Source organism: Vicia villosa, linkage group LG2, assembly GCF_029867415.1.
Source record: "Vicia villosa cultivar HV-30 ecotype Madison, WI linkage group LG2, Vvil1.0, whole genome shotgun sequence".
In the NCBI taxonomy this organism is placed as follows: domain Eukaryota; kingdom Viridiplantae; phylum Streptophyta; class Magnoliopsida; order Fabales; family Fabaceae; genus Vicia; species Vicia villosa.
This window is the reverse complement of record NC_081181.1, coordinates 152,656,633-152,728,721: the sequence shown is the minus strand read 5'-3', so window position 1 is coordinate 152,728,721 and position 72,089 is coordinate 152,656,633. Positions and strand designations below refer to the sequence as shown.

Below are 72,089 nucleotides of genomic sequence, written 5' to 3'. Positions count from 1 at the left end.
TGGTTTTGGTTTTAGGTTATTAGTCTTTAATGTTGATGTTGATGATGCAGCTATTGAAGGATGGATTATTTTGGTGACTGGTGTGCATGAGGAAGCTCAAGATGATGATTTGCTAAATGCGTTTGGGGAATATGGAGAGATTAAGAACCTTAACTTGAATCTTGATCGCCGTACTGGTTTTGTTAAAGTATGTTATTGATACTCTTTCACTCTATACTCATTCCTTTGCATTATGCTCATTGATTAAAATTGACTAGTTTCATGGATGCTATGTTGTCATGATTGAAGTAGGACTGTTGATGAATACGGAGGGCTATTGTTAGTCTTAGTGATTAATGAGAATGTTTAATCTATATGGTGCTACTTTATAATCGTTAAAGCCTTGTATATTACTGATACATTTTGATGATTACACTTTTTATGGTATCAAATCGTGAATCTGAAGATCTATTTTCTTAATTTTGAATAAAATCTTATTATGAATAGTAAGATACATTGTCAATTAAAATGCGATATTTTAAAGTAAAAATATGTGATGACAAAACAAATTTCTAAGTTGATATATCATATATGAACAATGAGATAATTCAAGATTCAAGTTATGGATCAAATGGCTAGTTGGCCATAGAATGATGACAAAATAAAGTGGCCGGCTACACCAAGTTTGGTATGGATTCATAGATAGTACGAATTAGAATCATTATCTTGAATCAGGATTCGAGATGAGAGTTGTTCAAAGTAGATATAGTCTATGTTTGCCATAATCAACCATGATAAGAAACGTGATATAAGAAGAAATGAAGGATGAAGATAGAAAAGACTGCTTGTGTTTTTTTTTTTTTGTGGAGAAGATGAAGTTCCAGCTTTAGGGTTTGAAATGGACCTCAATTTTAGTGAGTCTTATGTAATGGGTCTAAGATAAATGAAAATGGCCAACTGTTTCGTAATGTGTCTATGCTATGCAAGTAAAGTGTAAATGCTAAAAACTCTTATCGACCATACAATTACTAAGGAGCAATGTACACCTAAACAAATTGAAAAAAGAAATCTTCACATTAAAGTGAAATAAAAATACTAAAAATTACTCTAACATGTCTAATAAATAAAAAACAACCCGACTGTTAGCTTTCCATTTCAAGTCTCAATCATGGCTTGAACTCTGCTTCGCCGCAGACATTTAGTTAAGTTGTTACTTTGGGCGAGCAGATGGTTGTTAATTTGTTTCCCATGGATATAAATTTTATAACCATTATAGTATATTTTCTCAAATTGATGTTGCTCAATGCGTTGTTGATCTTTAAAGGGTTTAGATGAAGAAAGGTACAATCCTTCCTAACCAGTAATTGTTGTAGGTTATTGTCTTTTCTTTCGTGTTTTATACTGTAATGTTTATGTTGATGCTTTTACTCTTGTTTGCCACTTTCCCTGCTTTGATCTCATCCTATTTTATTCAGAAAAGTTAAGTCTCTCTTTTGTTGAGTACTTGTTTTTTAGTAAACAGGGTTGATCCTTGTCTAGGTAAATTTTCTGCATCCTATGTCTATGTTCTTCCAGCACTTTTGATGTTTTAATATCAGTTTCTGATACATTACTTAGCAATTTTCAGATACATAAATGGTTTCTATACTAAAAAGTATTTCTATTTTAGGGTTATGCACTGATTGAATACGAGCGTTCCGAGGAAGCTCGAAATGCGATAGAGAATTTGAATGGATCTGAGCTTCTTACACAGACCATTTATGTTGACTGGGCTTTCAGCAGTGGGCCTATTAATGAGTCTGTTAAAAGAAAGAATGCCAGGTACGTTTTTATGTCGACGGAGTAGTATACATTAATCTTGAACTAAGCTCTATGCGGTGTTGATTGAGTTTTACTTCATTTATTTGAGTTGGTATTTCTTATTACCACAACCAAGTCTTATCCCACAACTCACAAGGTCGGATTGGCTACATGGATCAACATACACTTTTCTTCGATATCATAGTTCATGCTTAACCAAGTCATTGGCCTCTGAATATTTTGTAAAAGTTTTGCCGACGGTTTTTTCTTGCCCTTCCTTTGCCTCTAGCAATTGGGTTTCCCTTTATCCAAAGTCCAAACCTTGTTAGTCGAGATTTCATCATCTTTTCTACAGTAGGTGCTACCCAACTCTCTAATGCTATCATCTCTAATCCTACACCTTAGTCTTTTCAAACATCCAGCACAACATTCCCGTCTCTTCTACATTTAGTTCATGCCCGCGTTTGTTTTTTATCATCCAATACTATCCCATACAACATTGTTGGTCTTATAGTTTAGGGTACAATTTTCCTTTTTCCTCTAGTGATATTGTTTTCTCACACGAAACACATGATCCCCTTCTTCTTGTCAACCACTATGTTTGAATCTAGTAGTTTACATCTTCTATTTCTCTGTCATTTTGTCAACATAGACTCCCTTAAAATTGTTGAGATGTGTGTTAGATAGTGTGTTCTTAGCATTATTTGTTTGGCGCAGTGCTAGTAACACACTCCCTAACCCCACATCCTAACACACTCTTCTCTATTGGTTAAAATTCATACGGGTTCCACCAAATTTATACGAGACTCATAATTTGGTGGTTCCCGAATAAATTTCAACCGATAGTAGAGTGTGTTTGAGATATTTGTGTTAAGAGAGTGTGTTCCTAACATTATTTGTTTGTAAAACATATCCTACTTCATTGTTGCGTGGCTTCATCAGAAATTCAAAGGGATATCATATAATTTTCTCTTTTGTAAATGTAAATGGATTGAAAAATTAAGATATGGTGTTATGTTCCTTATTGCCATTTAATGATTTGTATTCCAACTTTCAACCCTGTTAGATCAAAATTTATCATATATCTTTTCTGAAATTTAGCATTTAAGTCATTGGAACTTTGACATTTTGCAGACCACCTCAGCGGCGCTCAAGGAGTCCTCCTCGGAGGAGATATTGACAGGGTCTGTATTAATCATGATGTCAGTTGTGTGGAACCTTTAAATGGGCGGTGTGATTTCTGTTTGTCCAGTTGTGGAAGCTTTTCCCTATATACTTATGCTGCTTCCGTCAGGCCAAATACATATGGGTTCCTGAGTGTTTTTTTGTTTTCTTCTTTCTTTATATAAAATTGCCAAGGATTATTATCTTACTTAATTTGTTGTATGGTATTGACTCCTAATTTATTATGTATGATGTATTGTGTTTTAACATATTAGTGATGTGTTGAGGAATGTAGAGTCTCTTTTGGATTTCATCTTGTGTGTGGTACACATGAATGAGTAAAGTGAGCCAGCGTGTTTCTTTTTTTCCCAAAGGAGGCATTTTTTTTCATCCTATCTTTTTCTTTGCCCCTATGTCATGTGCTTTTTACATGATAAAGTTTACTCTTTGTGGCTATGTTTCGTGTCAAAGGGTCATTTTTTTAGCAACATCCTCTAGTAGGTAGCTTTGAAGGATTTTTGTCTTCTAGTTTGTAGCATAGCCTGTAACTCCTAATTTAAGGGTGGTAGAACTGTAGATTGAGTGTTAAATATGACGGGTTAATATATTTAACCTCTAAATTTTAGAGGATTAGATTGACATAATCAAGTCATAACCGATTAGAGTATCTGTCTTAATTTTAGCATACGTTTTAGATTGGAAAGTTTACTTGCTAGTTTTCTTCCCTGACTGGATTTCTTAAGGTGAAAATAGGTTTTTCTCGCACAAAAATTGAAAGGGAAGTTTGGCTCAAAATTTTAGCAAACTGTTGAATGAAAGATGACGTGTAAATTGTAATGACTTGATTCCATATCAGTTTTATCACTTGATTCCCTGAAAATGACTTGTGTGTGTTTTCTTTTCTTTTCTTATTCAGCCTCGAGATAAGAGCACATAATACCACTAGCACATAATACCACTGTTTTTGTGTAAAAAAGGTTTGAGGTTTAAATTGAAGTATATGCTTGGTTTCGTGTTAGCAACTCAAATCACACTAAAAAACTCCGTTAAAAATAATGAACTATTGGGAGCGTTTGAGTTGAAGTGGTTTTTCAACTTGATTTTGATCAACTTGATGGATATTCAAACACATGATTTGTAATTTAAAGAAATGTTTCAATGACACTCAAAATTGACAACTACACCATACAATACAATCTATTTTTCCATTTATTCTATTTTTTATTTGCCTTGGAATATGTGCTACAATCATAATGAACTTTAAAACTATGATATGAATTACACTGTTAAAAAAATGATGTTGAAATAGCATTCCTCTAATATTAATGAGTGAATTTATTTCTACGGAATCATACCAAAAAATATATATTTCTATGGAATTGATGTTGAAATAGCATTCCTCTAATATTAATGATTGAATTTATTTCTATGGAATCATACCAAAAAATATATATTTCTATGGAATTGATGTTGAAATAGCATTCCTCTAATATTAATGATTGAATTTATTTCTATGGAATCATACCAAAAAAAATATATTTCTATGGAATTGATGTTGAAATAGCATTCCTCTAATATTAATGATTGAATTTATTTCTATTGAATCATACCAAAAAATATATATTTCTAAGGAATAAATTTATATACAGGGTTAGTGTAAAGTTTTTTTATACATGGTCAATCGGTTTTTAATAATTTATCAAATATCAATTTGAATTTAATTTAAATGCATGAGAGTGTAAAAGAATTTTGTACACATTTACAAATGGATGATGGTGATGATTTGACGAATAAATTTTTTTACATCTATAAAATTAAACTTTTATTTTATTACTAACTTACATTTCATTTTTTTTCTTCATTTTTTTAAAGTCTATGTTTTAAGATATTCACTGATTTAAATTAACGTACTTAACCTTCACAGTATATAATAGTTTGAATTTAGCTAGGAGCAAATAGTTAGGGGCAATATCTATTTAATATTTTAATAGAATATTCTCCATTATTTTTCTTTGTTTTTATATATTTCCTTCTTTTTATAGTGTCTTAAAAAAAACATAATTCATTCCAATGAATAATTTACATTAATTTTATTGCTCTAGTTTATATATGTTTGGTTCGCAAAATCCCAATTGATTTTGCTTTTGGATTCTATAATTTGATTGCTGGTTCTTGATACCTTGATTCTTAAGTAATATTTTCTCTTTCAAAAAGTTCATGATATTTCTATAATTATCTTAATTATTTATTAAGTTATTTCTTACATAACGATATTTCCACCGAAGCATAAACTTTCAAATTCATTGCATGCACAAACACACAACTCTATGTTTGAAGAATATACTCTATTTCTGGAGCACATAGTGACAAATAGTTCCAGCACAATTACATGCATGCACCTTTGTGCATCATTGAAAATGAACAAAACTCGTGTTAAAATATTAAGAACAAATTTGCATGCATCTTTGCGTGGTGTCAAAAAATAACAGAAGTTATATGATGAATGTCATAGTAAGCAATACTTCACTCAACATCAGTTTCCACAGTATCCTTCCATCTCAATTGCATGCATTCATCTCTCAGTCTAAAAAAATGCCAAAATTCTTGATTGACATTATTGAAAAGGTGTCAAATAATATATATATATATATATATATATATATATATATATATATATATATATATATATATATATATATATATATATATATATATATATATATATATATATATATATAATATATATATATATATATATATATATATATATATATATATATATATATATATATATATATATATATATATATATATATATATATATATATATATATATATATATATATATATATATATATATATATATATATATATATATATATATATATATATAAATAAAAGTTAGCCGTGATGAACTAACTCATCTTTGATGAAATTGATTTGAGTAGAATTTTACAAAATAAAGTAAAAAATTATTTACAAGCTTAGGCACTATTGGCCCCACACCAATATATGAAAAGGAAAATAATAAGGATGACATTTGTGAATGTTTGGTTTGAATTTTGGAAGGGTCAAAAACAATTTTAGAGATATAGAATTAATTTTAGAGTTTTTTTTTACTATAAATAATATATTGATAAAATTTTCACCTCGTCCAAAATAAAACCGTAGTATAATGTTAAGACGCATTATGTTTTATTTAGAAAAAACACATATTCTCTTCGTTTTTAACATAACCGAGGAAAAAAATAATTCCGAACATGCTTCGAATCCCAACTATTGCACTTCATATTTTATTTGTTTATATATGTATACTAAATGATTTATCCCTTCGATTTTTGTAATAACATGTAGCCCCCAAACTCGTACGCATCAGTTTTATTGATAAACCAAGAGGTATGATGCGCTAGTTTTGAAAATATTTACAATGCAGAAGTTGGGGTTCGAAACTATGTGTAGATAACTTAATCCCCCGGGTTTTTATTAATCGAGGGGTAAAGTGGCAGCTTTTAATGACGCCTTCGTTACCTCGCTTCTGCAGCCGAGGTTAAAAATATTTTGCGTCAGAGGTGAAATATGTTATTTGTAGTATTGGTGGTTTTTAGATGTTTGTTTCTTCTAAAACATAAATGATTATGCCTAAAAAATTGATTCTACTAGAAGATAGTATTTGTAGCTTCTGAGTTTAAACATGATTTTTACATTAAAATTTATCGGCAAAATATCCATTTTAGTTCCTTAACTACACCATTGGGTTTAGATTGTTTTCTTAATTTTTTTTCGTGTCACCTTGGTCCCTTAACTTTCAAAATATTTCGTTTTAGTCCTATTTGTCTAATTAGCGACGAAAAAGCTTTAAAATCGATCGCTAAATCCGTCTCTAATTAGACAAATAAGACTAAAATAAAATATTTTAGAAGTTAAGGGACCAAGGTGACACGAAAAAAAATAAAGAGACCAGTCTAAACTTAAGAGTATAGTTAAGGGACCAAAATGGTTATTTTGCCAAATTTCTTATTCAACTCACTTTTACACAAATGTATTCATACATAAACCAATTTTTTAAAACTCAATTCTATTAAAATCAATCCTACCATACTTAATTCTGTCAAAATCAATTATGTCTACCGCCAGTCCAAACACACGCTTAATGTATGTGTGGTACTTTGGTGAGAAGAATTGACTCCAAGTGAATTAATTTTGTAGAATTAATTCTGATTAAAAAATGAGTTGGATGTATGAAGATTTCTGTTTGGATATATTTATGTAAAAGTGAGTTGAACAACATATTTCAATGTAAAATCACGTTTAAACTCAAAAACCATAAATAGTGGTGTCAAGTAGACTCAATTCTGGAGGCAGAATGAATTTCACTTTAGAAGAACGAAACACCTCAAAATCATTCTAAAATCAATTCTACATCGATAGAATTGCTTTTGGTCATTTTAAAAGTTAAACCAAACATACACACGGTGTGTGTTTGGATTGGCGATGGACAAATTTGATTTTGACATAATTGAGTTTGATAGAAGTGAATTTAACAAAATTGAGTTTAGCATAATTGATTTATATTTGGATATATTTATGTAAAAGTGAGTTGAATAACAAGTTTTAGTGTAAAAACCACGTTTAAACAAAAAACTACAAGTTCTAACTTCTAGTAAAATCAATACTGAAGATAAAATCAATTCTACTTCAAAAGAACAAACACCTCAAAATCACTACGAAATCAATTCTATACCTCTAGAATTACTTTTGACTTTTCAAAAAATCAAAACAAATATGCTATTAGTAAAATACAAAAGGCTAAATGTCATTTATGTAAAATGTGACCAAATGAAGTTGGTTATAATAATTTAGATATGCTAACTAACTCCTTAACAACTAACATATAATATAGTTAATTATATCACATAGTCTCTCTCAAGTTCATGGTAATTGGAGATTAGTCCTAGTTTGAATGCAAGATTAGTAAACAAAGATGAGGATCAAGAGGCTTGGTGAGAAGATCACTCAGTTGTTTGTTGGAAGAGATAAATAATAGATTTAACGACTTGAATTATAATTTCTCCCCGATTATGTGGCAGTTCAAATCTATGTGTTTGCTTTGCTTGTGAAATGATGAATTTGAGGTGATATGACAGAATGATTGGCCATCTCTGTAGCGCATGGCAACAAATTTAAATTTTACTTGGAAATCATGCAATAAATATATGAGCCATTGCAATTCACAGGCACTGGTTGCCATCACTTGATATTCAGACTCAAATAAGGATTTTGACATAGTTGGTTGCTCATTGGAATTCCAAGAAATCAGAGTACTTCCAAAAAATATGCATTATCTGTTGATATAACACCTAGTGTTAGGGCAAGTTACTCAATCAGGGTGATAAAAAGTTTAAAGTTGCAGTTGAGAATGTGAATGGAAGAAAAGTTCAAGAGTTGGGCAAAACTTGAGATATTTAAGAACTCTTGTGGCAACATCAATGTGCTATTGAGTTGACTTATACACAAACTGGCTTAGTTGTTGCACCATTATAAACTAAGTTATGTTTTGTGTTGGCAAGGTCAATTGAAATATCAATGAGTCATTTCATTTGTAAGGTTTTAGGTCAGATATGAGAGACTTTGATAATTATGTTAACTTCACACCTCTTTGCATATGAGTTGTTAGAAGTTTTGATCCAAGTGTTCATGTATCAGTAATAAGGTCAGAGCTATACTTGTATTGGAAAACATGAATGCCTTTAGTGGATATAGAAACTTCGAAGTCCAATAATTATTTCAAATGATCGAGGTCCTTGATGTTGAATGTCTGATGAAAGAGTGCTCTAATTAACTCTATTTATGACAAATCATAACAAGAATTAAGTCATCTACATAAATAAACAAGACAGTAAATGAGTTTGGAGAAATTTTAGTAAAAAAAGAGAAGAATCAGAAACAACCTGATTGTAATTTTTTGAAATAAGAGCATGTGATGATTTTAAAAAGTCATCGTTAGCTAGATTGTTTTAATCCATAGAGGAATTTAGTCAAATCCGCAAACTTTGTTTGATTTGATTTGACTTAAACTAAAAGGTAGAGACATATATAACTCTTATTGTAAGTCACCATGTAAAAATGTGTTATGTACATTGAATTGATATATGTGGCAATTATTAGTAAAAGAAAGAGCTAAAATAAGTCTTATTGTAGTTAACTTAAAAACAAGGATGTAAGTACGTTCCAAATTGTCAATACTAGTAATTTGGGTATAAATCTTAGTGACTAACCTTGCTTTGTATCTATCTATCTTGCCACTATCATGGTATTTGGTAGTCAATAGAACTTTTACCATGTGTGAGGTTCGTGATGGAACATGTATGATTGTCCTGCAAGGCTTGAATTTCTATAGACATGGGCTCCCTCCGTTGAAGAATTTGAGAGGTTTGAAAAATATAAGGAAAACATGCTCTTGGAAAATTACATTTCATGAGTGAATAATATAAGGAAAACATGCTCTTGGAAAATTACATTTCATGAAATGAAGGTAGAGTGATGCAAGAGATCAAATATCAAGTATCATTTAGTACCTTGTTAAAAATCTAACAAAATACATTTTCCAACTCGAGGATCTAACTTGTCTCTATGTTGGGTAAACATGCTAGCAAAGGTAATTTGCTATTATGTTGAATCAAAACACATTTTAGTTTAAAATTATTGGAAATTTGTGAAAAAGGAAATGATACTTTTGTTATACAATAGAGTTCTGATGTGGGATTTCTACACAATATGTGTGATGTGAGATGTCAATGCATTGATAAAACGGGGCATGTTGACTTCTAATATATTATGACTACATTCATCTTGACTTTAATTAAAAAATTGTATGGTAACATAATTAACAAAAGATTTAATGCGAGATTTAGTCTCAGGTTAGTATATAAAATTCCTATAATGGATGAGTTAATTGAAATTTTTATCTTGAGAGATATAAAGAGAAGAAGCACATGTTTTATTAAGAACATTATGACATGTTTGTGAGATTAAATAATTTTCAAAAAAGAGCGTTTTTATAATATTTGTAAGATTAGGAAATTTTGAAAAAAGAATTATAATAAGGAAAATTACAAGGCTATTTATTAAGAAAATAAAGATTGCTAAGTTGTTCAATCTTCTTATAACAAGTTTTCTAATATAATATAAATGATATGCAAATACCCGTTGTAATTTATGAACTTTGTTAGTTCGAAATAGAGAGAGGAAAATGAAAGAGAAGATAATGATTTTAATTTTAATTATATATATATATATATATATATATATATATATATATATATATATATATATATATATATATATATATATTAATTTTTTAATGTTTTTTTAATATTTACCTACTTACATTTTTTTCATGTTTATTTATTTTTTAAATATTTTTTATATTTTACTTCATGGCTAGATATATAAATATTTTAATAGGTTTTATGGTTAATTTGTTAGCTCGAAGTAGAGAGAGGAAAATGAAAGAGAAGATAATGATTTTAATTGCTAATTATATATTTAATTATATATATATATATATATATATATATATATATATATATATATATATATATATATATATATATATATATATATATATATATATATATATTTATATTTACCTACTTCCATATTTTTCATGTTTATTTTATTTTTTAATATTTTTTATATTTTACTTCATGGCTAAATATATAAATATTTTAATAGGTTTGATGGTTAATTTAATATTTTTTGTATTTTACTTCATGGCTAAATATATAAATATTTTAATAGGTTTGATGGTTAGTTTGCTATAATATTACTTCTATATTATAATTACAATATTAAATTTCTCTCCTCTTCATTTTTACGAAGATGAGAGAAGAGATTATGTAAAATTTTCACAATATTTGTCTTATTTTTTTCTATTTCCTCTTCTTCATGCAAACTTCTCTCGGTCTCCTTCCCTTCTATTCTCTCTTCTTAATAAAAACTTATCCCGACCTATTCTCCCGACTTAAAGTGGGTTGAGAAATAGAAATTAAACTTAATTGAAATTCAAAAAATAAATAAATCCGACTTAAAGTGGGTTGAGAAATAGAAATTAAACTTAATTGAAATTCAAAAAATAAATAAATAAGTAGTAATTGAGAAAGATATCTTTTGAAAAGTAAAATCAGTCAGAGCCAGAGACAGTTGGGGATTGACCATTAGAAAAAACAATCAGACACAGACATAAATACAGACAAATGAAAACACAAATGTTATACTCTTTAGGGTGGAAAATTCAGGCAAATGACACAAATGACACAAATGTTACACTCTTTAGGGTGGAAAATACATGAATGAAGGGGAAAACATGGTCTGATGCCCTAGAATACAATACTTAGAAGATATACCTGAAGTCGCGACACTAGAGACCACATGTTTGATAGTTTCAGAGACACTAAAGATCACATAAATTCAGAAATACTAGAGATCACATGTTAACAGAGAGAAATATTGTCACAGACCAATGTTTAACAGTTTCAGAAGAGTTTTATCTTCAGAATGTTTCAGAAGAGTCTTTATCATCAGAGTGCGTAACAAATTTGATTGGTGTAGATGAAATTGTCCTAATATATGCATTCATATATTTTTTTACCATATATGTAGATATTTAATAAATAAATATTTGTGTAATTATTATAATAAAAATATGTAGGTAGCTAATATGATTTTCAACGAATTTAAATGTGCAAATATTTGTATGATTATTACCTTCATCATTAATAGGTCATATAAATTACATGAATATATTACAATGTTACAATCATTGATTAATATTTTGTTGTATTTCATAATTTTATATAGTTTAAAAATATAATAAATAAAAGAAAGAGAATGTTATTCATGATTATATTAGAAACTAAAAACGGAAATTATTTTAAAATAATTTTTTATTTTTAAAACTAAAAAGCAAACAACTAAATTATATTAGAATCTAAAAACCGCAATATTTTAAAATAATTTTTAGTTTTAAAAATATCATAAATATCGCGAGATAGATGAAGTAATATATTTTTCTAAATTAAATTAAGACGTTGTCATTAATTTCAAATTTATTTCTTTACAAGTAAAAAATAATAATATATTTCTTAATAAAATTATCATTTATGTCTTAAATGCAATAAATTATTATAGAAGCATCTATAAACAATTATATTAAAAATAATATATATCTACTAAATAGACTAATTGTTTACACTAATTGTATAATTCTTTTTAACAGTTGTATAAACTCATCTCAATATTATTTTATTATATTATATATTATTTCTAAAATAACATAATAAAATATACAAAAATTTGAGTTATATAATGAGTATTTCAGGTGCAAATTGATAACATTTTAAGGAAATTTGGGTCGGTAAAGTTTGTTTTTATTTAAAAAATCACTATTGGATGATAACAAATCAAGTTGTCCTATAGCAACAGTACTTTTTGTTTCATAAAGTTTAAAATTTTTTCTTCAACAGTTAATAGTATTATAATTTCAATTAATGTGAATATGCACAAAAAAAGTTTTCACCTTTAATAGCTTTTAAAACATTTCAACTTTTGAAAACATTCCATAAATATTTTTCATCAACTTTTTTATAAAAATTAATTAAATTATTATAATATTACAATATTAATAATAATTAGACCATGATTTCCATGATATATAGGAATATAAAAAATTCTCAAAAAAACAAAAAACCTTGTATAAGGTTGTGTTTTTGCTGTGTTTTTTTTACTTATGTTGTTGTTGTGGATCTGAGAAATCTATCTCTCTGACGCTATAGAGATAGGAGAGAGAGAGATTATAGAGAGAGAGAAAACAACAAAACATAGTGAGAGAGAGAGAGTGTGTGTGTTGTTTTGTTGAGTATATAGATAGCCACCAAAACCTATTGTTGTGAGTTATGTTGTAAGAGAAATCAAAAATCTTCACCACCATTGTTTCTCTGAACCCTTTACTCTAAATTTCATTTCTGAGCGAGAAAGTTTCAATTTTTCTTTGTTTTCTGAAATGGGTTCTTGTGAAGCAACAAATGTAGTTCTTGCTAAAGTCAAGAACTTTGACCCTGAAAATGCTTCAAAAATCATGGGTTATCTTCTGATGAACCTTGAAGAATATGAATTAGTACGTTTAGCATGTTGCCCTGACCATGTTATTCATAATCTTGCTGTTAGGGTCAAGAGCCATTTGGGTATGGCACTGTCAAACCCTTCTTCTCCTTCACCTCTTAACCCAATTGGTAGAATCGCTTCAACTTCTACAAACCCTTTTTCAAAATCTTCTCCTAGAGGCGTTGGAACCGTTGCTAATGGTTTTGACTTCACTAGAAACCCTCCTTCTCCTTCTTCTTCTTCCAATGTTTGGCCACAACCCTCTTTTCAAAAGAATCCAATGAGTCCAAAGTTTAATCCTTTACTCTCTTATGAGAATATGCAAACTGGTGCTGGTGTTGTTGGTGTTGGTGGTTCTAGTTCTGGTGTTGGTGGTGGTTCCACTTCTTTCTCACCAAGGGTTAATAATGGTGGTGAATGTGAATTTGTTGATGAGCAACACCTGAATGAGTATTTTCCTTTTCTCAATGAGTCATCTAATGGTGACGATTTGGTTGATCCGCGTCATGAAATGAGTCTTGGACCTCAGAATTGGATGTCTGGTAACAATGGTGATGCTAATCATAGGAGGAGTTTTTCTGCAAGTGATGCTGGTTTTGGTGTGGAAGAGAGTGGAGTAGGATTTGGTTTTAAGCCATGTCTTTACTATGCTAGAGGCTTTTGTAAAAATGGTTCTAATTGTAAGTTTGTTCATGCTGATTCAATTGATGTTAATTCTGTTGCTGTTGTTGGTTCACCCTCGAAGTTTGAGGGATTGGAGCAGCATGAAGAGTTCATGAGGTTCAAAGCTGCTCAGCATCAAAGGTTGCTGGCTGCATCACAACTTGCTGCTGGTGGAACATCCCCGTCTTCGTACGACAAGTACATTGATTTTCTGATGCAGCAGCACAATGATAATCAAAGGTTTATTTGCTTGCTTTGTTTTACTTTTTGTTTTTGTGAATGTTTTGTTCTAATATGGTTATGCATGGCTTTGTTGTTGCATTTCAGAGCTGCGGCTGCAGCGGCTTTTATGATGGGTGAGGAATATTTCAACATTAGTGGTCGGGGAAGGCCCGAAAGGAATGAGTTTCTCGCCATGGTTGCTGGGGATAAGCCAAACTCGGCTTCGCGGCAGATTTATTTAACCTTTCCTGCTGAAAGCACATTCAAAGATGAAGATGTTTCGGAGTATTTCAGGTAAAACACGCCGTAAATGACTCACTAATGACATACTAATGACATGCAGGTGATAAATGTGATGTTTTATCGCATTAACGTGTAGCTAGGTTATTTGCGCAGACATGCAATGGAGAAGTTATTGAAATAAGTTCTCAAATATTGCCATTAATCATTCCAGGTTCAATGCTTTAGAGTGAAAATTTGCGGTAATTTTCCGCGATTTTGACTGTGCATACCATGAAAGTGGTTTTGCATGTTCTCCTTGGTGTGATGAAGATGGATTTTGATTGCCTCTGATGTTGATCCTGACTCCTAACTTATGTAATGTGTCTTTTTGCCATCCTTGATTGATTTGAGCTTGCTTAGTAAAATTAACGACTTTTCGCAGCCACCCTTTTTCAATATACTATTTAAACTCAATAATTTCTCGACATGACGATAATACGTCACGTTACGTGCTTCCTTTCGAAGCCGTGTTTTATGTGTAACGTATAGAGTTTGTCTTTTTGTATTAGGCAACAAATTTTGCAGATCATGATGTATGTCTCCTACGAGGAGACTCGGTTAATCGTTTACCTTTTTAGGTATCACTTTAATGTGCGTTTTCCCTTAAGATATAACTAACTTAATTTTGTATTGTTAAGAAGCTCCGAAGATACCGACATTCGTAGTTTCGAGTCATTATTTATCGTTATCGATCCTGATTTGATATGTATTGTTAATCTTATTTGGACACATCATTTGTCGTTATCGAAGCTGATTCTATTAATAACTTTTCAGTGTTCTTGGTGATGCTGTCTACTTTTTGACACGTACGTGAATGTGTTTTGTATGTATAATCGAATTGGTAGTTAATTTTTTCCTTTGCATGGTTATTGCCGCCGTGATATCTGATTGATCTAGAACTTGATGTTACTTACGCGTAACAACGTAGTGTCTGTATCTAAAATTTTGTGGTGTTTTTGTATGCATGCACTCAAATCCACGTCAAGCGATTTCATACATTCATTGACTCGCTTTTGTTATTTTGAAGCAAATATGGACCTGTCCAAGACGTGAGAATTCCTTACCAGCAGAAGCGTATGTTCGGGTTTGTTACCTTTGTCTTTCCAGAGACGGTGAGAAACATATTATCGAAAGGGAATCCTCATTTTATATGCGATTCACGCGTGCTTGTGAAACCCTACAAGGAGAAGGGCAAAGTTCCTGACAAGTAAGTGCGCGTCTTGTATTTGTTTATCCTATATCTTACGATTCCTGGATTAATATCAGTGTGACTTATGTATTCAATCTTACGATTCCTGGATTAATATCAGTGTGACTTGTGTATTCAGGAGACAACATCCACAGCAACTAGAGAGGGGCGATTTTTCACCGTGTTTAAGTCCCTCTGGGTTTGAATCTAAAGAACCTTTTGAATTCCATCATGGTAAGTAAAATTTTCTCATACTGGCTTCTTTATTCTACTCGGTTTCTCGAGATGTCGTGCACTTCGTAGGGTTTCTTTATATTTTACATGCATGCAAGAACTTGCAATAGAGTCTCATCTCATGCAGCGTTTGACCGAACATATTTTACGCAGGAGCAAGAATGATGTATAATCCGCATGACATCTTATTGAGAAGGAAAATAGAAGAGCAGGCTGAGTTGCAGCAAGTCCTTGAATTCCAAGAAAGGAGGCTGAAGAGTCTGCAGCTTCCAGACTTCAAGAATATTCCGATCCACCACCAGCGCAGTCTCTCTCTCGGGGCTCCTTTTATTTTTCCTCATCAACTTCATACCCATGTTAACCATGCAGGTCTTTCTCCCGATAACATTCAAGGAGATATTACTGGTTAGTCAATTTACGATAGCCTATCGCATAGTTCTAACGAACAGTTACGTGCAGTTTACATGGTTAATATATTTTCCATTGCAGGCTACGCTGTCAACCTCACTTCTACCGGTTCTTTCGGCGCTGCATCTGAGCAGCAGCAGCAGTTACAGTTACAGAAAGAAGCTGATACATCCCGCATTGGTGCTGCTATCGCTGCTGCTGAAAGTGGAAACGTAATCAATACTGCAAACTCAGAAGCTGTAGATCTCGGCACTCGGTATGAATGCATGAGACTCGACTTTTCTTCAGATCATATTTATATTTCTACCAATATTCTGATATTTACATTATTGTTTCTTGACGCCGAAGAAACGTGGAGCAAACCCTTCCTGAGAGTCTCTTTGCTTCCCCAACCAAAGCAGCTGGAGATCATCGGTCCGATTTCTCTCCACTCGAAAACGTCAATGAGAGCACTGCATTTTCCACTATCTCATCCCAGAAGCCAGACTCGTCAACAACAACAACTGCACCGGGCAACAACAACGCGTCCCTTTAATTTTCCTTACAAATCAAGGTACTAATTATTTTCTTTACATTAATATATATCTATATATGTATATTTATATATTTCTCAGGCTTCATTATACATATCGATATTTCGAATCATAGGTAATAAAAATAGAAGAGGGGCGGGCAAGAGATCATGTTATATTAATTAGGGTAATAATATTTTTTCATATCCATTTTTGACTCTTTTTTTCCTTTACAAGTAAAAAACAAATAAACCTATTTAATAAATGATAGTTATGTTGTTTTGTATGCAGAAGTGCAGGTTTATAGAATCAATCGTATATTAGAAGAAAAAAATCTTCTAGATGTATAGCTGAATACACCTAGATCAAGAGACTAGTTGGTTCCTAGAGCAAGAGAATCAAAACTAAGGTCATCATCATCATATCATCGTCGTCATCATCGATCATCAATCATCAATCATCATCAAATACATACTACTAACAGCAACCAAGCAATACACATATTGCATACATGGATAGAGACATATTAGTTTATATATTACTATAAGACTATATAAGACTAGTTTTCTTTCATCATTTTCATCATTTCCCATTTCATTTCCAGACAGAAAAACAAAAAAAAAAAATGTTGTTTTTACCTTTCATGTAATATATAGACTATGTGATTATGTTATGTTTGTGTTTAATTAGTAAAAATCTCTTGCCCGAAAATATCATCGTCTTAAAATAGACATATTAGTTTACCATGCATGCAATATTGTGAAGGATTTATTTTTGTTGATCTTGTTAGAATGATAAATAAAATGGAAAGAATAGAATTGGTAGGAAATAGATTTTTGTCGGATATTGGTGGTGAGACTGAATGGTAAGGTCCACTTGTGGGGTTGTTTGTAGGGTGGGGGTTCACCTGCTTTCACATGCTTGTGACAGTATACAAACAATTTGTACTGTTCCATCACACTCCTTTCACTATCATCTTTTTTTCTTGTTTTGTTTTATTTACTATATATCGGCGCGCGTTATCGCCGATATCACCGATGATCGAAAAATTTAACCGACCATGTGTATATAATATTATTCACGGGTCTGTTAAATTTATCATCTAGAAAGACATGAGTTTAGTTTGAAGTTTTGTTTTTGAATATTGTTTTATGGATATGAGAGCTTGTTTTGTCTTGGCATGCATTGCCTCATTTGTTTTATGTTGCAGGCTTTAAAAAAGGGTCTGAACTCTTTGATGGGTTGAGTTTTATTTTAGTAGTTGATGGATTAATCATGATTATTTTGTTTCCTTTTTAGTACTGTAAAAATAATTCATTTCTTAAAAAGTCACACCCACTCAACTCACTTATGTTTTTGTTTTTTGAAGTCAGAATGGTAATAAAATTGTTATAATTTTGAGTAAGAGATATTTTGTACTAAGATGAATGAATGATATTTAATATTATAGATGTTGTGCATGATGATTACTACTATGATAATTTAATGTAGAAGTTGCAAGGCACGTAGGGTCTGAATAAATGTTAAAGGCCTTTAATGTCATTTGAGTACTCATTACTTACTATACAGATTGCTTTTATCATTCTACTGTAGCTCTCAATAAACAGAAATACTAATGCAGAAGTTATAAAACTGTGCAACATTTATTTGAAGACACACGATACGAAGTCTGTCTACTCTCTTTCTATCGAGCATTTATATTTGACTATAAAACATTTGTAGTTGTGTCTCTGTCTATTGAACATTTATAGTTTTTGTAAAAACTGTGCGTATGTAACTATAAAACATTTGTATATTTGCATGTAAAATACTTGTGAAGTTGTGTCTATTCTCTTACTATCGAGCATTTATATTTGACTACAAAATATTTGTAGTTGTGTCTCTGTCTATTGAACATTTGTAGTTTATGTAAAAATTCTGCGTATGTAACTATAAAACATTTGTATATTTGCATGTAAAATACTTGTGAAGTTGTGTCTATTCTCTTACTATCGAGCATTTATATTTGACTAGTTGTGTCTTTGTCCTTTGAACATTTGTAGTTTATGTAAAAACTCTGTGTATGTAACTATAAAACATTTGTATATTTGCATGTAAAATACTTGTGAAGTTGTGTCTATTCTCATACTATCGAGCATTTATATTTGACTATAAAATATTTGTAGTTGTGTCTCTGTATATTGAACATTTGTAGTTTCTGTAAAAACTTGGTTAGGTGTGTCTGCGTCTATTACTATAAAGCATTTGTAGTTGTGTCTCTATCTATTGAACATTTGTAGTTTATGTAAAAACTTGGTTAGGCGTGTTTACGTCTCTTACTATAAATTGTTTGTAGTTGTGTCTCTGTCTATTGAACATTTGTAGTTTCTGTAAAAACTTGGCTAGGCGTGTCTGCGTCTCTTACTATAAAGCATTTGCAGTTGTGTCTCTGTCTATTGAAATTTGTCGTTTATGTAAAAACTCGGTTAGGCGTGTCTACGCTTCTTACTATAAATCATTTGTAGTTGTGTCTCTGTCTATTGAACATTTGTAATTTTTGTAAAAATTTGACTAGGTGTGTATGCGTCTCTTACTATAAAATATTTGTAGTTGTGTCTATGTCTATTGAACATTTGTAGTTTATGAAAAAACTCGGTTAGGTGTGTATGTGTCTTTTACTATAAAGCATTTGTAGTTGTCTCTGTCTATTGAGCATTTGTAGTTTCTATAAAAACTTGGTTAGGTGTGTATGCGTCTCTTACTATAAAGCATTTGTAGTTGTGTCTATGTCTATTGAACATTTGTAGTTTATGTAAAAACTCGGTTAGGCGTGTCTACATCTCTTACTATAAATCATTTGCAGTTGTGTCTCTGTCTATTGAACATTTGTAGTTTCTGTAAAAACTTGGTTAGATGTGTATGCATCTCTTACTATAAAACATTTATAGTTGTGTCTCTGTCTATTGAACATTTGTAGTTTCAGTAAAAATTGGTTTGGTGTTTATGCATCTCTTATTATAAATTATTTATAGTTGCGGTCTATTGAACATTTGTAGTTTATGTAAAAACTTGGTTAAGTGTGTATGCGTCTCTTACTATAAAGCATTTGTAGTTTATGTAAAAAAACTCGTGCTTATGTAACTATAAAACATTTGTATACTTGCATGTAAAATACTTCTAAGTATGTAACTATAATAACATATGTAGTTACGTCTCCGACTATAAAATATTTTTAGTTTTTGTAAAAAGTTGGCCATGTGTGTATGCGTCTCTGACTATAAATCATTTATAGTCGCGTCTCGGACTATCGAATATTTGTAGTTTCTATAATAACTCGGTTAGGTGTGTCTATGTCGCTTACAATAAAGCATTTGTAGTTTAAGTAAAAACTCATGCGTTTCTGACTATATAGTTTATGTAAAATCTCATACGTCTCTAACTATAAAACATTTGTAGTTCCATATCCGATTATTAAACATTTTGTAGCTGCGTCTCTGTCTATTAAACATTTGTAGTTTCTGTAAAAACTCGGTTAATTAAGTATGTTTGCGAGTTTTTACTATAAGAAACACAAACACACCTAACCGAGTTTTTACAGAAACTACCTATGTTCAATAGACAGAGATGCAGCTACAAATGCTGTATAATAAAAAATGCAGACAAACTTAACCAAGTTTTTACATAAACAGCAGATGCTCGATATTATTAAGAGAGTAGACACACTTCGTATCGCGTGTCTTCAAATAAATGTTGTACAGTTTTTTTAACTTGTGCATTATTTCTGTTTCTTGAGAGTTACTCTAGAATGACAAACGCAATATGTATAGTAAGTAATGAGTACTCAAATGACATTAAAACATTTATTCAGACCCTACGTGCCTTGCAACTTCTACATTAAATTATCATAGTAGTAATCATCATGCACAACATTTGTATCCTTGCATGTAACTTTAAAACATTTCTATACTTGCATGTAAATTACTTGTGAGTATGTAACTATAAAAACATTTGTAGTTGCGTCTGAGACTATAAAATATTTATAGTTTCAAATATTTATAGTTTCTGTAAAAGGTTGATCAAGTGTATATGCGTTTCTGACTATAAAGTATTTATAGTTGTGTCTCTGAATATCAAATATTTGTTGTTTCTATTAAAACTCGGCTTGTAGTTTCTGTGATAATTCAGCTAAGTGTGTTTGCGTCTCTCTGACTATAAAACATTTATAATTGCATCATTGACTATTGAATATTTGTAGTTTCTATAAAAACTCAGATAGATGTGACTGTGTCGCTTACTATAAAGCATTTGTAGTTTATATAAAAACTCATGCATCTTTAACTATGTAATTTATGTAAAATATTCCATGCGTCTCTAACTATAAAACATTTGTAGTTCCATCTCCAATTATTGAACATTTTGTAGTTTCTATAAAAATTCGGCTAAAACTCATAAAAAAATAGAAAGATACTAAAAATAAACTAGTTTTAGAGTGAAAGAAAATTTTAATGTAAAAAACAAAAATAAATGTTATAATTGCAAAAGAATAATATGTAGTAATATTGAATCATAAACAAGTAAGATGCAAATGAATGGTGCAGAAAAAGTTGTGGAAAAAGTTCTGCAAAGTTGGTGCTCTTTGTGTGCCCCCTCGAGGGTATTGAGAGGGGAGAGAGGGCAAGCATATGCAATAACAGATGCCATTAAAAAGCCAATTTTAATTACGCAAACAAAGTATCTTAAAAGTTGATAAAATTTGTGTTTAGAATCCAAACACTTTTTTTATAGCATAAATTTGGATTTGATTCTCTAAAATAAATAATTCATGCATTTTCTATATTTAGACAAAAGTTTAAGGTACTGTTGTTCTACATGGTTTTGACTCCATGATTATTGTTTGTCTTGGTCTTAGATTGAGTTGTATGTTTTTTCTTTTGTATATATTTAGTATACAAAATAATTGAAGAAATAAAGACTTTAAAGTTTTTAGAATGTAAAATAAGAAAAAAGAGTATATAAGTTCCCAAAAAGGGAGCAAACAAACACATGGGCATGGCCCCATGACAATGGAAAAGAAAGAAAAAGATGAAGGAACTGTCATTTTCTTCCAATAACTTTATTTACTTTTAAGACAATTTTTGATAGAGTATTGTACATTGTAATCATAATAATATATCATTATTAATGTTTTTTAAAAATTAATTAATAAAAATTGTTGTCATTGAAATAATAATAGATTTTTAAACAAAGTTCACAGTTATTTAATTTTTTTTCCTTTTGCACCGGTTCCGACTTACATAGTAGATTGACTAATCCAGCTCGTGCTACGGAGACACGTGTACTGGCCAAACGTTATTTTTGTCAGAAATCGAATTCGGTATTTCCCGAATATCGTCTTTTGCAGAGACTCGTTTGTCACTCGAGCTCAAACACTTGATTAACAGTTATTTAATTTGAATTAACTTAATGAAAGGCGTATGATAAAATGGATTATCAAATTATAAAATGAAAAGAAAAGTGTGTGATAGTTTCACATTAATTAATATAATTGTTATTTTAACAAATGTTCAAAACAGAAAAATCTTTATATTTACAATGACAAAATCTTTTTTATATCGGGTTTTTTGAAATTTTTTCGTAATGAAATGGAGAAATTTAATATTAACAAATAGATACTGATTGATTAAAAAAATTAAGAGGGATAAAACATACTCCACTCGTAGAACATGCTTGTTTTGCTTGTACATTTTTGTAGAATCGGTCAAAATTTTAGATCTACACTCACTAATTTATCCGCTCCACCCCATTATTTTACAAGTGCAAAAGAGAGATTAATACAAATCTTTGTAAATCTTAGGCTAAAAAAAAGCGTCGAGGACAGGCTAAAGTTTTAAGTCGCATCCTAGATAATAAATGCCCCCGTCCCATCCCGTTCTTTTATATGTTTTTGCGAAAAATACCTAAAAGGAATGGGATGCCCATTTTCCCTAAAAACATTTTTTTTTCCTTTTAAGAAAAAAGTATATAATTTCCTTTAATTTTATTTTCACCCAAACTTTAAGGGCCCGTTTGGTGCGTAGGATAAGAGACAAGATAGGATATTTGTATCATATCCTATCTTAATCCAGTGTTTGCTGACACAACAGGATAGGATAAATTAATCCTGAAACTTATTATATCCTACCTCACTAGTTCAAATTGTTATCCTGAATATGAACTGGGTTAGAATCCTGCAGGATAGGATAAGAAAATGATTTACTAATTTACCCCTATAAAATATAATTTAAAATAAAATATTAAATATGACAAAATTTAAATAAAAATTAATTTGATATTAAATTAAAAATATTAATAAATAATTTTTAAAATATATGTATAACTGTCATAAGGATAATTTTTTAACTTTATAAAATATAAAAAATTAGAATATTTAAAAATAAAATAATTATTAAAATTTTAGAAATATGAATATGAATATTAATTTTTATCAAATTAAATATATGTTCTTGAAAGAGTAATTTTTTCGTTTAAATATATACATACTTTTATTTTATTTATCTTTTATATATATATATATATACACCGTAATTCATCATGATTTTTTGTCAAGAAAAATTTATTTACTCGTGTCAATGAGTTTTTTTTAATTATAGAAAAATATTTTTTTTTTATCAATTTATAAATTTATAAATTTTTAAAATATATATATATATATATATATATATATATATATATATATATATATATATATATATATATATATATATATATATATATATATATATATATATATATATATATATATATATATATATATATATATACACACCGTAATTCATCATGATTTTTTGTCAAGAAAAATTTATTTACTCGTGTCAATGAGTTTTTTTTAGTTATAGAAAAATATTTTTTTTTATCAATTTATAAATTTATAAATTTTTAAAATATATATATATATATATATATATATATATATATATATATATATATATATATATATATATATATATATATATATATATATATATATATATATATATATATATATATATATATATATAAAATTTGGTATACTATGTGAACCAAACACATGATATGATATCCTATCCTTGTCCTGCTTGATATCCTATCATATCCTACCCTTGTCCTGCTTGATATCCTATCATATCTCTATCATATCCTGCGCACCAAACGGGCCCTAAGGGTTTACTTTGTACCTAAGTGAATTTTGAGTTACAAATATATTGCGATAATCTGCGTATTTAATGCCTCAAAAATTGAAATATTAAATTTTTATAAAATATTTTTTTTTCTAGAATGCTTAATCATTACTCTGAAAGACCCTTATTTTAAAGGTATACAATTGTTGAATTCGCAAACTGATCTTATGTCTCTATTGTTATTGTTTATAGTTTTATACTTTTATATAAAACTAACTTATATTTGATACACTTTATAATTTAATGAGAAACATATACTAGTATGTATTTAAATTTTATTATTTTCCACTTGCAATATTCATTTTTATACCCCTGCAAACTCATGAGTCTCAATAAAGCATAATCTTGAAAAAACATTTTTTGAGACAAAATAGTTTTCTCTTAAGGACTCTTTCTTGGATCCCCTCTAGTTACGTTTTGTTCATCTTTTCTCCTTTTTGTTTTCGGTTGCTCTTTTTTTCTCCTCATGTTTCTTGTTGTATTTACAAATAGTAGTGTAGTTCTCTTCCACCTTGTATGAGATCCATGCAGTGGATGTTCAAATTGTCCTATGTTTTATCCCACATTAGTTTTTGTTCATTATTTGTCTTTTTCTTTCTCTCTGCTCTCTCTCTGCTCTTCGTTCTTGTTCCTGCCATCTTCACTTTCTTTTTCATTCTTTTACCTGAATCTTCATCCCTACCAACTAATAAGGATTCAATCAAGCTCCATGGAGCATATTAATTATCAGGGACGGCCCTACTCGTTGAGAGGCCTAAAGTAAATTTTAAAATGAGATCCTTAAAATGTATTTTTGAATAATAATTTTGTGATTATTAAGAGTTGAACTCAAGACCAAAAGAAAAAGAAGTCTAAATTTTAACAACTCAACTACAATTATATATGTGCTAATGTACATTATATATTTTTATAACTAAATAAAAAAAATTTGAGACATTATTTAAGCCCAAACTTTTGAGACCTAAAGCTCTAACCTTGGTGGCTTGGCCCTTGGGCCGACCCTGTTAATTATCAATGTTTTTTATGCTTTTTATTAGCTTTCTTTCCAATTTTTTGTATGTTTTATTTGCATTTTACTTTTGGAAATGGATATATTTTTTTTTTATGTTTTTATAAGCATTAAATATAACTCATAAATTGGATGTCATGATTGGCAATCCTCTAGATGGAAGAAATTTAATGAATATGGGAGTAATATCATAAGCTATCATTCCGTTAGATGATCTGGATGAAGAATTTATCTCCAACAAAATGATAGCTGTGTTAGATTATCCTGCATATAATCTTGCAAGATTTCCTGAACTCCCCTTTCAAGACAACGCTTCTATGTTTCCAAGGAAGAGTTTCGTCAACACGTATCCGTCTTCTAAAAAGAAGAAGAGCAATTTCAGAAGAGGCTAGTTAATGATGGATCTTCCGCGCATGCCAACAAGAAAAGGAAACACAAATCCAACTCTAGTAAGGATCCTTCCTCTAAGCATACTATTCATAATGAAAGTAATGATTCATATCCTTCTATTCTAACCACATCCACTTCAACCATTCTGACCAACCTGAACTCTTCCTCCACTACTTTACCTAAACCTAAACCTATTATTTCTGAGATAATTATTTCTGAACCTATGCCTCAGTTTTTTAAACATCCTGTTACTACCAATATTGTTTCATCACCTAAAACATTTTTTTCACAACCACAAATATCTCATCCTCAATCATCACAACCACTCATCTTCCACCTCCCTTAGATGCTTCTATGACCGCATCAAAAGATTCTGATCAAGATAAAAACCTCTTAACCAATCTTGATTCCCTGGAACTATCTCATGATTCTGGAGAAGAAATTCTAAGAATCACTGGTGTTCCTGATAGAGATCCCAATCCTTCCTCCACTCCTTCTAATTCCCTTCTTCTTCTTCTTCAAACGAACGTACTTCCACTTCCCTCTAATGAATTATTACTTAATTTTGAAAATGAGACTTTGGACCATATACGATTCTTGGTAGATGCTTCTTCTGAAGGCTTGACTCCAGAAGCAACTGATTCCATATGGAGTGAATTCAAGTAGTGGATGCACTTTAGTGCTTCTGAAGTTCAGTTCTTCTGGTTCAAGGAAGAAATGAGAAAGGGGAATGTTGAGATTGATGCACGCCAACCTGCTCCTTTCATGTTCTGTCTTCCAACTCCATAAGTTCCTGTTGCTGAAGATCCTGCCTCTGAGCAGCCAATGGGTGAAACTTATGGTGTTGAGAAGCAACTTGCATCTCGCTCTAGTGATGTGTCTCATTGCTTCAACAAACTCTAGAAGAGTTTAAAATAGAAAAGGCCTTTGTCAGACAAAGGTTATAGTGCAAGATCAGAGGCATGAAGAACAACAGGCTTTGAACTCTAGGATCATGATGATGCTGCAAGAGATCTCTTCGAAGTTGTCTAGGAAACCTTAGCCTCATTATTTTTTTCCTTTTTCCTTTTGGACCTTAGCTTCTTTTGTTTCTTTTTTAAAAAAAAGGTGTACTTTATCAATTTATCAATGAAGTTTCTTTTTGGTTATTTTGTTTATGTCTTTTTGTTTTCTGACAAAGGGGGAGAAGTGAAGATGATTTTGATATATCTATTCTCATAAGATCAGTCTCATAGATGATTTGTATAAGATTTTTGCGTCTAAAAATGTTTGGCTCAGGAACTTTGCAAGAGTTCACTAAAATTTTATAGATAGGCAAAACTCTGAAGGATAGTCAGAAGATTGGTCAAGATATGAGAAGCCAGCAAGTTCAAATGTTTTGAACATGGTCAAGATGAAACCAGTTATGTAGCTTATCGCAAATTCACAACCACGTTATGTCAATTCATTGCGTTCTGATAGCAAGCCCTGATCTAAGATGATGAACCAGACATTTCTAGTCAAACTCCGATGAAGTTGCAAACAGGGAAATATTCATTTTATGCTACCTTATTATATTTTAAATTTATTTTGTAAGTCTTGAGCTCAAGGGGAGTTTCTGAACAAGCTTAAATGAATTTTGAGAGTATAGTTCTCAGGGGGAGTTGTTTAGCTAACTCAGAATATGTTTTTATGTGATTTAAATCTAGTATAAATTATTCATCAAAATACATGGATTTGTCATCATAAAAAAGGGGGAGATTGTAAGAACAAGAATTGGTTCTGCATCTGGCCTTAGGTTTTGATGATAACATTACATGATATCTTAGAGAACAATTTAGTACTCTAACATTTTCTGTCTAGTGTGTAGTTTTTGCTAATAGGTTTTGACTCTAAAGAAACGGCGTATGACGTCATCATATTCAGAACTCAACACACTCTAACTCAAGAAGAAACCATTGGTGTTTACAAAGACTAAGTCAAGTTCTAGAATGTTTCTATAACAATGATTCTGGTGAACATTAGTGATAGAGCTTCTGATCGTGACTCTTTTGGAAGAGATTTTGGAGACTTCTTTAGCTCTGAGATTCTGAAGTCTAAGTTTTGAAAATTGTGAAGACAACGTTCTGAAAGAATAGGTTTTGAAGATTCAAAAACCAAGTGCTGAAGACTCTGAAGACAAGGTTCTGGATGAACAAGTTCTGAAGACTCTGAAGACTTAGGTTGTGAATATTCAAAGACTAAGTTCTGAAGACTCTGAAGACATGGTTCTTAATGAACAAGTTTTGAAGACTTCGAAGACTTAGGTTCAGGTGACTCAAGTTTTGGTCCTTCTAAGCATGATTCAACATCAACTATCAGAAGTCTCTGAAGATTAGATGATAAGATCAAAATTGGTCTACGTGAGAAAATAATACAATGTTCAAATGTTTCCACTATCCAGATAAGGTGGCACAAGGAATGTACTTCTGTTATTGTTTTTGACCACTCCCTCACTGACCGTTAGGGACAAAACAGTTGGAATTGAATATTCCTATTCTACCCTTCAACGAAATTCTTTTTAGCTATAAAAGAAAGACTTAGAAGATCGAAGACAACAAGGGAAAACACTACGAAACTTACGCTGAAGTGTTGCACAAATCTCTCTGATTTGTATTACAACGACAAAGGAGAAATATGAGGGGTTAGAGATACACAATATTTTATTTGTATTTGTATTTCAGTAAAAAGTTATATTTTGTGAACAAATTATCTATCGTGGTAATATTTTCGATTATTCGATTAATATCTGAATTTGAATTTGTATATGACATGTTTGAATTACATTAGATAGTTACCATGGTGTTAATATTTCCTTAGTAGGAAATGGTTTAAAAAATATCAATTTGAGATAGTTGCGACCAAATGTTAATAACTCTGAAATGCTTTCAGGGGTTATTCTAGATATCATCTTCAAGATCACCTTTAAAAATTCACGGAGATGCACCTCCGATCCATTTATTTGACAAAGTACTCTAAGAGTTAATTCAAAAATATATCTCCATAATTTTTTCTAGGTGATTTCGTAAATGCATCTCCAAACTAATTTTTGACAAATATAAAAAGAATAACTCACAATTTTAAAAAGTTATATACATTTTAGTTGAGTCACAAAAAGAACAAATCCATATTTTAATTTGTTCACCTTCATTCCATGATATGGATAAAATAATATCCATAGTTGTTGTCAATAAAAAAATTATTAGTTTGATATAAATAATAAAAGAGATGATAGAATAATTGTATTATATTTTATTTTAATATAGTGTGTAGTGAAACAACATGACTTGATAAATCAATTATAAAATCTATCATTTCATATCTCATGTTAATATTTTTTACCATTAATGTGAGTTTTACTAGAAATCAGAATGATAGGATAAAAATAAATTATTGATTTATTTCTATAAATATAATTTAATCTAAGAAAAACTAAAAATAATAATTTGTCTAGAAATTAAAATAATTTAAAAATCAAATTATCATTAAGATTTAAAAAATATTAATATTTATTAATTTTATAAAAATATTACACAATAATGTTCAATTTAATAGATTTGACAACAAAAAAATTTTAATAGAAGAATTCTAGAATTCGGTTTATTTCCATGTTATGAGAAACTATTACTAGCCGTTGTAGAGTTATTTCTCAACGTTCGAATTAGTACTCGAAACCCATTTACGACGTCGTTTCATGATAGGCCCTTTTCCTTTAAAATCAACAACACAGTCACCGCCTTTCTCTCATCTCTGTATTCAATTCACTTGCTTCTTCCAAAACCCTAATCAAAAATCAATCGCTACTCTCTCTCTCTCTCTCTCTTTTCAATGGCCAGCGTTAACGTTCACACTGAAGCTGCTCAAGGCAACATTGCTCCCTCAAAGCAATCTCTTCCTCCGCCTAAATCCGTTGATTCTCAATCTGTTCTCAGAAGGTTTTCTTTTCCTTTCTTTTTTACCCATCTTTCGAATCGATTATCTTTTAATCGTGCTGTATGTTTCGATAGTAAATTATTGAATCGATTAGGTTTTGGTTGATTGAATTTAATTTAGGGTTTTTGCTTTTCTTTTTAGTTTATCTTTGTTTGAAATATTGCTAGGGTTTTATGTTTGTTTCTACAAGTCTAACTAACTCAATTTCTTGTTTTGTTTTGTGTATTGTTGCAATTTACAGGTTGCAGTCTGAACTGATGGCTTTGATGGTAAGAAATTGGATCTCTTTTTACTATCTATCAATTTTGGTCTCAGTGTCCGTGTCCGAAACCGTTAATGCATTTGTAATCTGGGATCATTTGGTAAATTTGATTTATTTATTTGTGTGTTTTATGTGGGATTTTCAGATGGGTGGAGATTCTGGTATATCTGCGTTCCCTGAGGAGGATAATATATTATGTTGGAAAGGAACAATAACAGGAAGCAAAGAAACTGTATTTGAGGGAACAGAATACAAACTCTCCCTTTCATTTCCCAATGACTATCCTTTTAAGGCTCCAAAGGTCAAATTTGACACCACCTGCTTCCACCCTAATGTAGATATGCATGGCAATATATGCCTAGATATTCTTCAGGTAATCAATCATATGATTATGTGTTTTATCTTTTTCAATTCAGCTATTGGTATATTGATATCGTTCTGATTTACAGGATAAATGGTCATCTGCTTATGATGTAAGAACGATTCTTCTATCCATTCAAAGCCTGCTGGGAGGTAACTTTGAAAGCTGAATTAGTTCTAAGAGAAGCTATATTTTATTTAATCTTTGTTTTGTTTTTCCCTGTTTGTTAATTATTTGTTTATTCTTTCATATTTTAGAGCCAAACATTAGCTCTCCGCTAAATCCACAAGCAGCGCAGCTTTGGAGCAATCAAGAAGGTATATAAGCATCGTAATGTTTTGCAGATGATTTGTATAATATATCTTTTGATTTTAATTTTGTTATGTTTTTACTTCTACAGAATACAGAAAGATGGTGGAGAAGTTGTACAAATCTCCTGTGGCTTAATTTAGATCTCAGAGTTCTCATGGATTTTATTTCTCTATGTCTGGCTTGATCAAGTTTGGAAAAGAGAAGGGGTGGAATTTTTAAAGCTTGTTCCATCGTTTCCTTTTTAAATTTCAAATGAGACTTGAATTTTCTATACATTGATTGTATTGTATCTCTCTTCTGTTGACAATTAGTTGAAGGTTAAACACTGTCTTAGATTGTTTATTCTTTTTGGAGCTTTGGTGTGGTACATGTACAAGAATATGGGTTTCAACAATGGAATTTGTTTTCCTATTTCTCTACTTTTTACTCTATCCATGTATAAAATAAAAAAACTGGACTATAATAATTAATGGAGCTCCACATAACTGAGTAAAACAATCAAGCTCAGAATTACTGGAAACCAGCTCATGGTTGCTTCTACATTGACATAAATTAGTTTTTAATTTATGGATTTTTGTTAAAAGTAAGATAAAGTTATGTAAAAGTGAGTTAAATTTTTTTGAATGTAAAAATCATGAGCAGACTAAAAAACTGTGAATCCAGACTTCAAATAAAATCAATTATGATAGTCAAAATCAATATCAACTACACTAAAGAAAGTGTATACAAACTAAAATGCCAAAGTATTCCTCAGATTATTGACATGTTGAAGGATTTGACACACAAACTCTGAGCATATTGATTGTTAAGTTACGGAAACTTGGTTTAGAGTACAAACGTGGGATAACATTTTACGTGAACAAAAATCATGACTATTCATCAATTTTATAGGATGATCAAATCAACATTTTACGTGAATTTGTAATCTCCACACTCATTCACATATCGCCAGTCACGTCCCTATTTTTACTCCTCTCACTTCCAATTTTTCTAGCTGATAGTCTCCCTTTTCCTCTGCTTCTTGATTGGAGATTTGAATGATTTGATCCCCCGTTAATATTCATTGCTTTTTTTCCGGATATTAAACAGGGCAAAAGCTTAAAAAGAGATTATACGGAAATTTAAGAGTACAAACTCCCAAATCACTAACATCAATCAGTTACAAAACATGCCTTCTGTGAGTTGGAGATCGATGACCATTCATTCTCCTAGCTTTAAGTCTTTAACACAGTGAATTAGCATGCCTTCTGTGAGTTGGAGATGGTTCGACTGAATCATTTTATCAAACACCTATGAGGCATTACTTCAACCACTTTCCAACATGCAATGTCGGTGAAAATGTGAAAATGAGAAGTTGATAAAAAATGACAGTGAACGGGTAATGAATTTTTGCGGGAAGGGAATTGAAATGTATTTTCCCTAGCTCCTAGCAAAGGCAAATACATTTCACAGAAACTTATTTGACAGAAACATAGACAAATACATTTCAGCATTTCACAGAAACTTGTACCAAGCCTCTGTTTCAGACTCGCAAGAAAAGGAAGCCACATCGACCATCATTTCTCCACTTTGCCGTCATTGATATCATCGAGGAAGGATGTGAGTGACGACTGGCCAAGATGAGGACCAATATGATATTGTGTTTATAAATGTGTTTCAAAAGTCATTTATGTAAAGAAAATCGCCTCATAGCATGAATGCATTAGAGGTTCTAAAAGATGCGAAACTAATATTCTAAACAGAATTCATGCATAGTATTGTGCTGCATATGGATCTCTTGTTTGGTTTGTGAGAACTAAATTACATTTAAAAGACTTGCTAAATCTAAGACTTGCTGCAAGTATACATAAGTCAAGGTATTAAGTTTGCCACAACCACAAGCATACAGACTGTCTGGAAAGCTCATACTTATCGCGATGTTAATTGCCTAATATTGTACTTGGAGAGTTCCTTGTACTTCTCTATGACCCCGATCAAGCATACAGTCTGCCAAACAAACAGGATGCATTAATTATATGACAAAACTCATACAATCTATATGCAATGCCAACCACAGTTTGAAACTCGTTCATTTAAGAAAAGTTTTGTACTACTGAGCATTTCTAAAATAAAAATGGCATAAGAAAAAAGTGTAGGGTTTAAACTGCAATAATAATTTTTTTAATTCAGTTTATGTGGCTTATAACTATGTTAGCGATATAAGGTGGCAAAAAAGGAAAGATGACAAAATCTGCCGTTAAAACAAGAGTTGAAGAAGTAAAACATACTTTTTGACAAATTAGATTCTTTCTAATTAGGATTTAACAATAAAAACTTAAAAGACATGAAAATGCATACTTTCACAGAATCATACTAGGTGGATGATTTGGTGAGCAAGAAAATAAAATAGCAGTCAATTTGAAAAGATAAATAAATAAACGGAAACAATCTGGCACTGCAAGAAAAAACATTAAAAATACAATTTGCAGCTGCTCAGGGTGGAAATAAATGGCGTGATGGATATAACGTATGTGCACCCAACCTAGTTTAAATTGAAATTCAGTCTTTCTTACCCTGGCAATTTCAACTATTATGGTTTTATCAGGATTACTGAGATCAACTTTATGAGGTGCAGGAATAGACTTTGCCACAGCATTAATTATTTCCATCCTGTCAACACCAGTATTTGCCCGGGCTTCATACAGCACAGCAAACTGCACGCGCAAAAATAAAATACTGGTTAAGCTCATGCTACAGACAAAAGGATCAAGTCATAGAAAGACGTAGGCATGAACTTAATAAACGAAATTCGTTTATTGTAGGGAGAATGAGAAACAAGATTATAAATGAGCAAATCTACATTAAGAATTAAGTTTCCCAAGGAAATTAAGTTCCTCTTCTAATGCAACCCACTGCTGCAAACGTGTGGATTGTGGATATAAGAATTTGAATATAGGTTTTACTTTTTAGAGTTGCAATTTCAATTCTGGTTGTGATAACTCATTCACGATACTAAAGTTGTTTAGATTATGACGTGCACAAATTTTTGAATTTGAACATATTTTCATTGTTTAGGTGTATTAAGTATGAACTTATTGTGAGTAAAAGTTGGTGGGTTGGGAGAAAAAATAACTAAGCTGATGCACAGTATTATTACCTTTTGTGGAGTTTCAGTTTCCGCAGGAAAGTTCTGTTCCACAAGAGGCTGGATTGCTTTTGAAATTTCTTCCTTTGAAGCATAACATGAGACTTCAATTGGCAAAATTCTCAAGATAAACCTAGAAGTAGCCAACACTGTATCAATGTTTCTTCTGTACATGTTTCTTCTTAGAATATAAACTAAAAGTTTTACCTCGACATATGTTTCTTAGTCAATGCTGCTGATGTCACTATACGAGTAACGATATCCTTGGGGCTTTTGTCTCCATCTTTCTTCCGCATTTGAATAAAAACCACACCATTGCAACCTGATTCAAGCTTGGCAAAGCGCTTCTGTATAAAACAATGACGAAAAAAATACATACTCTTAGCAAAACACACCTATTCACAAATGTAAAAGAAATGTGAAACAAATCCTTCGGCTGAAAATGACAAAAAATCAAAGTCTTTTGAGGAAAAATGACCAAAATAAAACGATCCTGCCACTATCACACTATATTTTCCATCTCATGACTAATACAAAGAAGACTTGGAAAGCAGGAAAACGGCCTAGAAAAGCAATATATACAACATTACCAATGAAACGAAAGAAAACAAGGAATAAAGTTAATTAACATCTAGCATGCCTAAATCTCTCAACATCAGTTGCATAAACATGTATATGATCTTGAATAAGCTACAATGTAGAAAATTATGAGAGAAACTATAAATATTAGACAGCCATATCAGTATTAGACAGCCACATCAACGTTTAAGCAAGACCACAAAATATAAGAAAAATCATAAGATCCGTGAGTTAGAGAAACTTTTATAATAATATACAGAATGGTAGTCTCATCAAAGCACCTTATTCTTGTCTCTCAGTTCTACAAGTTCATCTTCAATTAGCTTGTCAATGGATTTCTCCTCCACTTTCTTTTCACCCAAATCACTTGTTGCCACATTTGTTTCGCAGCACTGTTTCACAGCTGGTACCTCATCAGCTGTCTTTGTTATAGTCTTTGAACTATCAACGTCTTCTTTATTGCCATCAGCTTTATCCCCAGCCTGAGCATGAAGATCGTCAACTTTATGAGGATCGGATTTTTCACCTGTTCCATTCTCAAGGTCAGTATTGTCATTGTCGAAATTGCTAACGTCGAGTTTAGGCTTTTTGTCCTCCTTTTCCTCACCACCCTCCTGCACCTGCACCTCCTCCTTCTCATCCTCATCATCATCATCATCATCATCATCACTACTAGAAGAGTCGGAATCCGCAAAAGTAATCTTTTTATTTAAAGGTCTATTGGACAGCCCTTTCACAGTTGGATGTTCAGCATCGTCAATTAGATCATCATAAAACTGCAAAAAAAAAAAAAAAATCAAAACAACAGTGTGATATCAATTTGCAGAGGATAAAAATCTTCTCATTAAAAACTAAAGATTATATAGTAATAATAGAAATTTTAAAATGACCAATTAAAAACCTAAAAAGAGAGTAAATAAAAATAAACAATTGAGTTCAGAGAAAAAGGAAGAATGATATCGTACTGAATCGAGAATATTGAGAGCTTCGCGAGAGGCTTGATGTTCTCTTCCACCGTCACAAGTGATGAAAAACCCTTGCACGCCAGGATGCAATGGATACGAACCCTTCTTCACTGCTTTCTGCAAAAATTAACGATAAAGGTATAAGAAAAAAACGAGAGAAAGTGAGAAAGGTTAGAAATTGAGAAGAGAGGTAACGGAGGAGAGACGTTGTGAGGAAGATAGCGTTTTCTCTTCTTCCCAGCAGCGGCGGCAGCATCGGGCGCCATTGTCACACAAAAACACGACTTAGGAGAAGTAACTGACTGCTGAGGAGTGGTGGTTTAAGCGATTTTTTTTTTCTTTTTAGGTTTAAATATGATCTTTTATTTTTTTTACTACGGTTAAGGGTGTGTTCTCAGTAACCGTAGACACACACGCAATAATAATGTGGTTTTTTTTTCTATTAAGGGTGTGGGTGTGTATGTTTGGTTGAGCCGAGCCACTAATGATTTTAAAAATGGGGAATTGATTTTGATATATTAATTAGGTTTTGTTTGGTTAAACTAATTGGTAATTGGTGACTGATAAGCTAACATGAGTATTTGGTAAATTAGTTGTTTCATTATTTGATAGATACAAAATAATATAAAAGATCATTTTAATTAATAAGGGTATAAATGGAAGAAAAAAATATCACAAGCTAAAAGCTACAAGCTCAAATGCTACTTCAAATAGCTTTTGAAAAAACAGCTAAAAGCTAGTAAAAAAACTACAAGTTATAAGATAAAATAGCGTTACCAAACAGAAGTTTTTCATTAATGTAAGCTGAAAAGTTAAAAGCTAAAAGTTTTTTTTTTCTTACCAAAGAGACCCTTAAAGTATAGTTGATTTTTTTATGATTGATTTTATTTAAAGTTAAAATTTATAATTTTGTATTTAAATATGATTTTAATATTGCTCAAGGTACCGTCCGGATATCATCTTTCGCTTTGAAACTCTCGTGAACGCAGGGAAGATGAAAAATGTAAGAGTTATTATGAAGTATGATGCTCGTTTAACAATAAATGTAGAGGGTAGAAGTAGAAGTGGTGGTCTTGTGGCAATGTGTTGAAATATTCGCATAACTTTGTGAACCTTCTGATTGAGGATGAGATAAAGGGTCACTGAAGATTAACTTGTTATTACGGGTATCCAGAAAGAGGTAGAAGACAACAAACTTAGGATATGTCGCGAGAACCTCGTAACATGTCAAACTTAAAATGGTACATCATTGTTGATTTAAATACTATTAATTTGTTATCACAAGAGGATAAGCAAGGCGTTCTCCCTCGTTCGAATTTGCTCTTTGTCGGGTTTTGTAGGGGAGTCGAAGAGTGTGATTTATCAAATATATGAATTGAAGGACACCAATTTACATGGATTAAAAGTAAAGGTATGTCGCATATATCGAAGAACGTCTTGATATACAGAGTGGCTGGAATTGTTTCCAAATATGAGCCTTCTCAATCTGTCAGTGTCGCATTCTGATTATAATCCAAATGTGCTTCATTGTGATCCTACGCAATGGAATTGTTACCAATACTCGTTTAAGTTTGAAAACAAGTGGCTTTTGGAAGATGATATTGTCAAGATAATATAAGTAGGTTAGGCTCCGAGTAGAAATATGGAGATCACAAAACTTATTAGGGACTGCACCGAGGAGCTTCGACGGTGGAGTAGGAGAACATAGTAGATTTAAGGAATAAGTGAAGGACTATAATGAAGAAATGGAGACTTATCAAAGGTGTAGCGATCCATCTAGTGTGGGGAAGTTATTAGAGGCTAAACCAGCTTCCTTCTGAAGAGCAGTCTGCTTTTGTGGAAATAAAATATATTTTAGATAATGTTTTGATAGCTTTTAAGGTTATTCATATGCTAAAACAAAAGACGCATGAGAATATAGGGAATATAGTACTCAAGATTGATATTAGCAAAGCATATGACTGTGTTGCTTGGAATTTCTTGATAGTTTTTTGCCAAATGGGTTTTGCAAAAAGGTGGGTTCAATGGGTGATTATGTATGTTACTTCAGTGAACTACTTAGTGTTTGATTAATTCGGATTAGGTCAAGTATATTTAGCCGGGAAGGGGATTGAGGCAAGGAGATCCTCTTTCTCCATACCTCTTTATTCTAATAGTAGAGGTTCTTTCAACACTTACAAGAAGAGTAGTTGACAGAGGAGACATCCATGGAATCAAGATTTATAGAGAACTAAGGTGTCCCATCTACTTTTTGTTTCGATTATTTTCTATTTTGTAGGGAAAAATTTTCTGAAGCCATGCACCTTATGGAGATCCTGAAGGTGTACGCCGAAGCAACAGGTCAAGAAATTAATATGACCAAATTAAAGGTGTTCTTCAGTCGTAACATTAGTAGACAAGCTCAAGAAGATCTCCCTCTCCTTATGGCTGTGTGTCATGTGTTAGGAGCAAGAACTTATTTTGGTTTGGCATATATGGTTGGAAGAAATAAGAAGGAAACATTCGCTTTTAGCATGGACCAAAATTGGAAGAGAATTAATACATGGAGAGATCGCCCGTTATCTAAGGCAGGGAAAGAGGTAATGATCACATCAGTCCTTCAATTTATACATGCATATGTTATGAGTGTTTTTATCTTACCCGACACTGTGGTGGGAGATATATAGAATATGTTTAATTCACTCTAGCGGAGAGGAGGTAACAACAATAAGGAAATTATATGGCTTGCCTGAGAAAGTTTGACTTATGCTAAGAATGAGAGAGTGTTGGGGTTTTTGAGACTTTAAAGCTTTAAACATGACAATGGTGACGAAACTAGGGTGGCATTTAATGACAAATTCGAAGGATCCAGTATATAGAATTTTTTAAAGCAAAATACTATCCTAATTTCTCTTTTTTTGAAGATAGACGTGTAAATAATTTGAGTTATGTATGGAGAGGTTTGGTGAAAGCTATGGATGCTTTTTTACATGGTTGTAGATGGAGGATTGAGGATGGGAAAAAAATTCAGGTGATGGCGGATCCTTGGCGGAGGAACGAAGGTAGGGGTTGGATGAGAGCACCACAATGGAAATAGGTGTATAATATGAAGGTTAATAATCTTCTTTATACCAATGTCAAATAGTGGAACTCCCACAAAATTGGCCAGTTGTTTTCCTTTGAGGTTGCTAATGAAATTATATAGGTATCCCTATTGGAGGAGGTTAAGAAGGATGGCTTGGTTTGGAAAGAGGAGAAGGAAGATGTTTATAGTGTTAAAACAGGTTATAAACTTTGGATGCAAGGTATATGTAAATATATATGGCGTGGTGTAGAAGGCGATTAGCATTGTTCGTAGAAGATAAGAGCCCCCTCCCAAAAAAAGAGGACTTGATTTGGCGTAGTTGTCTTCATACAATAAGTAGACTTCGACAATATTATGTTACATGCCATATTATATGAAATTGTATGAAAGAGAGGTGGAGGATGAGTGACATGTGTTCTTTGGTTGTGCACTAACTTCTCAAAGTTGGAATGTGGCAGGTTTAAGTGATGTTATTATACAGTGTCTTCAAAGGTTTAATAAGGTCAACACGGTGCTTCAAGACATTTGTAGTAAAGATGATAAAATGGTCACATGTAGAGTGGCAGTTATGTTATGGGTGTTTTGGAATAATAGGAAGAACTGGATCTGGAATAATGAGAAGAAATATGTGAATCATTTGGAGATGCAAGGTTATCATATTTGGAAGGACTAGTTTACGGCTAAAATATGGGTGTTAATGACAACTATCATATCCAACAACAACCTATATGGAAGCCACTTGATTTTTGGTTGGAAGAAGTGCAATGTAGATGCTGGTTTTAATAAACACTTAGGAACAACTAACAGAGAATGGTGTTTTAGAGACTGTGATAAGTGCAAAAATGTACTTATTTTGTATATATGTTTTGTTGCACTTATCGATACTTTTTGTTAATACCGTTTGAATAATACATCGTTTTGTGTATAAATACGTATACTTTGTGTATTTTCATATACCGTATACTTTTTGATAGTTTTCTATTCATTTTGTAGGTATTGAGGTGTATTTGGAGTATGAGCAATAACGTGTCGAAGACACGGCTTCAAACGCGCGTTTTTTAGCAACGAAACAAGTGCATCAACGAATAAAGCTCAAAACCAAAGAATAATAGATCACCAATTTTGTTGATATATTATCATTGTTATATGGGAAATTGAATAAGCTTTTCAACGCTTCGAACCAGACGCATATCGGAGTTACGATTCTCAAGTTACGTCATTTTTACTAAAAGCTGTTTTTTCATGACAGTAGTGTGGGCGCGATGCGCGTGACGCGCGCTGTACAGAACTGAAAATTGCATAAATAGGCGAAAATCAGATTTTTTAGGTTATGTTTTGGGTTTTTTTAACCCCAACTCATCCTAGGTCATTTTTGGGTAGATTTAGCTTGGAAACACCATTAGAGCTTGCAATCGGATGATCGGAGGTCGAATTTCTCATCGATTGGAGTTGACAAACCAAGAAATGTTTGGTTCCACTTCTTCTCTTCTCTTTGTATTTCTCTTTTGGTGAGTTTGTATATTAATTACTCTAAACACATGGATTTTTGTTACTCTTTCTACTAGTTATATAAAGTTTGCTTTACAAATCTTAATCGGTGTTTTTATGATCTTTTTGCTTAATCGCTTCGAATTTATGTTGTTATAGACATATGCTTCGTAAATCTTGATTAGGAGAACACCTGATAGCTTTTGATTCTAGACATAGGGTTGGGGTTAACATCCACATAATATCTAAGTTTCATGCCTCTGTATTGTTTGATCGGTTGAGACATCGTCGAAAGGGAAAAATGGTTGAAATCTCGTCGGTGTTTCAGAAATGGACATTGATGTGAGGGATATGTGGTGATTTTGACGAGTATTGTAGATTGAATGCGGCAGAGTGATAAATCTAAGTTTGTGAGGAGTAGTTTAGATTCGAACCTGATAAGTTATTTCTTTCCAAAGAACGAATTCATTTTATGTTTATAGTTACTTTTCAGTTTTTACTTTCAACCCATGTAACCCGAACTCAAGAACTAGGAATCCGTCGAACGACAATTAAGTAGCACTAATCTCTGTGGACATGATAATTTCCGGGATAAATATTTCCAAAACTTTTGTTGCTTGCCGCTTTACCGCTTCAACAGACTGTAATGGTAGATTCAACATGGCAGGTACTTCATGGGATTTTGGGCTTTACAAGGTTATTGAAGTGAAGGCTCGGGATTTGAATGAAGTGTTCCAAGGAGCCATTCAGTTGCAAATGAAGTGCATTTCCTTTGAAAGTGATTATCAAATTGTGGTGCAATCTATCCATGCTAATAATGTTTCGTAGTATGTCAAATGGTGTTGCCGAGAGGAAAAACCGTTCGATAATGAATGCGGTCCATAATATGTTGAAGGGTAAAAGCTTGTTGAAGGAATTATGAGGTAGAGTCGTTTCTACAACCACATATTTGTTGAATAGGTTCCCCACAAAGAAGCTGGACAAAGTGACTCCAAAAGAGGTATGAAGTGGGTTTAAACCAAGTTTAAGTCATTTGAAAGTTTTCGATTCGGTTGCATTTTGGCAATATTATGGGCCAGATTTGAAAGAAGTTGGATGACAAAGGAGAGTTGATATTGCTGGTTGGTTACCATCCTACCGGAGGTTACAAGTTATTTGATCTGAAGAACAAGAACATTGCAATCATTCGTATTGTGGCAGTGGATGAGGTGGGGTTGTTTGAAAGTAGAAAAATGGCTACGACAATTGAGGAAATCGATTTCCTGGATGAGTGTAATTGAATTCCTTCACGACTTTTGCATAGTGGAGCTGTTGGAATTGAGTTTGCAGATGTGGAAATTGATTTCTTGAAGCAAATACATAAAATCATAATTCATAAAATTCTGATCAGCAGGCGGTCGAAGTAAAAAATGGTGAATCCAGTAGACAACCACCTAGAAGAAGAGGTTCGCCTCAGAGGCTTCGAGATTGTGAAGTATTATGGGATAATGAGATTAACAATGATGGTGATCTCATTCACTTTACGCTTATGGTCGAATCCAAGCCCGTTAGCATGAAGGAGGTATTAAGCGATTCAAATGGGTTGTGTGCGATGAAAGAGGAAATGGAATTGATCGAGAAGAATAATACTTGGAAGCTGGTTGATTTATTGGAACGAAAGAAGGCAATCGGTGTGAGATGGGTCTATAAAGTGAAGGAAAATCTAAAAGGCAAAATATTCAAGTATAAGGCTCGACTTGTTGCGAGGGGATTCTTACAAAGAGTAGGTATAAACTTCGATGAGGTGTTTGCACCGGTTGCTAGGGTGGCAACCATTAGGCTAGTTGTTGGCATTGTGAATTGCAACAATTGGTTAATGTATAAAATGGATGTGAAATCTATGTTTTTTAACGGTCCACTTGAGGAGGAAGTTTATGTAGAACAGTCCCCTGATTTTGTTGTGACAATTCAAGAGGGAAGAATCTACAAGTTGAAGAAAGCACTTTATGGTTTGAAACAAGCTCCAAGAGCTTGGAACAAACACATAGATGGTTTCCTAGTCAATTTTTGCTTCAACAAGTGTGTTTCGGAGTATGGTGTCTATGTGAAGAATGATGCGAGCATAAATGTGATAATACTTTGCTTATATGTGGATGATTTGTTAATCACGGGCAGCAATGAGTTGAGCATTTCTAAGTTCAAAAGGGAGCTTATTGAGGAGTTTGAAATGAGTGACCTTGGTATCATGACTTACTTTCTTGGTATAGAGTTCCATAAGTCAAAATTGGGACTGCTTATGCATCAAAGAAAGTATGCACTTGAGATATTGACGAGGTGTGATATGGAGCATTGCAAAATGCCAATACACCAGCTGAAGCAAGGTTGCAACTGTCCAAAAGTGATGATGAGCAGGATGTGGATCCAATGCAATATAGGAGATTTATTGGATCGTTACGTTAATTAGCAATACACGGTCAAATTTGGCGTTTAGTGTCGGTATTGCGAGTAGATTCATGGAGAGATCAATTTGATCGGAGATAAGGACGATCGGAGGTCTACGACTGGTTATGTCTTTATGTTCGGAGGAGCTCTAATCTCTTAGTGTTTTAAAAAGGAACCTGCGGCGGTATTCTCTTCTTGTGAGGTCGGGTATATCGCGGCGTCGTTGTGTGTGGTCAGGCTGTGTGGCTTGTGAATCTGCTGGAAGAGTTAGGCAGCAAGGTGGAAGAAGTTGTCACACGCTTGGTTGATAACGTTTCAGCTACTAGTCTTGCTAAGAATCCTATAGCACATGGGAAAAGCAAGCATATTGAGATGTGTTTCATTACTTGAAGGATCTGGTGTGTGCTGGCCAATTGCGATTAGGATATTAACGAAACAAAGAACAAGTTGCAGATTTGTTAACGAAAGGTGTAACAAATGTGGTGTTCAAGAAACTAATGGCAAGTTTAGGCATGAAAAACTTGGAGCATTTGAATTAAGGTGGTGTATTGAAGTCCTGGATAATTCAAATGCATCATTGAAGCTTTTGAGATCGTTTCGTAGAAAACAGCTTATTGAAAAAACACTTCTGAAAGTTTGAAAAAACAATGTTGCGAAGAGAAAATCGATTCTGAGTTTGGAGAAATATTGTGCTTATTTCAACAACTATTTGTAAATCGGACTAATGTCTAATGTGCCTTATCCTCCTTTGTTTTCTTATGTTGAACATGTTTGTTTTTTCCATTGTCGAGGAAAATGGTCAAATGGCTTTCTAACAATCTAAAAACAATAATTGCCATTTTTTAATAAGATCTTGTATCTTTATCATTCATATACCTTCTTAAAAAGTAAGAACAACTTTAAGCGTAAAATTTCAAAGTTGAACAGCAATTATTTTTTTATAAAAAGAGTTTAAACCAAAAAAATAAAAGGAAATTTCTTTATGTAATAATATAGGGTGGAAAAGACTCCTAGTATTTCTAAAATACTCTTCACATATGTATATCTGAAGGTACCGTTATCACATTTTTATTTATTTTGAAAATGCATATTCGAAATCAGTTATTTTTAATTATTTTTCATTTAAACGTTGGATTTGAAATGTCAGGTATTTTTTCGGATATGCATATCCGAAAAAATCATTCAAAAAAAAATTGGAATATTAGTTAATTCAGATATGCATATTCGAAGTATTCCAATATTTAAAAAAATATTTTTTTTATTTTTAAATAATATTTATTTATAATATAGTTAGAGTGAGTCATAATTAATAAAGAATAATTTAAACACAAATTATTATAAATATAGAATAAAAATATTAAATAAAATTTTAATTTGTATAGGAATATTTTAATTTATAAGCATTATAATTTTTAATTTTTATATTAATTTTTTTAATTAACTTTATATGAGAATAATATGTTGATTTAAATATTTAATTAATTATATACTTTGTTAAAAATGATATATATTTAATTATATATTTTGATTAATATAATTAATTATAATATTAATACAATTGATTCATCTTGATTTTAATTCTTTAACAAATATTGAATTTTTTCGGATATACATACCAGAAAAATTCTAAAATAAAAAATTAGATTATTTCGAATGTGCATTTCCGAAGTCACCTCTTTCCCAAAAAGAAAAATATATTTAGATGTGCATATTCAAAATCACTATTTTTTATAAAAAAATATCTTCAGAGATATACTTTCGACATATATGAATATTTTGTAGACTTTACTGCGGGTATGTAAGAAAATATATGAATGTATAAAGAAATTTTCAAAATAAAATTACACTTCATTTGAGACTACAAAGTGATCAAACAACAATAATTGATAAAATTTGAGACTACCAAACAGTCAATAAGGTATCTATACACCTATTTGTTTTCATTAAGAATGACTCATGAACTTTCTAATATAATTTTGAAAGTTTAATCCACCTTCTTTTCTTTAAATATATTATCATACAAATTTATTTCATATTATAAATTTTTAGTTGTAATTAGTTAAATCATTAGATTAGTTATTAATAAATAATTAACATCTTCTTGATACTTTAACATATACTCCCTCCGTTTTATAATGGGTGTCCTATTTAAAATAAATTAGTGTCCCAAAATAAATGATATATTTCAATTTTTAATACACTTTTTCAACTTTACCTTATTAAGTTTTATCATTTTCAATACATGATAAAGATATTATAGTAAAAATAATATTCTCTTATTTTTATACTACCATTTTCTTAATTTGTGTGAAATAGTTTGTTGGATCACTAATTATGAGACGGATAGGGGTGTTCGCGGGCCGGTTTGGTTCGGTTTTGAGAGAATCCGATACCCAAACCAATTAAAATTACATGGATTGGTTTGGATTGGATTTATAGATTTTTGCGATAAAGCCCAAACCAAACCGAACCAAGAAACAACCGGTTGGTTTGGATTGGATTGATCGGGTAGATAAACAATACAAAAATATTTGAAAAAAATAATTTATTTATGAAAATTAATTTTTCATAATAATATAAATAAATAGAAATAAATAGTATCAATAGTGTTCAATTATAAATATTAAACTAGCACTTTTTCCCTAATAGATTAAAGATATCTAACAAGAACAATATCTAACCTAAAGACTTTTGAATCTATAACTAGTTACTTTAGTTAATATGATAATGAATGTGTTTCATAACTGTATGCTCAATTACCACGATACACTAATAGTTTTCTAATAACTAATTAAAATAACATAACTTATCCACATACAACATTTCACTTTTTTCTTGTTGAAGTTGAATGTTTGGTAGTAATTTTTATGGTAATTAATTATGATTGGTTTGGGTTGGGTTTGCGGGTAGAAAATTAAAAATCCGATGTCCGAACCAATTGTCATTGGATTTCATTGGTTTGGTTCGATTCTTGCCCGAACTGAAAAAATGTCCAACCCAAACACTATGGTTTGGTTTGGATTGCGGTTTGGTTCGGATTTACCCGAACCAATGAACACCCCTAGAGACGGAAGAAGTATCAAATAAGGATATACTAAGTGTTACCAATATTTTAAATAAAACTCTAGTGATTACTAGACGATGTTAGTTAGGAGTACAGTCGTATTCTCAAATTCTATTGGTGTCATGAAAGTCTAGATTTTGAGTACAAAAAAAAAAAAAGAATTTTTTAGGTCAAGAAAATCTTAAAAGTCTCAAATGGTCAAATTATCCTATTGCCGCGGTCAAAACAACTCAAATTTTTTGACAAAATTAATAGTCGTGTTTTTGAATTTAAAGGTCAAATTAAATATTTGATAGTAATTATATTTATTATAACTAATCTAATGATTTAACTAATTACAACTAAAAATTTATAAATAATTAACATCTTGTTGATATTTTTTTAGACTTACTTTTGACTTACAATCGAAGTAATTATATTTCAAATTTTCAAAGAAAATGTTACTCTTCCCTATTTACACGTAGATTTTATATTTTATTATCCACATAAATTATTTTTTTTACTTTTAATCTAACTATTTATTATTTTTGTTATATGCTTGTTTTTCTTTTTGTAAGACAAACAAATTAAAAATATATTTATTAGTAAGAAAAGATGAAAAACAAGAAATAAAAGAATAAACTTCAACCATTATCATCACAATTCCATAATCTAAATTAAAAAAAAAAAAAGTTAAATTTTAAATCAATTTATAATCCACCTCTAAAATAATAACATGTCCATTTTTGTTTTTCCTCTTCGAATTATTTCGCACTAATAGCATTACACTAAATAAAAAACCCTTTATTATAAAAAAAAGTAGTACACTTTAATTATTGACCCCGAGTAAATAAACAACAGATAGATACACTTCAACAAAATCCCAAAGAAATTCAATTTAATTCAAATTTTAAAACTTCAAATTGCAGAATTCAGTTCAAATGTCAAAAGTTTTATACAATAAAATATAAAATATCATTAAAAATAGGTTAATCCAATCCAAATAAATCTCTATTCTAGTACTAGGTTGGATTGAAACATTTTGTATGCAAATTCCAGGTAACAATTTTTCATTGAAAACAATACTATAATATGATATTTCAAGTCAATGCTTCTAATACTAATGCATTTACAACCCAAAGGATCTCAGAACTTATAAGAGAAGAGATCAATGTCATCATAATATAAACATTCAGTAAAAAATAATAATAATAATATAAATGAACATAACCTGATCAAAGAATAGATGAAACCTCTATACAGAGAGATATTACATATAAAGAACAAATTCTGATTTACAGGGGCTATATATGTGTGTGTGTCTTGTCCATATATATCAATCAACGTTGATATATATAAATACCAGATGTGTACCCTATCCACATTTTTAAGAATATGATGCAGCTAGCAGTGCTGCTCCAATGCCTGATCCATCTTCGGTGACATTTAGAGTTACATGCTTAGCAATATCTTCGCCCAGTATTTCGTTTAAAGCTTCATGCAAGTACTCCCTAAACAATGTATAGCTCGAGTATAATCCTCCTTCAATTGCCACAACTGTTCTTTTCATTTTTATATCACTCCTACTTCTTCCTCCTGTGATCCCACCACTCCCGTCACGGCCAATCTTCTTTAAGATGCCAACAATACCAGCAGCTGCTAATCGAGCAGCTCTACGAGTCACCACATCACACACCTTCACCACAATTTTTCTTGCTTTCAATGGAACATCTGGAATCTAAGACAGCCAAATACAAGATAAATTATTTTTAGAGTTGAGGGAAGGACATTCATTTAGGAGTCAAAAATATTGTGACTTATTTACCTCAAATGTGTCATTGAGGATTCTTGCTACTTCTATTAAGTCGGGTGAATCATCCTCATGCATAGCAGCCATCAAAGGAGTCCTGAAATGACATCAGAAAAAAGTTTCAAATCTAACTCGAGCAATCGAGCATGGAACATTGTAAATATCCAAGGAAATATATCATTCCCAGCCTATAACAATCGTTTTCATTGGGAGATTTTGCTCCATATCACCTCACATTTTGGAGGAAAAAACAAAGAAACTGGGCATTATAGTCAAGCATACATAGAATACAAGCATATCCCCAGCAAGAAAACGGAAGAGTGCATCATATCAAAAAGCATGCTATGAGATCAAAACAACATAATGGTACCCCAGCAAGATAATGGAAGAGTGCATCACATAAAAAAGCATCTATGAGATCAAAACAATACAATGGTAAGAATCTTAGAACATTAAAAGCAAAACACATAAACTGAGCATGTGCTAATATATCCCTCCACATCAACCTAATCTATAGAGAAAAAAAATCTTTAAACAGATAAAACAATAGTTAAACAAAAAAAATCCTAATACCACCAAGAGGATAAGAAAGAAAACAAAAAGAATCGAGCCATCATGTTTCACACACTAAAATTAAAGATGAATACTCAATGAAATTGAACTTGCAATATAACAAATAATTTAGTTAATATAGGGTGCATATGATTAAATAACAGAAATATTCAATATCAAACGAACACTTGGTGGGTTGTGATCTATAGCTTAGAAATGACAAAATCACCAAACATTAATATTGAAAAATAATTTAATATTTTTAAGAAATTGAATATTTTTCGAGGGTAGAATTAGGCTTTTGCAAAAGCTTTGTAAAACCGAGGTAAAGTTACGTCGGAAGTGGCAGAGAAAGATGATTAATATTGAAAATAATAGCTGCATAAATAGGAAGGTACAATGTACTGCAATTAGGAACTAATGAAGAATATAATTAAATATGACATATTGAAAAATGATGTGATTATGGGAATTGAAACCGAATACTGCTATTGCCTATTAGGAATTAATGATGAATATAATAATTAAATATGATATATTGAAAATTGATATAAGAGATTATTGGAATTGAAACCAACTTTGAAAAGTGATAAGATTATGAAAGAATTAAATAAGGGAATAAATAATGACCATAAAAATGAAATGAAGAGTCATTAATAAAATAAAATCTGCAAAAAGTTGGAAGGTCACGAATTAGAGACGTATCAGAAGTGTATCGCAGCCGTATCGGAATTTATTTTTTAAAAAAACAAATTCGAATACTCCTTCGATACGTATCGATGGTGTATCAGAGCGTATCGGCGCGTATTGGATATGACTCGACGGGAATTTTGAAGTATCCGTGCTCCATATGCAAACACATACGGCATCGGTATTGACTATTAAGTAAGTTTTGCTCGACATAGGACATACCTCAGTACGAAAGGTGTTGAAAGCTTGGTAGAAATAGGTCCAAACAACATATCCGACTCCAGTGACATCCTGAGAATGACTCTCCTCACAACATCACCGAGATACATTCCTGATATCATTTTCTCAAAACCCTGCACCCAAATCACCAAAGTTTTAGCGACGACAAAGGATAAATCAAGCAACAGAAGTCATTAGCAGCAGAACCTGACCTGATCATTTGGATTAGGGCTTTCAGCATCTAACTCAATGTCATATGGTGTTCTTGGTAAGTGAGACGACCAAAAGTTTCCCCATTCCATATTGACAACCTAAAAAACAAAAGAATTACAATAAGTTCATAACTAGAACTAGATCCCAAAAATAAAAATCAAAAATCAAAACTGAAAAGAGAGAACAATACCATGCGTCCTGATGTAGTAAGAAGACCCTGACACTTGATAATAGCATCAATTCTTTCCAGATAGCATGCATTAGTACCAGTACCAATAACTATTGCAGCAACAGTGTCTGGATCATGATAGTGTCCAACAGCTAATGTTCCAACAGTATCATTAACCTGCATAAAGTGAAGAGAAAAACATATATTAAGTAATATAGTGAAACAAATAGATTTATTTTACACAACACCAATTTTCCTCCATACCAAAATTAAGATGTTAAAAAAAAATAACTACACATATATAGAAATGGAAACCAAGACATAAATTTATCAGCAAGCTCATAAATCACAAGATAAGGATTCATTGAAGGTGGAAACAGCATAGAAATCACAAGATACCTTAATCACAGTTGGGTAAAGACTCTGTTGCTTATTACTAGTCACATTTAAAGAATTTTTTTGTTCTTATTTACTTGTCATTTACAAAATTTAACGCAACATTAATTATAGATTTGTTTAAAATACCCTTAGTTCGATGAATTGAAATAATAAATGATTAAGATTATTATATGAAAATGAGAAATAATAGTGTTAAGAGTAAAAACAATATTTATTGAATACATTGTTGAGTAAAAAGTTAAAAAATGATATGTAAAAGGAGCGGAGGGAGAACAAGGTAAGCATTACTTTCAAAGGGAAGAATTGGGTAAAAAAGAAACATATAAGACCTAACACTATAAGTTAATTCCTTACCAAGGTAATAATAGTGTTAAAGTAACAACATTTATATTGATGTGTAAACACTCAAAAAACAACACGTAAAAAGGAGCGGAGGGAGAATCAGGCAAGCATTACTTTCAGAGAGAAGAATTGGGCAAAAAAAGAAAAACATATAGCACCAAAAGAAACTAATTTCTTACCAAGGCAGCTACATGCACATCGAGGCCTTTTCTTACAAATGCTTCCTGCAAACACGCCACAACATCTCTTCCTACCTGACAACAAATAGTTTTTGTGTTGATATTTACATCATTATACTGAAAAACCAAGTGCAACTTGAACGGGATCTACGTATCGGTTTTGTAACTATTTAAGGAGGATAGAAGAAAATAGCCAATTTTAAAGATCAATTAGAAATATCAATTGACTGACCATATCTACAATGGAAAACCCTTTCGTCCACTTGATTAAAATTCCCGAGGAAACAGACATTTGTTTCATAGGAAAGGAGAATGTAAAGCCAAGTTCCCTTCTGTCCTGTGAAGAATTGGAACCATCTCCTTCTTTTGCAATGAATTCCTTTAACGAAGATGCGATAAAATCAAAGAGATCCTGCAAGCAAAAAATTCAATTTTATTTTATTATATGAAAAAGACGTTATCAGAACAAATAAATACTAGAGAGCACCAAAGTTTTAAAGTGCTTATCACGTCACCTCACTTGTGCTAGTCATTAGATGAGGGGGAATGGGTTGTCGCTCTACTTCATGCTCCAAGACAGGAGATGGTTGGCCACTTAAATGAACCCGCGTAACCCTAAAATTTGTTCCCCCAAGATGCAGCGCATAATATGGTCCTTTCTCAGTCCTGACCAAAAAAAAAAAACAAACCAATTTAACAAAGGGACTCTGAAATCAAAAATTGAAGTTACGATGTTCATGAGTGTTGTTGATAACACGTATGAGCATCACCATTGTTTGGTAAAGAAAAAGAATGCATTAACTGCAATGTATGCTCATAGTAGCAAACCCAGATCCAAAGGGTGAATCTTCTAGATTCCGTAACGCTCAAAGCAGATATAAACAAAATTGCACAGCTAGAACCAACAACTCTTGGTGCGTCATTTGTCGCGTGCCATAGCGTGTTAAATGCCAACATAATAAATAGCTGTCATAGACTCGGCTGACAGTTTGACACATGGTCCCTCCCAACACCAATCTAAACACGCAATGTATCAATTGTTCTAGAAGCTTACGAATCAGCTTATTATTGAAACAAATCATACATTAATTTTCTAAAGTACACTAGCCGACAGGAGCGTCAATTGGCGCGTGCCATAGCGTGTTAAATGCCAACACAATAAATAGCTGCCATAGACTAAGCTGACAGATTGACACAAGGTCTTTCCCAATCCCGACTCCAATCCAAATACGCAATCTATCAGTTATTCTAATAGCTTACGTATCAGCGTATTATTGACACAAATCATGCATTAACCTCCCAAAGCACGCTAGCCGACAGGCGCGTCTAGAGCGTGCCATAGCGCATTAAATGCCAATACAATAAATAACTGTCATAGACACAATCGACACAGTGACACATGGTTTCTCCTAACACCAATCCAAACACGCAATCTATCAATCATTCTAGTAGATTAGGAATCAGCTTATTATCGACACAAATCATGAATCAATACCCAAAGTACACTAGCCGACAGGCGCGTCCATAGGCGCGTGCCATAGTGCATTAAAAGCCAACACAATAAATAGTTGTCATATACTTAACCGACAAAGTTACACCTGGTCTTGTTCAACACCAACCCGAACACGCAATCTATCAATCATTCTTACACCTTCCAGATTAACTTATGAATGAATACAAATCATGTTTCACTTTCACAAAGTAAATCAGCCAACATCCATTTATTGAATGTCCAAAGAAGATTTTGCATCAACAAAATTTAACAATTTCATAATTAAAATGTCTTTCTGATACATCAAAAATCAAAACCACATCCAACAGAAATAAAATGCACACAACTATGAACTAAGCGTAAAATGAAAGAAAGCATCAATAGACAACAGACACAGCTATGCGTAGAAATCACAAAAATTTCAAACGCCAGAAAAACAAAAACATCAAAAATAAGACATGTAAAACTTGAAAACAACCTCTGAAATGACAGTGAAGAAACAAAACGGTCAGCATTTTGAAAGCAACAGCTGAATAGTCAAAAGAATCAATCACATCAGCAACTAATTAAATTCAATAGCACAGTTAAGAAGACGGAGTAAAAAAAATCAAAGTCGAAAACAATTACCCATTGGGAAGATTATCAACATAGGTAAGAAGCATTTTGAGCTTAGAACCACCTTCCGATGCCAAACCAGCGTGCATCTCCACCGCCATAGCATCCACCACCTGCCTCAACCTCCCAACACTCGTATCACAACCTTCCTCGAGCTCCTTCAACACATTCGCTACTTTCTTCCACTTCCTTCTACTTTTCACTCTCCTCCCAACCACAACCGCAGCTACTGCACACGCCGCCACAGCCACCGTCACCGTCACTCCCACAACCACTCTTCCCATTTCACCGATCGATCAAACTACATCCGAAACGACGCCGTTTCCCAACTCTCCTTCGATTTCCGACCGCAGCAAAACGTCGCCGTTTTAACATGCACGCAACCAAGCACTTTAAAAAGAACTTAAAACACTTGAAAAATAATTAAAAAATAAATAAGATTAAGGTGAAATGATGAATCTCCGGTGAAACGGGAAAGTCGCCGGCGATTTAATTTTCCGGCGAAAGTGACGCGAAAAAGTGAGAGAGTGAAAGAGAGAGAAAGAAAGAGAGAGAGAGGCGGCTGAGAGAGAGGACTAGTTAGGAATTAGGAAGGAGTGTTGGAAGAAGAACCGGTATAGTAACTTTTTATAAGAAGGATGAAAAGACAGATTTGCCCTTAGACAAGTATGGATATTACGGATTTGTCACGGTATCTCTTCACGATCTTTTTACCGTTTATGACAGATTTTGAGGTTAATGACAACTTTGACTTGTGCTCTTCTTTTTCGTTCATTCTCTTTCTACGTTCTATATCCCCAACCATCTATCTATCTATTTTTCACAACAAAAAAATAATAATAATCACATGCAAAATACGCTCTTTTTTTATTTATTTATTTGTTTATTTCCGAATTTATTATCAATCCGTATCACGTTTGAATATTTTTAAAGCGATGCCAATTCTATGAATATTTACACTACTGTATTATTATTAAGAATAAGAATGAGAATGATACGACTTTGATAAGAAGAGAATAATAACAGTAATAAAACTATTAAAGGAAATACCTATATTATTCTTCTGCTTCTTTGTTATACCCGTTTTTTAATTATCAAAATTTAGAATATTAAAAATCATTACCATTTTTATATTTAATAACTCGTTTTTTATTCATATTCAGTATATAATTTTTGTATATATTCGTAGGATTAGAAATTGTGTCAAAATAAATGTATTTAAAAATTCAACATTCCTTAATTATTGTTAAGAATTAGTAAAAAAATTATTTTAATATTCTTTATTATAATTTAACTAGTTTTAGTATTTACTTCCTAATAAAATTAACATTTATAATTTTTAAGTAATTGAGAAATTCAAATGGTTAATAAATCATACATAAGCACAAATAGTTTAAAACAAATGGTTAATAAATTCAGGGTTTGAATCTTGGCAGCAGCATTTATTTGTAAATAAATTGTTGATACTTATAAATAAACAATTTTTTTTTAAAAAAAAAATTTAAAACAACTCATTCCGTACTAAATTATAAGACATTTTAGAAAAAAAAATTAAAATTATAAATTATTTTATAATTTCAATCCAATGTTAATACAATTTTTTTCAATTTATGTATTACTCTTTCTTTTTCATACTTTATAATTTTGCTTTTCAATATAATTTTGTAGGATATTTTTGTAAAATTATACATTATTTCACTTTTACATAAATTAATAATTACATTTAATTTATGTAGAATGTTTAAAACGGCTTATAATTTAAGATGGATGTAATAATTTACCGTCTATTTTTTTTTTATTTTAAAAAGAGGCTTGGTAAAAATACATTCATATTTTATCTTTTTAAAGGATTTAATTGATCCAAATAAAGGTATTTGCGGTGTGTTATAAATTAACTTAAAAGGAAAAAACTAGTTTATTCAAAAATAAAACAATATGTGATTTAGTTTAATTTTGAATGGTTAATTTAAAAAAATCTAATCCATTTTAATTGTGTGCAATTTATTTTAAATCACTTTTTAAATATTTATTTTATAAATTATTAATATTGTATTAGTATTAATATTATAAATATGCAGTAAAATACTATGTTAGATGTAAAATATAATATATAATACATTAATATCAATAATAGAGAGAGATGATAATCATTGATTATATTTCTACATATATAATAATAAATGAAATAGATTAAATTAAACTAAAAGCCAATATTTAAAAAATTAAATCAGAAAAATAATATATTAATTTAATCTATAGTACGAATAAGAAATAAATTACTAAAATGTACTCTGGTTCAATATGTTTAAATTTTAAAATATACTTTGGTTCAATTTGTTTCAATTTTCATAAGTTGACATTTTTAATCTTATACAATTTTTGAGATAAATTTGATATTTTATTTTCAAAAAATAACTATATTGGTTGATGGTATATTTCATATGATTATTTAGTTTTAAAATTTAATCGAATACTCATTTTGATTTATAATATTTTTTAATAATACTAATATTATTTATCATAGTATGCATATAATATAATATGCTTTCCTTTTATTACTAACCTCCTCCATAAGGTGCAAGGGAGATTATTTTTTCTTATAAAAATAAATTATAAGGCATAGCAACATAATCTGTATATGCGGGTATTTATCTAAATCTGTGTGTAATTTGACAGGAAAATCAGTTTTAGTTAGATTTAGATTTGAAAATATAGGAACGGGTTGAATAATAAAGACATTAGTAATAAATACAAGGGTTAATAGTTGTTTATTCTCTGTAATATGAGCGTGTTTTATTTTATCCCCTACCGTTGTTAAAGGCGGATTTTGGCAACAGTTTTTTTGAAAAAACCGTTGCCAAAAAGTATGGAGGAGGAAAAGCAAAATTCGCTAACATTACAGGGATTGAATTACTATTAACCCTAAATATAATAAGTAATTTTTAAAATTATATAATATTTTTTATTTTAATTATAAAATATATGAAATTTATTAATTAATTTCTTAAATGATCATCTCCCAATTTAGGATCGTTGAACTGTTAAGTCAATTCAGTTATATATATATATATATATATATATATATATATATATATATATATATATATATATATATATATATATATATATATATATATATATATATATATATATATATATATATATATATATATATATATATATATACGGGTTCGAAAAAAATTAATGAATTACAAGTATTTTAAAAAATATTTATCAAATTTATATAATTTAGAAATTAAATTGAAAAATAATTTTTTTTTTTAAAAGGTTAATAGTCTAATCCTCTATCATTTCATTTAGGTAAGCAATATGTTATATTATTGTTTGTCTTTATAAATATTTCATCTCATTAAAATGATTTTTTTAGTCACATACATAATACAGTTTAGATCATAAAATATTGCAGAAATATGTAATACATTAAAACATGTGTTTGAAGTTGTAATAATTTTTTACTTTTTAATATTACAGTCTATGAGTTTTGAATCTCGTTAATTAATCTATTAAATAATCGCGCAGAGATATCTAATTGTAAGAATGTAGATTAAAGACAAACAAATTTTAAGACTATAGTATTTCATTTAAATTTATGATGATAACAGCTCATCTGATCGATACACATTTTCAATGTGGGATACTGTCCATTGTGTTAGAATTGTACGTAGTCATGTAAATGGGTTGTCCTACGTGTATTGATCTTTTTGGAGTGGGGCAAATGTTTTCACTAAGATGTTTGGTTTGAAATAATAATGTCTTGTGTGTACTAGGATTAATTGTGAAAATATAGTTAATTATTGAATAGCATGGGCAAGGTATATGGAAAATGAGATGCTATATTGCTTCTCTAGTAATCTCTGTGGTCATACACCTCAAATGTTTATGGTGTAAGTATTATATTAAATATGCCAGAAAAGCATGCATCGTTTACAACAAAGTTCAACACACATAGCTGGCATTGATTTATATTATTTGTTTTCTTCTACCCACCCTTCTAATGTGTACATTTACACATGTGTGTGGTTGTTACTTACTTTGTCATGATTACTGACTTTTGAAATATAAAAGGTTAATTAGGATTTTTTTTTTTAATAAAAGAATGTATGCATATTCATTTTAGGATTAGGAGTCTTATATTTATGATCGGATGTAATATTATTTTTATCTTAAATTTTTTAATAGAGAGATTAATGTGCTAGATTTGGTTGAATCTTGCATTCGTCTCTCAAAATTTGAATTTTAAACCAACAATTTCTATGTATCTAACTTAAACTAGTTGAAATGTCCTTTCTCTTTTGACCCGTGTTTGAATCTTGTCAAATTTAAAACTTGAGATGTTGGAATTCCCTACATTGCCTCCATGGAATATATAAAATAATAAAAATCAATTTTATTATAATTAAGATAATAAATCAACATTAATTAGACAATAAAAAATGGCGGGTTGGGTTGCGATTTTAGGCCCACCGCTCGCCAAAGTCCACCCGTCAAAACCCGGCGCCCGCCATAGCCTGTCCCGCCAATATCCGCCGTCCGCTAAAGTCCGTCCCTCCTCCAAAATTCTCTCTTTTTTAGTTAATTCTAGTAATTTCAATTCTGGATGGTTTTTTTATATATTTATTTGTAAATATATGTAATACTTTTTTAAGTAAAATTTGTTAAAAAGTTGCTTTTATAAAAAATTGTTTTAAAAAATTAGTGAAAATTTAATTAAAAAGTAAAAAAAAACTATTAATTTATTAAAAAATGAGGAAAAAAATATAAATAAAATTAAGCGGGCAAGTCCGCCGCTCGCCAACCCGCCATCTTGGCGGGGCAGGCATGATTTTTGTGCTCATTTCACTCGACGGGTATGCCCTCCCTGCTCATTTTTTGACGGGCTTAAGGCGGGGCGGGCAGTCCGTTTTGCCACCCCTAAATAATATAGTTAAATTACTAAAATTAAATTTCATACTAATAGTAGATTAAATAAATGTTGTAATATTTATGTTGTTGTTATAGTGAAAACATAAACTTTGATTTATATAGTAAGCTAGCTATACACTATAAATTAAGAGAATCACATTGCAAACAAATATATATTTTAATTTCATGTCCTTATTATTATTATTCTTTAATTCCACCAGAATAATTTTTCATTTCATATTTATGTTTTATTAAATAATTCCACAATTCTCCACCTCAATTATAACTTGAAAAATACTTAGCAAGTTTAATTAATGTTAGAACATTCTTGCCGCTACCGCGAAAATCAACAGAGTCGCCACTAACATATTTATCCTGAAAAGGAAGGGAATGCCAGCAAACCACAAAACAAAACAACGGTCTCACAACCAGAGAAGAGGGTAAGGGAGTCGGTTACGCAAGGGGAAGGTGTTAGCACCCCTCGCGCCCATCGTACTCGATGGTATCCACGCTTTTGTCTAAAATTATGGGTGTGTAACCAAACTGCGCTAATCTGGACTAAGATGCATGCAAAATGTAGGGAAAAGAAAGAGTTATACTCGCACGAGCCCTACCCCGCTGCCTACGTATCCTTTTTGAGGAATCAAAGGTACCGTAGCTCGGCTAATTAGTTTCTGTTTGTTTTGTGTTTTTTAGGTGAACGAGTTACATTCGCACTCCGCTGCTCGACCTTTGGAGACTTAAGTTGGGAATGGAGCAGAAATAACAAGCTCTTAAGAAAAAAAATCAAAAAATGTGGTTTGTGTTTTAAAGAATGCATGAGGAAAACCTAAGCTAACGGGGGAAAGCTTGCTACCTATGTTATCATACAAAGGGTACAAGTCTAAACTAAAACTAACAACCTACGAGGAAAAGCGAAAGGCACACAAGTATATCACACAAACGAGCTCCGCTCGTAAAGCAAACAAAACCACTGGCACTGGTCGAGTAGTAGGAAAGCGGTCCCGCCATAGCCAAGGGGAGCAAATCACCCGAGTCAACCAAGCATTACACCTCGCGAAAATGATCGGGCCATAGACAAAAGGAGCGAGTCCCTCTCAGCAACCAAGCTGACAGAGATCTAAAAGGAAAATGGTGCGTGCGTACACCGAGCATCAACATCGAGCGACGCGAGCTATAGGAAATGTGGGGGTCCGGTTGCATGAACCCTTTTCCTAACATACTCGATAACAAGATCTTGTGCTAGTTCAAAAGCAAACCACGTGTAGCGTGCGCATAATGAACGGACTCGATGAGACTGGGCGGGGGTTGATTGCTAACCCTTTCCGCATGCCTTCCATGAGGACTTAACAGAGTGCCATCTAGGTCTTATTACACCGTGACTCCCTGCCGCAAAGCACAAATATAAACACACCAACAAAAACAGAGCCTCTTTTGAGGGCTTGGTCAGATGCATGCCTAAGTCCTACTTCCCATGTTAAAGGATGATGCGATAAAGCGATAAAGTGTGAGAAAAACAAAATGAAACGGGATCAATACCAAACGAATTATGATCCGTAAACTGTAGCGAAGAGAGCAAGGAAACTAAGGATCTCGCAAGCGAGCTAGCAAAGCAAAAGCAAATAGTCAGCACACCGATTAGCCATGAAAACACACAAAGGTCGACATGCGCGTCGAGCATAATCCCAATACACCTGCAAGAGGAACAAGCAAACCAAGCAAACAGATATAAAGTAATAGGAGCGTGTCTCCCATATGATAACACGACATGAGTGAATGAAATCGTGTCCCGCCAATGAAGCGGAACACTCAAGTAATAAGCATCGATCGGTATCTATCCAAAAGCCTCGCACACTAGCAAACAAGTTAGAGATAACAAACATCGCAATCGGAATTGTGTTATTACATTCTAATCTAAGAGAGAACAAATAACTAATGCAAACATGAAATAAACAACAAAATGTCAAGGGGAGACACAAAGATGAATAAACCACAATCAATCAATACCAATCACCTCACAAGATAGCACATTTCACAAGCTTTCCAACGATATAAAGAACGTGCAAATCGGAGTTACGAGTCAAAAGATATGAAAGATTGAAGTTAGGAAGTAAAACAGAGCAAAAACACAGCTTTATGTCGACCTACCATCAACCTAGGTCGACCTAAATGGTCCAGAATCAAAGAAAACAGCTCCAGGTCGACCTAAACTCATCCTGGGTCGACGTACATGGTCCAGAATCAAAGAAAATAGCTCTAGGTCGACCTAAACTCATCCTGGGTCGACCTAAATGGTCCAGAAGCGCACAAGAAGGATTTAGGTCGACCTAAACTCATCCTGGGTCGACCTAAATGGTCCAGAAACAAACATGAAGGTTTTAGGTCGACCTAACTTCAGCCTAGGTCGACCTACACAGGCAAAAACTGCAAAAAATAGCTTTTCGAGAAAACGAACACAATGCGATCCATCACCAATGGCCACCAAACGAACAACAATACGACATGCAATTTTAAAAGCCAAAATCATTTACATTGTGCAACATGTAGGATTCAATTCATGCATGAACATTAACATTGAACGATAAACAAACAATCGACGCGTCGGTGTTGCAACATGAGCATAAATTAGCAATTATGAGCATCGAAAGCAAGATCAAGCATTCACGATTAATCTATGACTTCACATATCAATGAGTGCACAATTTAAACACCTTGTGAACAAACATTTCATGCTTTGGAAAATATAAACAATAGCAACGAGTCGACACGCGACATGCCAACAAAACATGAACAAGTATGATGCAAGTGATGAAGAGAGATTTCGAGCAATTATAGATTTGCCTATTATCACCAAGTAACAACCTCTGTGAATTCCCACTCAAAAATCTCAATTAAGCATTTCAACAAACTCTTATCATGCAAAAACTATATAACATATGCATTATGAACACAACATTAAGGTTAATTCGTCACCGAAACTCAAATTGATTCAATTAAGCACAATAGTCATGTATCATCAATCAACTACTCATTATCCCATGCTAGAATTCAAAATTAAGCACAAACTTTTCACACACTCAAATGACCAAACACTTAGCATACGATTTCTTGTATCATAAGCAAAATGCATGTATCATCAACAACAATTCACTGGTAAATCTTTAATTCCATCAAATAATCAAGATCTACACGAATTAATCAATCAACAAGCAATTATCATCATCAATTATCATAGATCCGCCATCCACAATCAAAAATCATCATGATCAATGTCGAATTAAGCAACAAAATCAATGATATAGCAAGGTTTGTAGTGAATTTACCGGATCAAATGAAGAGAATGAGATCGGATGAACACGAACGCGAACACGAACGAAATCCAAGAGATGAGAGGGAGAGAGTGGCGCGTGAGATCCAAGGGAGAGGGAGAGAGATGCAATTTCCTTCAATCGTAGGAGAAGATCTTGATTTGTGCTTTGATCTTCATTTGTTCTTGAGATTTGATCTTGAATTGATGAAGATTGATGAAGTTTTTGTGAGTTTTAGTGGTTTTGGTCCAAGAAAATTGAGAGAGAATTGAGAGAAAGTGTTTTTTATCTTTTGGGTGAAATTGAAGTTATGAGAGAATGTGAAGAAAAATGACTTATATAGTATGAGTGGGGAAATGTCCAAAACGCCCTTAATTATCTTTTTTTGGCTGGTTTTCGAGGAAATGTGATTCAGCATGAAATTCTGAGACGAGACCAACATCCACTCGAAGATGACTAAATTTGTGACTCATAGCCGCGAGGATCGTCTCAATCCGATGAGTGATGAAGAAATTATGCGCGTTTGAATGGCGAGAAACGCCGATTCATCTTGCACGATTGTGCAAAATTTTGTGAATACCGCTCAAAGAATTCGATAAAACTCCATCTTCGGCTCAAAATCTGAACAAGCATGTGTGACGAAGAATCGAAGCTAACGAAATTTCTGAGAGAATGCCTCCGGAATGGACTTCGTACAATAAAAATCGAAGAAGTTATGAATTTTCAAACTTGTTACGACATACCCGAAAATACACTTTTCACCGAAAGATTACAACGTTTTTTAAAATGCTGGGAATTTTCAGTACATAATTGGTCGACGGTCCGAACATATGAAATCTTGGTAATAATGGCACGGAGCTCCAGTTAAAATTTTGAGCGAATCCGACTAGCGGATTATGAGATATGAATTTTCTGAGATCCGAAACCCTACATTCAACACATTTTTTTCTCTATAAAAATCTAAGTAATTTGCCAATTCGACCACTTTCCTCAAAGAATTGGCTTCCGAGCCAAACACGGAAGTTGTAGATATCGTCGAAACAATTGGATTCTCGCGGGAATTCAGCTCATATCACTTTCCGAATAAGACTTGTGAATTTTCTCGTATTTTCGCTGTATAAACCATCCTCACGTCATATTTCCTTAAAACCATGAAAACTCTTTATTATTTTTCTTCTTTTTTGAACGACGAAATAAATGTCTTGGATAACTTATAGCTTAAATAAATAGGGCAAATTTTGGGGTGCAACAATGTTACCTAACACAACCTTGATTGACATGTTTGCGAGATTCTCATTATTATGTACCTTTATTAGAGAAATATTACTAGCTTTTATGACACCGCGTACAAAATGATATCTAAGATCAATATCTTGGGTACTAGCACGATGAACATGTTTTTTTAGCCTAGTTAAGCATACCTTGGTTGTCATAATTAGGTGTGACAAAACGAGTCCGGTCTGTTGGCATTCTCGTTTTTCTTGCATTTTTTTAAACTCGATCAAGGTTTTAGGCATGCACCATCTAATTGCCCTTCTCGCCTCATTTTGTGGGCTTTTGGGTACGCGGACATTTACATAAATTTTGCAATTTTTAGGTTTTAGGGGCGCAGTTCCCGTTGGGCCAACCCTGCCCTTATTTTTTCGTGGGATGAGCCAAGCTTTTAGCCCCGTACCCTTGACAATATCCGCTTCATCCCTTTTTTTGCAGTTTTTTTGTGGCACAGGGTTAAGCGGGATGGCATGCCCATATTCCACCTCTAGTCACTACTCAGATCCATATATTCTTGCTTAATTCCTGAATTATCTATAAGACATCATAACCATAATGCTTCTTTCACTCTCTGTTACAACCATGTATCCGACCTCCGTAGTAGATAACGCCAATATAGTTTATAACATTGATCTCTAACTAACTGGAGCACCATGTATTTTAAAGACGTAATCAGTAGTATATCGTTGTGTATTTAGATCACCAATGTAATATCACAATCAACAAAGTCATTCAACTGACATGTATCTCCATAAAAGCACAAACATGTGTCATTTGTACTCTTTAAGTACCTTAAAATCCACTTCATTATTTTCCAATTTTTTTTAGATCCACCATGATTTATTGACAACATTAACCACTTATGAAATATTTGGACGTGTACATATCATGACATACAATGAATTGCTAATTGCACTAGTGCAAGAAACATATTCCATGTATGTCTTATCTTTCGTGGTAGCGGGGATTGTTTAGTAGATAGTTTAAAACGTGGATCCAATGGAGTCGCCACTAAATTAGCACATTTCGTCCAAAATCTTTCAATAATATGTTCGATGTATCCTTTTTTACTCAAGAACCATTTTTATTTGATTTTTCTCTTCTAATCTTCATAATAATAGTATATTTCTTGGTAACTCATAAGCCTTTTGTCTCAAACTCTTTATTATGTTGAGTTTTTAAATTATCTATGTATTAACACTTCCGTTTTTTATTTATTATGATTTTTATGTATTTATTTAATTATGAGATAATATTAATTAAATAAAAGTGGGTGATATGGGTGTGTAACCTTGAGGTGAGAGTGTGGAGAGTAACTAAAGGTTCATAGAGTTAGATTAAATTATTAGAGTTTATTTTAATCATTAAAATAATAGTATTTTATTATATTTATTTAAATAATTAGAAAATAAATAGTTCGTGGACTAAATTGAGAATTATGAAGCATGGAAGGGAGGAATGTGCAAGGGGATAAAAGTTTGGGGTTAGAATTATAATTATTAGAAGACTATCCTAATGATATAAATTAAGATCCTAACCTAGTTTAAGGGTTTTTTCATCAATACATAGAAACTTTGGAAAAGAGAGAAAAAGGCTAGAGGCAATGGGAGAATTTGGGGCTTTGGTGAGATGAGAACACTCAAACCAATTTAGATGCAGATATCTTACTAGGAATTGAGGTAAGGAGAGAATTGATTTAATAATGGGTATATATATAGTCCTTAACCTCCCATAGGGTTTGCATGGTTAAGTATGTTTTATGATAATTGCATGTGAACGTGAGATTTGATAATCAATTGGTGTTATGATCTATTTTTCATTTTGAAATTTGTGAGAATTGGTAGGTATGATGTCATGATGTTTCATGTTGTAGAAATTATCCATTGTTGACTTTGAAGGTTTGGAATCATGATATAAGTGGTGATTAAATGTTGATTTTACACGATAACTGATAGGAATAGGTTGTTTGATAATGACATATTAATTCTATGACGATTCTAATTAATTTGAGGACCTGGATAGAAAATCAGAGTTCATAATTGAACTCCATGCAGAAAATGAAATTATATCTTTTGTAGGTTCATGATGGACGCCATGTGTAACACCCTTTTAAACTCACATGAAATTTACAAATAATTTAATTAAAAATCACCACAAAATGGTGTCACACTATATACAAATAACACATCGACCAATCCTGCTCTGTAACACGGGTTACAACAATAATAGTAATATTTATAACATGCACATTTGTTGTATTCATGCAACTTCAAAATTTAATTAAAAAAATCGCAGCAGAATCATCATCCATGGAAATCTTCAAATTGTCAAATTCATAACATGATAATCTCATAAAAGAACTAGGCACACAATTATTCCAACTACTAAATCCTTGCAAAATCATCACATAATAGTGATATAAAAACTAAATCAAGTGTTCTCAAACCGATGTTACATATTAGAGCAAGACACCTCTAAATTAATGAAAACTACTAAAAAAATACTCTAATGAGCTAACTTCCTTATTTCTGCAACTACTCCTGAGTATCTACATGTTACCCACGTAGTGGCAACATTCAAACAGAAGAGGTGAGTAATCATAATTAATTATAAAAGGTATAAAAGAAAACTAAACTTGTATAATTATAGTCTATAATTCACAACATCGATACAACATATACTCACACATTCGTTCATCATAAATATCACACATACAACTATCATCATAGAATTCATCATAACACACGTCATCAACAAAATTATGCAATGTTATATAAAATGTTACGTAAATGACTCTGACTCAAGGCATGTGCTACCAATTATGAACACCCGGTTCCTTTCCCTCTATGATCCCCACCATATGATATATTCCCTATTGGAAATAGTGCACATCATGAAACACTACCATCATCATAGTAACGCTTCGCTGCAATCCCCGGACAAGGAATTCTAACTACTCTCACTCGATCTGTCACCATAGGACGAGGCCACATCATTAATAGAATCGAAGTTCCCTTTTGGATCATTTGATCACCTCTGTATATAACTGTTTTTGAGTTAATATATCTTCCTTAATTCAAAAAAACTTTGTTCATATTTTTTGATTTTTCATGTCAATTATCTCTTAGGCATTTTAACAAACACCTAAACTACAACAATTAGTATCCACAACAATTATCAATTCAATTCACCAATTCACACTTCAATTATCAAAATCCTATATCAATTCACTAAAATCAAGTAAGGAGATGTTAAAGAATTTACGTATCGAAGCTAAGAGTTGATCGGAAAATAAATCTGAGAGAAGAGAAATCAAAGCGTAAATCGGAGAGGGAGTAGAGATCGAGAGAGACTTGAGAGAGATGAAGATCTTGAGTTCTGTTCTGGGATCTTGAATCTTGATGAAGAAGTTGTTGGAGATTGTTGAAGTTGTGATGAACTTGATGAAGATTGAAGAACAATTGAGAGAATTGGGAGAAAGAAGATTTTGATCTTTGAGAGAGAGAGAGAGGGAGAGAGAGAGAGAGAGAGAGAGAGAGAATATTTTTAGAGGTTTTTCGTGATTGGTCAATTATTAGAGAGTTATGAGACAAATGGGAATATATAGTATGGGCCAAAGTGAGTGGTTTGGACTAATGGGCCTCAAAATAATCCAAACAAACAGTGCAGAATTTTATTCAGTCAAACCTCGACACGTTCAAGTCAAATTCGCAGGGGGCTCTGTGCGAAATTTGGGATCGGGCCGATAAACAAATACGCATATGACGTCAATAACAATTGTGTGTCGTGTGCCATAAAATGAGCCTAATCGGATAAAAAACGAAGGAGATATGAATTTTTGAATATTCGGCGGTCGACATAAAAACAAACAGCACTGTGTTAGGTGTCTCTGCCAATCTTTAGCACGTCTTCACGCAAAAAATGGTATTGATCGGGTCAGAATCTGGACTTGCACTTCAAATTAAAGTTGTAGATCTCTGAGTCAATGACGTGTAAAAAGATGAGCTTAATCGAATAAGAAAAGACCGAGTTATGAATTTTCTCGTGAAACAACTATCAAATTCGAATTTCTCTTTTCGGTTCAGCCACTTCGTTTTGCGAAATAAACAAAAAATGAAGGTCTTCATAGCACCGTTCGGACTCGGGCTTCAAATCAAAGTTATAGATAATAACACTTATGATCTCGTGTAAAAAAAGTAGCCTGATATGATAAAAATCGACAGAGTTATGATATTTGCAAGATTGAGAATACGATGGAACACATCACAAAAATCTCTCGGTGTATCCCACTTTCAGAGGCCTTCTGGTCAAAATTGAATCTCGGGCAACTAATACGGCATGAAGATGGCATCGAGACAAAATTTTGGGCATCGTAACAACATCAATATCACATTCCAAACTCGAGACGAAGCTTTTGGTATATGGCTCACTTCAAAACAATATTTCTGGCAGAAGTTGTGAATTTTTGAATATCCGAAGACAATGAAACTATAAATTCAAATTTCATAAACAATTAATTCCCGCAACTTTCCTTTACGAATTGGCTTCTGGCCCCAGACACGAAAGATGTATAGAAGGACGAAACAGTCCAAACCGTGCGGGTACCAAGCTTATACGGCCTTTCAGTCGGAAGCTGCAAATTTTGCATTTGCACCGTAAAAATAAACTTTCACACCAAACTGTTTTGAAACAAAGGAAACTCTTTATTATTTCCTCTTGCTTTTCGAACGACGAAATAAACGCCTTCCATAAATTATAGCACAAATGAAGAGGCAAATTTTGGGGTGTAACAACAACGTCTAAGATCTGAGCTTGAACATGTTCGCCAACTTTCAGATGAAATCAGAGCTCTTTTGGAAAATTTGAGATTTCAAAACCAACTTCGTTGAAAACTATAAATTATCTGTTAATGACAGATTGTGAGTCACTGTTGAACCTTCTTGATTATTTCACCATCATTGAGCATCCTATGAATTTAGGAAACCATAAAAAGATCTATATAGGAGCATAGCCAGATCCTTTGGAATTTGCCAAGAATGATGTCCATATCATGGCGGATATCCTTCAGAAAATAGTTTGAAATGTTTATCGCCTAGATATTTTTGTGTGACCCAGAAAAGTTTTACCGAAGTTCTACAGTGGGGGCCAAATATTATTGCAAAAAAAATCACCTGGTTAATCTTCTTGAAGCTAGCCAGGAGGAATCACAAAAGGATAAGAAAGTTGATATCTAATGGATTTTTGGAAAGATGAATGACCACCATTGTTGGTGATCCAATGGTTTTCACGTATAGCCTCTTTTTTATGTTATCCATAGGACGCTCCTTTATGCAATTTTACTCTCTCTCTTCTTATAACATAAACCTCAGTTTAATTGGTCTAGTGACTATATATCAAAAAAATTTAGATGTACAATATATATATATATATATATATATATATATATATATATATATATATATATATATATATATATATATATATATATATATATATATATAAATACAAAATTTAAATAAGATATTTTTTTATGGGTAAGAAAGTGGAAAATAGATTCTTTACTCTTTCGTTAACATTGGCATAAAAAAGACATTGCTATTCATCCACACACGATGATAAAAAGTCTAATTCATTTAGGCTATGTTTTGAAGTTTGGAGGAAAAGAGAGAGGAAGACTTTTAAAAAAATAGAAGGATTGGATGGAAATAATTAATTGATTTTGATTGGAAGAGTTTTAGAGGGTTTGTTTTTGTTCATAACATTAAAAAACTCATAATTTTAAAAAATTCAAAATTTGTATTGAACGACGATTTTGAAACCTTTTGAAAGACTTATATAAATTTTTAAAATATTTTAAAAAAATTAAAATTATAATAATGTTTTGCCCTCTTTATTATTCTATAATTTTTTTTTAAAATGTTAATTTTTTTTAATTTTTTTTTAATAGGGCAAGTCAATAATCTCGTTATGATTCGTGGGTAATGGCCTTGCTCTCTATCTAAACACCCCGGTTCCCACCCTATCATCCGTATACTGGTTTCAACTCTTGGTACCAAAAAATTAATTAAATATTAATAACAAAATTAACCCTTAATTTGAAACATCTTGGTGTATTTGTTAATACTATAAGAGTTTAAAGGTAGTGCACTGACAGTGTAAACAAATTTTACACATACATCCAATTAAAATCCTTACACTTGCCATGTCATATTAATTTTTTTAAATTAAAATTGTGTTTTAATTGGATGCATGGTTGTGATTGGTTGACAGTGTAAAAATATTTTACACTGTCTGTGCATATCCCTTTTTCTCAAGTATAATTTAGGAGTATGATAAATTAATAAAGTTCTAAAATATTTGGCTAGGGAAAGAAAAGAAAAAAGGTACAGAAACGGCGACGGTAGCTGCGTATTGGAGTCCGTACGTACAATGAATCCCAGCTGGCGTCCGCTAAGTTCCAGCTGTAGTGACAGAAAGCAGAACTAAAGTTTAACTGACACCTGACCAAAGAAAAATAAAATTAACTCACACCCATCACCTTTCCCTTTCTGCCCCCACCTATTTCATTCACCACATCCATTTTTTATTAATCATCGCCATTTTCCTACTATATACTCTCAAAAGTATACAACATTTAGCATTTCGTATTACTATTATTTATTATAATTATTATTAAATATTTAAACAACATTGGATACTCACGCAAATATATTTCATTAAATTAATTTGTATATCGAAAAATTAATTAATTAAAGTCCAATACTTCTAGAGGTACTACTAGTACTAGATAGATAGAAACTTAGGTTTTGCCTAATATGTATAAGAATTTTACTTATGCACCATGCATAAGTTTACATAAGTCATGGATCATGTTTTTAATCCAGTATTAAGTATTGAGTATTGCGTGGTGAGTATTAAGTATTGAGTAATAACAAGTAATGTCTAGAATTTATCCAATGATCCAAAGTTCATAATAATTTATGCATGGTGCATAGATTTTTATCTATGCACGGTAATTACACGTGAGACTTAGTATCAATTATCATTCTCATTAATCATATTTTAATACTTTAATTAAAAAAAGAAATTTAATACTATGTATTATTTGTATACTTTAGGTGTATTTACCAGAATGAATTTGAAATTACATTTGTGCACTTTTTATTTTATTTTGTTTCATTTATTTATATTTGTTTATTTTTAAAATATATATATATATATATATATATATATATATATATATATATATATATATATATATATATATATATATATATATATATATATATATATTAGGCTCTGAAATTCTTTAAACTACCTTTCTGATTTACACATAAAATTTGAATTTTTAAGGATAATACCCGTCTAAAAATTGTTGTCCCAATTTTATTTATTGATAATTAATCTACGTTTTCTGTAGACATAATTATTATCGTAATCGTGGTCTTTTTCATTACCAAGGCTTCTTATGTCGAGCAATTCTTGCATGGACACGAACATAAATTCATATATTTAGGAACAACCAATAAGAAGAGAGAGAATTTAAATTTATTTAAAATTTAATTTCGTTTTTAATTGCCAACATGGAGGGTGATTGTGATAATGGAGTAGAGAGATAATTTTAGTTTTATTATTTAATTAATAAAAATATGTGATTGGTTGTGTGTAAATCCAGGTGGTGTAGCTGTGTCCATCTAAGTATTTTCCTATTATGTCTTCCCTCTCTACATGTTATATAGTTGAAAGGTTTTCTTTTACTAGGGATGTCAATGGGGCGGGGCAGGGACGGGGGATACATTCCCATCACAATCCCCGCCCTCGAATTTATTCCCCATCCCCGCTTCGGGTTCCCGCTACGGGGAAATTTTCTACCCCATCCCCGTCCCCGCGGATCCCCGCGGGTCCCCACGGATCCCCAAGGTTCATGGGGAGATCCATAAACATGATTTTTTATTTATTATTTTAAATCAAATTAATAGTAAAAGCTTTAAAAACTAACAACAAAAAATTTAAAAATTATTCCTTTATGATAAATATAATGCTTTAACAATATTTAATCTATAATATTGAATGTCATGACCACAAAAATTTCAAACTAAAAAAATATTGAAATAATAATTTAGATCTCACTCTTTTACTAACAATACATATATATTTTTAATTTGTGTATAAGATTAATTATATGAAATGAAAAATAAACTTACATAATAATTTAAAATTATACATTAATTAAGGACATTATGCCATTTTAGGCGGGGCGGGACTCCACGGGGCGGGGGATATTTACGCAGCCCCCGTCCCCGAAGTGACTTCGGGGAGACTTTGTTCCCATCCCCGTGGGGAGAAAATTCTCCATCTTTAGGGCCCCAAACGGAGAATCCTTATGGAAATCCCCACTAACGAAGGCAAGTTGACATCCCTATCTTTTACATAATGCTTATGCGTTTTTTCTATTCCATTACGTGTACAACATTTTTTCTTTCTTCCCTTGAACTTCATACGCTTCTTACACGTTATATAGCTGAGACGTTTTGTCTTACAAAATACCTCTAGAATTTCTGGTGCGGAAAAAACAAAGAAACTACGTTGAAATATAAGCAACTTGGTAACCAGTGCTTCTTCAGGTATACTTATTTAGATTGAAAGAGTGCCAATAATTTCTTTGCATGAAAGTTGTTTTTTAATGAAACTAAACTGATGTTTGTTTTGAATTTGGTTCGTTAACACCTTCTTAAATCTGTTTTTGTAATTGGAGATATAGGCTTTGCGCAGGGATTTGAGGTTGGTACAATTGAAAATAATCGGACTACTATATTAATCGAGACACTATTGCATGTAACTTCAATTTTGATATTAGTCTAAACCTCTTAATCTACTCGTAATTACTTTTTTTTTAATGATATATAGGTTAATTTTGTTGTTATTTAGAATCTTAATCTACTCATAATTTTTTTAATTTTTTTATGATATATAGGTTAATTTTGTTGTTATTTTCATTTATGCGGGTGTTTTTCGTAGAAAAAATAAAGGGCAAATGCAAAATTGATCAGCTTGAAGATAATTTTTCACCATTTATATAGGTTTTTTTTTTCTTCATAATATGGAAAAATGGTTTATTTTTATTTCCCTAGCTAATGTAAAAAAACATTATGGTAAGTTTTGTGCAAGGTTAATGTAATATAATTGGATACTATTATTGATTGAGAGCTTCTATGGTGTAGTCACCAATTTGACTTCAGTGGTGAAGTCATTGCAATTGACCAATAGAATTAAAGCTCTAATCAATCCTAATTAATTCTAAGTTAAACTAAGCCACATCAGCTCTGTGGTAAAATAACTTTACTGTGGGACCCATTAAAAAAAAACTTTTGATTATTGCATATAAGTCCCCATTCATTTAATAATATCTTACAAATTAAAATTAACTTTTATTAGATTACAATTTTTTTAAACTCATATTATCGTTCTTCTTCTTCTTCATCCTTCACCCTTCTCCCAACTTCCCTTCAAAACCCTAAATTCCACCCATCTGTTCTTCTTCTGCAACCTTCTCCCAAATTTGACATACTCTGTAATTCTTCAAATCATATGTTCTTCTATCTTCTTCCACTTTCGATTTTTGTTTACTCTCTTTGCGAACCTGCGAACAGGTAAACACTGCGAACAGATGAACATGACTTCGACCTCTTCGGCGCCAACAAAATCATATTCTCAAGGTTGGTGAAGACAATGAGATCGATAAATATGGACGAAAGATGAAGTTGCTCAAGGTGAAGGATGGGACACTCCCACCCATTTTTTAACCGTGTTCATGTTTGATGTTGAGCTTTCAGAGTAAATTTGCGTGTAATTCGGATTTGGTTATTTTTTCAGCAGATCGTCTATGGTACAAAGCACAATGATTCCATGTTGTAGCCTCCTTTGACAGGTTCATATCGATCCAATATGTATATTTTCCAATTCTATGTGATTGTGGATTAGATTTGTATTTATGTGATTAATGAATTCTGAAATGGAATTGAATTATCCAGAAATTGTGTAGTTGTGGATTAGGGATTGTATTTTATCATATGCATGAATTCTGAATTTGCATTTGAATTGAATTTTGAGATAGTTAAATAAGATTTCACGTATCTGATACATATGTTTAACTTTGTTGGCTTTATTGATCTTTGCTTCTGTTAAATAGTTAAGCCTCGAATTATTGTCTTACAAGACATATTTGTCAATCTGAATTTAAAGAAGTATAAATTATCCACAATATAAACATTATTACAGCATGAGTTAACCATTCAAAACATATATCGAAAACCAAAAATATAATTGCCTAAAACTTGCTCTGAAATATTAACTCTTTTCTTGCTTTCAGGGGTTTGTTTCGACTGTAAGACATATGCGCTCATTAGTTCCTGCCATTTATGACATAACAGTGGCTGACCCTAAAAGTACTCCTTCTCCTACAATGCTAAGATTCCTAAATAGGAAACCTTCTGTGGTAAGTTCATTTAATTAAAGTTCCAGTAATACATTTATTTTCATAATCCTAATCATCTAATTGAAATCCTCTATATGCCATGAAATTAGAAAATGATAAAACAGAAAATGATAAAAAATATTGGAGAAGGAAAAGTATCCGAACCAAACAATGGTGTTACAGATATTGATATTCCACCAGACCTGTTGATTACAGAATTTGAGGACCCAATCGTAGCAATAGTTAATTCTACATATCCGGAATTTACGAGCAATTCTTGCTTCTACATTGGAGGTTGTTGACAAAATATCTAAATCACATTCTTGATTTAATGGCAGGTATACATGATTCAATTTTTATATTCATTTGAACTAACTATTTAAATTCCCAATACAGGAGACGTGCGTGATTATTTCAATGCAAATTCTGTTGATAAGTCGGAATTCCATGATGTAACATTGGTTAACATCCTCACCCCAGAATTTCTCAGTTCACTGCAAACATCAGGATTACCTAACCATCATATAAAACTAAAGGTTGGGACACCAATTATGGTCATGAGAAACATCAACCAATATGAAGGCTTATGTAATGGAACAAGGTTGATAATAACAAAGTTGGGTGGTGTGATTTAAACTATGTGATTTTTATTC

The 72,089-nt window shown here is 31.8% G+C and overlaps 6 protein-coding genes across 16 annotated transcripts in view; 4 read left to right on the top strand and 2 right to left on the bottom strand.

Annotated features, from left to right (window-relative positions):
- LOC131652511 (RNA-binding protein Y14) overlaps positions 1–3,256 on the top strand; it is a 3,808-nt gene extending 552 nt beyond the window's left edge. Inside the window, exons 3-5 of the mRNA XM_058922373.1 lie at positions 51–187; positions 1,649–1,800; positions 2,914–3,256. Coding sequence (XP_058778356.1) covers positions 51–187; positions 1,649–1,800; positions 2,914–2,959 — 335 coding nt within the window. The 3' untranslated portion in view covers positions 2,960–3,256. The remainder of the gene's footprint in view (positions 1–50; positions 188–1,648; positions 1,801–2,913) is intronic.
- A 9,431-nt stretch (positions 3,257–12,687) lies between these two features.
- LOC131652510 (zinc finger CCCH domain-containing protein 55-like) lies at positions 12,688–17,591 on the top strand. Of its 5 annotated transcripts, none has more exons than XR_009298730.1 (9): positions 12,688–14,007; positions 14,095–14,283; positions 15,299–15,478; positions 15,600–15,694; positions 15,848–16,099; positions 16,184–16,358; positions 16,451–16,655; positions 16,751–16,801; positions 16,914–17,591. XR_009298730.1 is itself a non-coding variant. In XM_058922371.1 (8 exons), the coding sequence occupies exons 1-7, from the start codon at positions 13,004–13,006 to the stop codon at positions 16,635–16,637; spliced, it is 2,082 nt and encodes a 693-aa protein (XP_058778354.1). In that variant the 5' UTR covers positions 12,688–13,003; the 3' UTR covers positions 16,638–16,655; positions 16,906–17,590. The 5 variants fall into 5 exon arrangements, 2 of the variants coding, with proteins under 2 accessions (XP_058778354.1, XP_058778355.1); XR_009298729.1 differs by having other exon boundaries at positions 16,886–17,591; XR_009298728.1 differs by having other exon boundaries at positions 16,906–17,590.
- An 11,374-nt stretch (positions 17,592–28,965) lies between these two features.
- LOC131652509 (ubiquitin-conjugating enzyme E2 19-like) lies at positions 28,966–30,506 on the top strand. The gene is made up of 6 exons (XM_058922370.1): positions 28,966–29,162; positions 29,402–29,429; positions 29,568–29,795; positions 29,872–29,935; positions 30,041–30,100; positions 30,184–30,506. Exons 1-6 carry the CDS (start codon positions 29,056–29,058, stop codon positions 30,228–30,230), a joined length of 534 nt encoding a protein of 177 aa, XP_058778353.1. The 5' UTR covers positions 28,966–29,055; the 3' UTR covers positions 30,231–30,506.
- A 1,298-nt stretch (positions 30,507–31,804) lies between these two features.
- LOC131652508 (uncharacterized) lies at positions 31,805–35,129 on the bottom strand. Its single transcript, XM_058922369.1, has 7 exons — positions 34,970–35,129; positions 34,764–34,880; positions 34,080–34,574; positions 33,427–33,566; positions 33,232–33,352; positions 32,648–32,788; positions 31,805–32,081 (listed from the first exon to the last, which is right to left on the bottom strand). The coding sequence occupies exons 1-7, from the start codon at positions 35,027–35,029 to the stop codon at positions 32,004–32,006; spliced, it is 1,152 nt and encodes a 383-aa protein (XP_058778352.1). The 5' UTR covers positions 35,030–35,129; the 3' UTR covers positions 31,805–32,003.
- A 10,882-nt stretch (positions 35,130–46,011) lies between these two features.
- On the bottom strand, positions 46,012–52,068 carry LOC131652507 (hexokinase-3-like). 2 transcript variants are annotated; one of them, XM_058922366.1, is made up of 10 exons: positions 51,472–52,068; positions 51,323–51,373; positions 49,868–50,018; positions 49,585–49,764; positions 49,353–49,427; positions 48,454–48,609; positions 48,263–48,361; positions 48,054–48,184; positions 46,605–46,686; positions 46,012–46,517 (listed from the first exon to the last, which is right to left on the bottom strand). In XM_058922366.1, exons 1-10 carry the CDS (start codon positions 51,741–51,743, stop codon positions 46,167–46,169), a joined length of 1,548 nt encoding a protein of 515 aa, XP_058778349.1. In that variant the 5' UTR covers positions 51,744–52,068; the 3' UTR covers positions 46,012–46,166. The 2 variants fall into 2 exon arrangements, with proteins under 2 accessions (XP_058778349.1, XP_058778350.1); XM_058922367.1 differs by lacking the exon at positions 51,323–51,373 and having other exon boundaries at positions 51,472–52,067.
- Positions 52,069–69,439: 17,371 nt separating this feature from the next.
- LOC131647096 (uncharacterized) overlaps positions 69,440–72,089 on the top strand; it is a 2,829-nt gene continuing 179 nt past the window's right edge. Inside the window, exons 1-6 of one of the 6 annotated variants that reach the window (XM_058917010.1) lie at positions 69,440–69,586; positions 70,613–70,732; positions 70,839–70,890; positions 71,332–71,457; positions 71,547–71,730; positions 71,833–72,089. The exon at positions 71,833–72,089 is cut by the window's right edge and continues 179 nt beyond it. In XM_058917010.1, the coding sequence (XP_058772993.1) occupies positions 71,356–71,457; positions 71,547–71,730; positions 71,833–72,071 (525 nt within the window). In that variant the 5' untranslated portion in view covers positions 69,440–69,586; positions 70,613–70,732; positions 70,839–70,890; positions 71,332–71,355 and the 3' untranslated portion in view covers positions 72,072–72,089. Of the gene's footprint in view, positions 70,891–71,331; positions 71,458–71,546; positions 71,731–71,832 lie in introns of all 6 variants that reach the window. The other 5 variants (XM_058917011.1, XM_058917007.1, XM_058917009.1 and 2 more) reach the window with 5 other exon arrangements.

Bases quoted from the DNA above. Each gene is read 5' to 3' on its own strand.
- LOC131652507 (XM_058922366.1), bottom strand. From the start codon at position 51,743: ATGGGAAGAGTGGTTGTGGGAGTGACGGTGACGGTGGCTGTGGCGGCG. The intron at 50,019-51,322 runs GTTGTTTTCAAG...TTTTTTGGTCAG, and splicing joins TCTTCACTGTCATTTCAGAG to GACTGAGAAAGGACCATATT. The intron at 48,610-49,352 runs GTAAGAAATTAG...CACTTTATGCAG, and splicing joins ATGTGCATGTAGCTGCCTTG to GTTAATGATACTGTTGGAAC.
- LOC131652510 (XM_058922371.1), top strand. From the start codon at position 13,004: ATGGGTTCTTGTGAAGCAACAAATGTAGTTCTTGCTAAAGTCAAGAAC. The intron at 14,008-14,094 runs GTTTATTTGCTT...GTTGCATTTCAG, and splicing joins CAGCACAATGATAATCAAAG to AGCTGCGGCTGCAGCGGCTT. The intron at 14,284-15,298 runs GTAAAACACGCC...GTTATTTTGAAG, and splicing joins GATGTTTCGGAGTATTTCAG to CAAATATGGACCTGTCCAAG.
- LOC131652508 (XM_058922369.1), bottom strand. From the start codon at position 35,029: ATGGCGCCCGATGCTGCCGCCGCTGCTGGGAAGAAGAGAAAACGCTAT. The intron at 33,353-33,426 runs GTAAAACTTTTA...GGCTACTTCTAG, and splicing joins ACTAAGAAACATATGTCGAG to GTTTATCTTGAGAATTTTGC. The intron at 32,082-32,647 runs GTAAGAAAGACT...TTTGTTTGGCAG, and splicing joins TAATAGTTGAAATTGCCAGG to ACTGTATGCTTGATCGGGGT.
- LOC131652509 (XM_058922370.1), top strand. From the start codon at position 29,056: ATGGCCAGCGTTAACGTTCACACTGAAGCTGCTCAAGGCAACATTGCT. The intron at 29,430-29,567 runs GTAAGAAATTGG...TGGGATTTTCAG, and splicing joins CTGAACTGATGGCTTTGATG to ATGGGTGGAGATTCTGGTAT. The intron at 29,936-30,040 runs GTAACTTTGAAA...TTCATATTTTAG, and splicing joins CATTCAAAGCCTGCTGGGAG to AGCCAAACATTAGCTCTCCG.